This window comes from Arachis ipaensis, chromosome B9 (assembly GCF_059453495.1).
Source record: "Arachis ipaensis isolate K30076 ecotype BB chromosome B9, ASM5945349v1, whole genome shotgun sequence".
NCBI classification, from domain to species: Eukaryota; Viridiplantae; Streptophyta; class Magnoliopsida; order Fabales; family Fabaceae; genus Arachis; species Arachis ipaensis.
In genome coordinates, this window is record NC_142444.1 from 21,026,278 (window position 1) to 21,098,366 (window position 72,089).

A 72,089-nucleotide genomic window follows, 5' to 3' on the forward strand; every position below is an offset into this window, starting at 1 on the left:
CTATAAATTTAGTCCATCTGAAATTACGACTGTCAATGACTTGGTAACGGTACCCATGTATGCTCATGCCTACACACCTCCGTGCCAATCTGCAGCCCAAATTCTCACCAAATTTGCAACTGCATTGAATGTTCCTACAGTAAGCAAAATAGCAGTTTTCCCACGTAGAATATAATCATCAAGCTGGAGACGTTATCAAAACAAGCACAGCTTAGGCAAATTTTCTGCTACGTTACACACACACACACACTCACACTGTAATACCCTCACTATCAGAAGTCACGCTTCCGGCTGCGCTACTCTGATAGCAAGGAGTATTACGACTACTTTACATACTAAATACTAAAATAGGAGCCTGTGACTCGACACTGTATCGCTGATTTCCTTGAAAACCGGAAATAAACACTTTATCTCAAGAAAAATACAAACAGGCATAGATTCATATACAAGACTCCTTACATAATAACTCATAATATAATATACATATAAAACATACAATTCCTATCCCTCTTACAAACTTGTAATAACAAAGACGAGGGAAGAAAATAATCTAATTAATACAACAACATATCAACCAAACGCAGTATAACTCTTCTTAACGCTTCTTCATCCGGTTCCTGAAAAGGTAAAGCTGTAGGGGGTGAGAACCTAACCACGCAGTCTCACCATGGAGTTTCAAAGTTGTCATAAGAAGATATTCAATAAGAAAACTGTTTTCAAGCTCAGTGATTATCATTGTCTTATGAATCTTTTAAAACCAATGGGAAATCGTTCAAAACCCTTTTCAAAGAAACAATGTTTAATCTTTCAGAAATCCGAAATCTTTCCTTTCTTATAAGAAAAATCTCAATCAGAAATCAACCACGCAATCAAACAACACAATCATTAATTCAGCATCCAAGTTCATTCTCAAATGTAGCACGCCAGGACAAACACAGGCAAGACAGATAAGGAAAGCACAAGTAGGTAGCAGTTACAGCAAATAGTTCAAGTAGCAGTTAAGAACAGTTTAGTAATTAGGCAAACCAAAACAAGTTCAAACCCAAGCAAAGCATACAAATGCATATGATGCATGCCTGTCCTATGGCTGATGAGGCTCATCTGTCGGTTATCCAGCCAACCCGACAAGTCTGAATTGTCCTTAGACTGTCCCCCGACGTGCATCCCCAAGAGTCTATGCATAGCTTTTTCTCAAATAATCAATATTGCTCAATGGGGGTAACATTCCCGGGAATTTATATAGTGCCCGGTCACACTTACGTCGTAGGGTCAACAGAGTATCGAGTTTTCAACCTGGTACACGTGGTGGCAAGCCACGGCACTTAATCCAGGGAACCTCGTATCTCAGATATTTCAAATTTATAAGCCATATAAATAATTCATTCATCATTCATCAATATCTAAGCCATTCTCAATATCATCATCATTCGTCAATCCATATCCATTTCCAAATTCATTCAAAAATCATATTTCAAATCAATCCTCATCATCCTTCTTTCCGTTTCGTTCACTAACAATTCTCAATCCAAAACATAACTTTTCTTTGATAAATGAAGTATTTTTAAATCATATAATGCTTAAAATTAAACCTTTTAAAATAACTACTTCAAATGAAACTTCTAATTTTATAAAATTTCGGCAGCATCTCCTCTAAAACTCGGATTCTGCCACCCTTTCCGGGTCCCATCCAAACATTTCTCAAACCTTTCCAAAACCTCAATCATTTTCCAAGATTCGGCTAGTTCCAATATCAAATAATTTTCAAAGTGAATCAGTGCCCATAATAAATCTCTTTTTAAAATCAAACCAGCTCAAATACTAAATCATTTATAAAGTCACTAACTCAAAATTAAACCATTTCCAAAGCCAATTCCTTTACATCATCAAAAATAGCTTCAAAACCAAGAAAAACCATTTTTCATAATAATCAACTAAATAACCTTTCAAACTAATTTCTTTTCAGCAATCACAAACTACTCAAGCAGTCAAACAATCAGTCATTCAGTCCAGCAAACAACCACATTTAGAAGACAATTATAATCACAGGCATATGTTCTCTCATATTAATATCTATTTATCACAACTCTGTAATATAAATTAGATTTTAAGAAAAACCCCTACCTCATTCGCGATTCAACTACGCGACAAACTGCATTTCTATTCTTATCCCACAACAACAGCATCAATACTGACCGTTCCAGCAGTAGCCACAGCCTCTAAACACAGCCTTAGCTCAAACCTAAAACATTAATGTCGCATAAAACTCAATAATCTATAACAGAACATCAGCTAAGAGTTTGGAACAAGGAACGACTTACTGGGCTTACGAATGATCGAGAAAATGGAGTAACAACAGCCCCGATGACGACACAACACCTTGATGCTGTATGCAGCAGCCATAGAACTCAGCAATCAAGACCCGTAACTCGATCCTATGACACCAAGACCTCAGATCCTCAAACAATTTAAAACAAAAATACTAATTTAAAGATTTCAGAACGCATCGCTTACCCAAACAGACTTAGGCCTCAGTGGTGGTTTTTGGTGGCAGTGGCGGCGGCGTGGAGCTCCGGCAACGCAGAGGCGCGGCCAGAAGCTTCAGCAGCGGCGGATCTAGCAATGGTTCAGACGGAAATGGCGCCGGCAACGAGAGCGGCGACTGGGCACGGCGGCTGGACAGGTCGCGGCCTTCCCTGGTTTCTCTCTCTTTCCCCTGGGGATCCTCTCTCTGCCCGTCGTTCTGCTTGACGACGACGGACTCCGAGGCTGCGACGGCGGCGTCACATGCAGCAGCAATCCATGATAATGACGATGGCGGCGCTGGCTTCATGGCGAGAAGGACGGCGGCGACGGGCTTCACGGCAGAGACGACGATGACGACCGAAACCCGCAAAGACGACGACAGACCCAGCTTCGACGGCGACAGCTCCTTCGCGAGCTCCTTCCCTCTCTCCTCGCATTCGCCTCTTTCTCTCTCCTCCATTGTTGGCGACGACAGCAGTGACTAGCGGTGGGCTGGGCTCAGCTGGGCGGCGGCGGGATGAGCTCGACGGCGAGGCGTGGTGGCGCGGCGGCGATGCTCCTCCTTCCCCTCTTCTCTTTTCTCTCCGTGGATCCCTCTCCTCCTTCCCTTTTTGTTTCATTTTCTTTTCTGAAGGAGTTGTGTGGTGTTGTATTTTGTGTAGGTTTGCTGAAGGAAAAAGAAAAGTAGCGGCTAGGGTTTCATTTAGGAATAGGGGAAAAAGTGTGTTAATAGAATTATGGTTTGTGTATAAAATTGGGGATTTTGGGTTTAATTTGAATAAGATCATTTTAATAAAATTGGAGCATAGAGTATTAATTTTTTAAAAAAAACTAATTTAATCTCTAAAGTTACTTTAAAATATTTGTGGTATAAAAATACTAATTGATTCTCAATGAATTATTCTAATTGAAAATACATGGTAATATAATTAAATTTCTTTATCTTTAAACTTAAGGTATTAAATGATATAAATATAAATTATCTAAAATTAAATCATATAAAATTCTTATTATTTCATAACTTCCAACTTAATAATTTAAACATAAAAAAAATAATTCAATAATTATTAAATTAGACAAAATTCTAATTTAAATAGCCAAACCTCATTATTTTCGAATTTCTTAGAACTTTAGATCATAAATAGGAAAATATTCCATAAGTATAGAGTTTGGATAAAAACCTTAATTTTTATTTCAAATCCAATTAATTGCCTTTAATTATTTTTCAATAAAAATAATTTCTAAAATTAAAACTATAAATATATATATATAATTTGATATTAGTTCAAAATATGACTTTTCAAAAGTCTTGGGTCTTACACACACACACACACACACACACATATTTAAAATATATCTATTAAAGAAACTATAACATAAGACACATATGCCTCGATGGTGGGGCAAGTGATATTACCACTCCACTTATTTGCAATGGGTTGAAATTTTCCTCAGGGTGTAACTATGATATCACCCAAGAAGCAGAGTTGTAACCATGATATTCCGTTAATGGGAACTAATGAAATTCTAATGACCATGAAGAATGACCTTGTATTGCAGTTGGGGATTCCTTGGCCTCTACGGATTGGCTAGTCAGGAAGCTTGCTAGGAGTGTAAACTGCAGCAGGTCCATAAGCTGGAGAAGTCATCACCTCATGAAGCCTCCCTAGCTGGAAATTAAAAACCAATGATGACTACTCTTAACCACAAACTCTTTGTTCTATGTAGAAGACATACAAACAAACTATTCATCCCTTACCATTGTCCGCATAAGTTTCTCCCTATCAGTGACCTTGTTTGGCTCTGGCCACGAGTCCAATAAGTAAGCACATTGGTTAGGAAAGTCAACGACCATACACCACCAGTGCATGAAGATGTCTTCTACGGAAACGAATATCTAAAACAATGACACGTTAAAATGATTAACCGTAGTGTGCAACCGCAAATTTTAAGATACTGCTTATTTGTTCAAAAGACTCGAGAGTGATAGAAGTTTAAAAAATATTTTTCGGGTCATTGAGAATATTCAAACAAAAGTCGTAGGAAAGTATTTTTATTAAATTATAACTGATAAATAAAATTATTTCTAAATATACAATCAAATAAAAGAACGAATAAATAAGTTTTTCCATAGGAAAAAATTATTCAACAAATACTATGGTTTTTATTAGTCATAAGGAATACGACAAGAAATTTTATTGCAGTCTTTTAAATCTGAAATAAAAGGTTTCACTTCTCTTAAATATAATTTTAAAGGCTGGCAATGCTAGTTTCAAAAAAATTATTTCAGTCTCTGCATGAAGATTAGTTACTAATATTCACTTGACATGATATAATATATCGAGTCCATGATAAATATGAGCTTCCAAATTTAGAGCATTCTAGGTTGAAAATAAGCTATTACTCACATGATCAAGATATCTACTTGGTTTGACCCAGAATGGAACATATGTTTCAACGAGCTCCTCTGTTAATACACCTCGGATCATGTCATCCTTATTAAAAACACAACACATTATCAGAACTCCACGGATAATAGTCCAATTAGTGTTGTGTTTCAACACATATCTTTAACATCACTCACAGCAAATTTGGGAGGAAGAGTCTAGTAGTGTGCATGTCTCAGGTGTTGTATCGAGCATGCATTCCGCATCGCAACCATTTCAACAACCCTGCCATCAATCTCACGGCCGGGCACGAGAGATTGAATCTGCCGCTTGGTCAGGCAATATTCGCGCATCCTAACTAGAGTCTCTCTGCATGAAATGATACTCCGATTAATGGTGGCTTCTTTTAATGAAATGAAGGTGTTAACAGATCATATAATAAAATTCAACTTGGTAAGCTACACATAACTTACTCTAAAGGGTGCCCATCGGAAAACAAAAACTTGAATAGCACAGTATCAGCCCGATTAAGGTCCATATCATGATGAGGCTTGAAATTCGTCTTCGTACTCTTCTGCCACAAGGTCCCACAATCAACAACTGGGAAACTTCAACTTAAATGCAGCAACAACGATGACATGAACAAAACTTACTCGAGTCACTTTAGCACAAGAAGCTCCTCTGGAACGCTTGGCAGGGGATGATGCAGTTCCCCTTGGTGTATCAAATAGCCTCCTATTCTTCCTCATGGGAGCTGTTAATTGACTGCCTCATTCATCTTCGTCGGAGTCGGGAGCAGTCATGTTAGCGATGTCACTAGCATTAACACCCCACAGTGTTGGATTCTTCAGAACATTCGGGAGAGGACTGTCAAGAATGTATTTGGACATGTCTTCATGTAGCTGTGACGACAACATAATGCCGCTGCCATCTCCGTCACTCTTGGAAGATACCTTTCCATGAAGTGAATACGCAGGAGACCTACAAAGGAGACAACTAGAACATCATACAAGAACAATGTCACCCTAGTTTACCTACATGTAGCAACACTACTCAACTTACTATGCATGAAAAAAAATGACACCTATTAGGAGCGGTCATGAACCTCTTCAACGTTTGCATGTGCAACTATCACAAGATTATGAATTAATGAAGGTTGCAATAGCAGAGGTTTATGTTATAGTATATATAACATGATATTCCCTCCATATATTTTCCCGCCAAAGTATACTTTGTTGCTAACATCTTTTGTCTCCATATGCAGACAAAAAAAATCAGAGCAGACCTTCCTGGGTAACCACTGTCCATGGACTGTATCAGACAGACAAACTTTTTTCTTAGTTCATAGCAGCTTTATGAGGTGCCTTATTTAAGATATTTATTTAAATATTTGTGAGGCCATGAAAGAATTAAATGGTCTCATTAATTATTCCACCTAACTACACCCTCCATTATCCTTTATAAGAACGGAAAGTCCACCAAGGGAGACAATTCCACAAACAATTTGCATCAAATATTCACCTATCATGGTGAGACAAAACAAGAAAGTCTATGTGGTTTTTCGTGGGAAGAACCCAGGAATTTATACAACTTGGCTGGCATGCCATGCACAAGTTGATGAGTTTAGTGGTAACTTATACCAATCCTTCAAAAACATTGATGATGCAAGAATAACATGGACTGAGTACATCAGCCAAACCATGGGAGCTCAAACTGAATGGTATGTTGAAGACCACCTCCAAGGCAGTCTAATAGAAGGTGCTGCTAAAGACCACACTCAGCTCAAGGTTCCTTATGCACCAATTATTGATGGCTACGACCCTGGCTCCGATCCACCACCACCAACACAACAGGATTTGCTGCCTAAAGGTCCTCTACTATTATGGGGAACTAAGCCTCCACGTATATCTGTTAATGCAGCTGCCATTTTCTTATTAACCATTACTTTATTGGTGCTTTACCTAGCCATCCTTAATAGGTAAATTTACAAGTTGAAAATCCATTTAGAATTTTATTTTATTATTTCAACTTGTTACAGTTAATTGTGATGTTTAAGTCTACATCCTAAAAACTACTGTGTATTAGCCTTTATTAGAATTTAAGCTTGTGTAAATATTATTCAAATCATTCTTAGTTGAATCTTAATTCAAGTACCGCATAAATTTATCGACCTAAAAACATCATATGTTATGCCAAATTTGCTTGTGTCACCGCAATCACAAAAGCACTGTAAGATAATTCAAGTTATAATAAAATTCCTGAGACAATGACACAAAACAACCTTTTCAATGAAGCATACTTTAACCCTTTGTCAAGAGCATAAAATAAATTTTAAAGTACTCAATACTACACAAAAAATGTACTCACTATCACCAGTTTCATAGTAGAATATTAGCACAAATACTACTACAACATAACTCTACTTTCATTAATTAATTCAACACCAACACAAACTTACAACAGAATTAACTAGTCTACAAACCCCTACATAAAACAACTAAATTTACTAAGCCACCACCCTCATCCTACGTACTACACCATAATGTATTCAACCAAACATAAGTTACGGAGATTGACCTTCAATGCGAGCGTTCACTGCAGCTTCATAACTAGCCTTAAGCTTCTCGTAAGCATCCTCCAATTGACCGACCTTAGCCCGAAGTGCATTGTTACTATCACGAAGAAGCTTAACTTTTGAGTAACTATAGTCTTTAATCTCCTTACTGATGATATCAAGCACTTGACCAAGTATCTCCATTGCTGCATCTTCGCGGGCAGCCTTTTACACCATAGAAAATTGTCCCTTGGCATTTAATTCAACCTCATATGGTTCACCAGGAACCACCACGGTAAAGCCATAGAATGGGCCTTGGTCTCTCAAATATCTCTCCTGCTTGAAGAAACAAGGAGCAGGAATTTCAGAATCATAGCAAAGCTTTACCAACTAATCCTCCATGCTATTCACTATAGCAAATTTAGTATTCAGCTCCTCTTGTGGAATGACTGGCAGCCCTATTTGAACAACAACAACATCTTCACACTAAAATTCCAATAAATTCAAAAATGTAACACCAAAAAGTAACACACTTACAAGAAACACTTAGACGGCCATAGAAACTTCCACACTCTGAGCCTCCTTTTTTACCACACACAGCATCGGCGGATCCACCCATCATTTCCAGAGTTTCACATTTCTCAGCCATAATGCTCCGCAATCTTGCATTGAAGGCCAACACAGCTTGTTGGTAATTGTTAAAGCCATGGACTTCTGGAAAATTGAAATCACAAAGTTGCTCCCTAGCGTCTTCCCAGCTCGTGAAGACACCGGTGCGAGTGCCCTTCGTCACGGCGAAGAAAAGATATCGCTGCATCGGGTCTTCCATGCTTGACCTACTATAGTGTTTCTTATCTCCTGCAATGTATGTATTGGTTAGAGGCCACCTGCTTTATAATAAAATTTCTTTAGATTCGATTTTACGGCCCAGCCCAACAACTCACTTATTATTTATAAAAACAACATCCAAGGTTTTGAACCAAACAAAACCATTTTATAATAAATTAATAGATAAAGTATAAATAAATGTAATAAAACATATTTATAATTTATCGTGAACCTTGAAATTAAATAGAACTATATCAACTAAAATATTATGAATCCATCAAACAGCAACTTCAATAATGAGATAACAAAGTTACAATAAGTACTTTTTGATTATAAATTATCAATCAGACAGATTATACATGAGAGTCACAAACTGAACAAAGACAAAAACAATTATATATTAATAACACAACAACTTAACAAATTAACAAATGATATCAAATTATAAGACAGAAATAATTAACAAGTTATAGCAATTACAATAAAAACAACCTCAACATGAACTCAAAATCACAACAACAATAACAATTAACACAGAAAAACAACACCACAACACTATTAGGAATAATTAAAACACTGTAACAAAGTGACAAATACCTCAAAATCACCATTGCTGACAATAATAATTTGATATTTGTTTGCTCCAACAATCAAAGGCTAAGTTTCTATACACATAGTGGTAAGTACCATCAACGGAAAAGTGAAAATTCCCAAACAAATGGTTAATCACAGCTTAAAAAATTTTCACAATCCCCTATGGTTGAAGCAGCAATCAACTTGACAAGGAAAGCAACACAAACCAACTTCTAAAGAGGAAGTGAACGTCGACGGCGATGCTGATAAGGTGCGTTTGTCGACCGACGAAGAAGAACCGACGACAGACTGATGACGGTGATTCCGGAGCACAAAAGACGCCGGCCATCCTTGCAGCGGTGGTGTGGAAGCCTGGGTTTCGTTTAGTGCTTAATGAACCACATACAATTCTTTTTTTGGTTAGAAGCATATACAATTATTTAAAATCTACAATTAATTCTTTTTTTTGTGGTCTTCAATCTACCATCAAATAAAATCTGTATTATAGGAAGAAACTGAACGCTTTCAAAGATTTATTTTTTGATAATGTACTTTCAAACATTTTATTATGCATCACAATCAAAATATGTTTTTGCAGACACCTACTAGAAAGCCTAATTCTTTTTTTTTCAGTAATTAAAAGCCCAATTCTTAAATCTCTCAACCATTCCGTTTACTCCAAAAATCATAAATTGCAAAGCCCAGCTAAAACAGGCCATCTTTTCGACAAAAAATATAATGTTACCCACAAAAAAATATTTACATGCTACTCATATAATAACCCTATATTATATTTCTACCACAAGTACTCCAGCCACATATGTAATTAATAGAAAACGGGAACTCTACGATTGCAGGTTTCTCCTTTTTTTTCTCTTTCTGCGAGTCTGTCACGTACACCGCCACGTGTTAATTTGCAACAATGCCACGACATCAAAAAGCAAGCGGCGTGTGGGATGCCCCTTTAGAAGGGGCGCTTCCTAAAACTGACTTGAAAGCACAATGCAGTTTTGCTTTGTTAAACTTCGGTCAAAATATTATATTTAGTATAGCTCTATCAACAGCAATGGTTCTATGTTCCTACCATTGCATTTTTATGTAATTATCTTCTTCTTTTATGTCACTAAAATTGTTCTTAGTTAGTAAGGTTTCATTCTAGTTATCTTTTTTTTAATGTTAATGAAGTCTTTTTTTAGTTTAAGTTGAATCCTTATTGAAGTTTTATGGCCTACATTATATATAATTTAAATTTAATATACAAGTTATGGTTAATGATCTTTTTTTATCCAACTTTTAATTGCCAAACTATAATTTTTTTTACTAGTTATTTTTATTTATGTTATTTTTTACATATATATTCTATCACCATCGCCCATCATGCCTCACGTAGAAGAGCAAATAAGACGAACTTCAGAGAAGAGACAATGAATAGTAGAAAAGAGGAGACGATGAACATACCAAAACAAATGAAGATAATTGATAATGGATTAATTTAAGTTTTTTAAACAAATTTTGGATACTAATTTGAGTTGAACTCATTATTTGTCCACATCAGCGTACTGCACTTAAGAGCACGCATCAACAATATTAAAATTGCTGGTGAGTTTTGGACTAACGTGAATTCATGTTTTCGCGAGTTAAAAGTTAATTTGGTCATTTTAAAAAGTGAGGGACTTAATTGATTCAAGTTAAAAATTTTAGAGGCTATTTGGGACATTACTTTAATAGATAAATATTACTTAATAAATAATCAAATTAGTAGAATTTTTAAATAATAAAGAATCTTCTTTAACCAAGAATTAATACTTATTCATATAAAATAACAACAAAAAGAAGGACTTCTTCAAAAGAAGTTCTCTGTTCCCATCGGTCAAAAAGCAAAACAACCAAGAGAGAGGTTCTTGGATTCCACATGTGTGTTATGTATTTGCTGTTTTGAATTTATTCTTCCCTTGTCTATAGGAATGACAACATTACTCAAATTCACAGGTATCCATTCTGCCCCTACTTGTTCGGGGTGAATTTTTAGCAGGGCGTGGTCTTGGAAGGAGGAAGCGGGTCATGTTTAGGTAATATCCGCCCTATCCACCCCAATATATATAATATATGTAAAATAATTAGTAAAATAATTAATAATATTGTATCGTATTTAAATTTTTACTTTAATTTATGTTATATATGTGATGATGGTTATATAAATTTTGAAATTTAATTTTATTCATTAGATTAATAATTATAGGGGTGGGGTAGATACCCACGGAAACAGGTTAAGATTCAACTTTTTACTACACGCGGGTAGGAGTGGGATAGGTTCTATACATGTTATTATAGGTCGGGGCGGGGTCGGCTAGGCACAAAACCTACCCTTACTTGCCCCATTCCCACCCCTAGTTGTCCATTGTCGTGGAGGGTTTAGTGCACGTATTTGAACTTTTGGTGGAATGAGGATGTATTAGGGGTGGCAGGAGTAGCTAAACTCACAGATATTCGACCTGTCCCAGAGTATATATTATATAATATGATATAAAATATATAAAAATTAATAAATTTAAAAAATATTTAACTATTTTTAGGATTTCAGGGTTTGTCACTTGCACCCCTACCTCAAATCACTACCTCCCAAAGCCCTCAGGATCTTCTTCTTCACAACTCAGCCCTCACCGAGAAAACCCACCGTTTGAGAAATTTATCATTGTCTGCAATGTGTCTTTGCTCCGGTGGCTTCCGTGGTGAGCCCGTTGTCGTCGCAACTTCCTTTTTTTTCGTCATCGTTGCTCCTTTCCTCTAATCGCATCGCTGTTTTCCTCCGAGCCTGTCGCCACGCCGTCATCTGCAGGTAAGTTCCTTTCTCTCTCTCTCACTCACTCTCTCTCTCTCTCTCTCTCTCACACACACACACACACGCATTGTGAATCTGCACTTCGTCGCTGTAAGTTCTTCTCTATTTGTTCTAAAACTTGTCGTTGTGAGCCCGGCAGTCGCCATCGCAGCTTCTTGTGATTCCGTCACCGGAGTCCCTTTTCTCTGTGCCGCATTGCTGTCTTCAGGTAAGTCCCTCTCTCTCTCTCTCTCTCTCTCTCTCTCTCTCTCTCTCTCTCTCTCTCTCTCTCTTACATTGTGAATGAGTGAATCTGCACTTGGTGAAGTTGTGAATTTGTGAGTATTTTGAATCTTGTTTTGAATTTGTGAGTGAATTTGTGAATTTATGCGTGAATTGAATCTTGCTGTGAATTTGTGAATCTTGATATGATGTTGTTTGTGAAACTGAATCTTATTTTCATCATGAATTAGAATTCATGTTCCAATTTAGATATAGTTGCTGGTCTATCATTTACTCTGTAACTGCGACTTATGTTAGGAAGCTATTGTTAGGAAACAGGAACCATGATGAATATATTTGCTCTGTAACTGCTATGTAATAAGTTAATTAATGAGTATAATCAAAGAATGAGTTCTAAAAATATGTCACATATTGGTACAAAAGAAGTTGATGAAAGTAAAAATGTAGGCATATTTGGTGGTGATAATTATATGGTGTATCTTAAAAGAAGAAAAATGAAGAGGAGTTCATATGTAAATGTTGAGTTTGATAATTATCTTGAGGAGGAAATTCAACATCTAAATGATTCAAACGTTAGTGTTTTGAAATGGTAGAAGAACAACAAGATGAGATTTAAAGTTCTTGCAAAGATAGCCAAGGATATATATGCTATTCTAGTATCTACTGTTGTTTCTGAATATGCTTTTAGTACAAGTGGTCATGTAATTTCTTCTCATGTGCAGAGCTCAAAGAAAACATAATTGAAGCGTTGGTGTGTGGCCAAAGTTAGTTATGAGCAACTTTGGGGACTAAAGATACACATATATTATTTAATCTTTATTTATATTAATTTTTTACATAATACTAATTAATTTGTTAATTGCTATCTTATTTGATTTTCAGGTTTAAATCTTGATTTTTACACTTTTAGTGATGATGAAGAGTTAGAAAGTGACAAAGAATAATGGATTGAAATTTCATTTATATTTAATATTTTAATTTTTTTTATTATGATGTTAAATTTGTTTAGTAATCAGACATTATTTTTTTTAATTTCATGTTATTTGACATTGCATGAATAATGAATTTTATGTTTTTATTTTAATTTATATATAAAATATGTAAATTTTAAAGTGTCATTTAATTAATATAAGGGTGGCTAGGGGATACTTGTGGAGGCGAGTTAGGGTACAATATTTTACTACTCGCGGGTAGTGTTAGAGCGAGTAGTGTCTAAGTAAAAAAAGGGCGGAGCAAGGTCAGATAGGACAAAAACTCACATCTACCTACCCCACTGCCACCCCTAGGATCTCTGGGTACTCCCCAATTAGATATACAAGAGTGCTTATTGCTTAAGTCTTGGCTTGGTACCCTATTTGGTGGGGAGAAGAAAAGGTCGTGGGTCATTGCGTTTTATCTTTTTTATTTTTGTTATCTCGTTGTCAATATTGGACCTCTATGACAAGGTTATTCTTAATAATAAGTTGTCTTCGGCTTCTTTTATGGCTAAAAAGATTAACCAACATATTAGTTGTGGTCTTTGTCAGATAGGCGACATAGGTCTATTGCTTAGATGGTATTGGTGTGTGCTTCCTTCAAGTTGGGTTGCTGGGTTAGTATAATATTTTTTTCTTCTTTCATGATTTTATCACATTGGATTTTCTATCCAAGTTTTGCTACTCAATGGGTGGGTTTCTAGTAGAATTAAACTACTATGATTTGTATTGATGATTGTATAAATGTATGAATTATTGAATTGTGTAATGGAAACTAGAATTATAGAAAGTATTGCGAATAAATGACCACTTATATCCATAAAAGATGAAAACACTGACATATGTACCCACACTAAATCGAAACTAAACTTGTACCCACGCAAGATACCCTTCGTGTGACAAAAGTGCTCTATCTTTGGAGGGTTGGAGTGCCACGTAGGTACTTTTGTCACACGGAGGGCATCTTGCGTGGGTACAAGTTTAGTTTCCATTTAGTGTGGGTACATATATCAGCGTTTTCATCTTTCATGGGTATAAATGGTCATTTATTCAAAGTATTGCTCCTATTTGAGTGAGAAGCACACTCTTTTGAGAATAATCTCACTATTATCCTCTCTAACCAAAACAGAATTGCTATCCTCCCCATATATCTCTTTTTTCGTAACTAACTAGCTATGTCAGTAGGAAATGAAAGATCTAGTGCTCTATCGCTGGGGGTGTAGCCGGGTAGTGACCGCATAGCATGGCCATAGAGAGCTTCGTGAGGCGACATGTCGAGAACTAAGTGATAGGACCCGTTATAACAGAATTCAATCCTTGACAAATAGGATGCCCAAAAAGTAGGATAGAAATGAGTAAACACTCTCAGATATTGCCCCAAGGTTCTGTTTACGACTTCTGTTTGGCCATCACCGTGTGGGTGGTAGGTGGTGCTAAAATGGAGTTTAGTTCCATTGAGTTCAAACAAATTCTTCCAAAACCTACTCATGAATATTGGGTCTCGATCCAAAATCATAGCAGTAGGGTATCCGTGTAGTTTCACTACTAAATTAGTGAACTCCCTGGCTGCTTCCTTCATTGTAAAACCTGGTTTCAATGGGGTGAAGTGTTCCACTTTGCTGAAACTATCCACTACCACTAGTATAGCATTAAAACCAGCTGATTTTGGAAGTTGCATAACAAAATCAATTGAAATCTCATCCCACGATTTGAGAGGAATAAGTAACGGTTGAAGCAACCCTTGAGAATTAGCAGGAATATATTTGGTGACCTGACAATTAGTATACTATTCCGCAAACTTGTGCACATCCGCCCTTATTCGGGGCCATAAAAATAAATCACTTAGGATTTCCTAAGTTTTGAGTATCCCTCTATGTCCATCTCTCACAGAGGAATGGAACTCATACATCAAGGTCTCCCAAATTCATTGATAGTCTGGCACCCAACCCAACCTTGGAACATCAAAGTACCATCATTAGCCATGTAATCCAGCCTCAATTTTCCTTCTTGTAGCTACTAATGTAAGTGCAGCATCTCCTTGCAATGCAAATTAGCAACCTTGAGTATTTGAATCAAAGAATTTTGCACCATAGATAGAGCTCTATACTCCACTGATGCCATCGTATCCAGGTGGAAAGATAAAGCATCGACTACTTAATTAAGTCTCTCTAGTCAATATTGTATCTCAAAGTCATATCCTATCACCTTCATCAATTAATATTGCTATTCCGAAATTAAAACCACATGCGTCATCATCAACTCTTCAAGGCCCTAATGATTTGTCTTACTGATAAAATGTTTTCCTAGAAGGTAGTGATGCCATTTAGCAACAGCTTGCGTGATGGCATATAGTTTCTGCATGGAAGCTGATCCCATGGTCATTCTCTTGTTGAGCTTCTTGCTAAAGTAAGCAAGGGATGTCCTTCTTGTGAAAGTAAAGCTCCTACCCCCATATGAGACGCATCGGTCTCAACACAAAAGGGTTTAGAAATTTTGGTAGTGTTAACACAGGTGTGTGAGTTATTACTTCCTTGAGTTCTAAAAAGGACTTATTCTCTTCCAATCCCCAATTAAAGGTGTTCTTCTTAAGTAACTCGGTGAGGGGTGAGCAATATGGACATATTTTGCAACAAACTTTTGATAATATCTAGTAAGATCTAAAAAAATCCCATAGTTGTCTAAGATTAGTTAGTTTTGGCTAAGCTTAAATAGAGGTAATTTTGGATTGATCCTCTTTTACCCTGTCATCCCCAATATTATGGCCAAGTTATTCCACATGTCGCTGCCCAAAGAGGCATTCAGACCTCTTCACAAATGAGTGATGTTGGTCCAATGTAGTTACGGTGAGTGTCAAGTGTCTAAGATACTCCTCCCATGTCTTATTGTATACCAAAATGTCATTAAAGAAAACAACAATGAACTTTTGTAAATAAGGTTGAAATACCTTATTCATGGTAGCCTAAAATGTGAAGGGCGCATTGGTGAGGCCAAAAGGCATCCTACAAAATCATAAGGACCTTGGTGAGTCCGAAAAGCCGTCATAGGAATAACAACATCATTAATTCAGATTTGATGATAGCCAGAACAAGTAGGTCGATCTTAGAGAAAAATTCAGCACTAAATAACTCATCCAGAATTTCCTTTATTGTAGGAATAGGGAATTTATCTTCCACCGTAATGGTGTTGAGGGCCCTATAATCAACATAAAACTTCTAGGCTGCTATCTTTCTTCTTTACTAATAGGATGAGGCTTGAAAAGGCACTTTGACTATCTCAAATTACACCAGCCTTTAACATTTATGTGATGAGTCATTCTATCTCTTCCTTTTGGAAGTGAAGGTCCTTATAAGGTTGAACACTTATTGGTTGGGAACCCAGTATGAGCTAAATTTGGTGCTCAGTATCACGATGGGATGGTAACCTGGTGGGTGTATTAAACACTGCTCTGTGATCCTCCAATACTGACTGAAAGTTGGTTGAAACCAGGGTCTTTCTCTCATTCTCGATGACATCTAACAGCCTTAGATGATATAAAGTCGTGACTACTTTAGCCATTACCATTTTCTACATCATTTTATTGCTTATAGCTTTGGAATGTAGTAACCTTTCAACTTGTAGCTTTACTGCAATACCATCAACAACAAATTTCATAGTAAGCAGTTTGTAGTGCGTAGATACATACCCTAAACACATCAGTCATTAGACCCCAAGCACAATTTTTAGCCCTTTATAATTCCAGTACAAAAGTGCTAACAGAGAACTATTAGCCTTGCATAACCAAGGGAACTTTCTCACAAATCGCTTTACAGCCAATAGTGTCTCCATTTCCCACTAAAACCTACAATGTAGTGGTTTTTGATATTGAAAAGTTCAATTTCTCAGCCACACTAGCTTTAACAAAATTGTGAGAGCTTCCTCCATCAATAAAAAACATAACGGGTTGTCCGTGATACATTCCTTTGAGTTTGAAAGTTGCGGGTTGATATTGACCCACCATAGCTTAAAGCTAAGTTTCGGTTGACGTAATTCCACCACCACCAGGTTGTCCACAAGCAAATTTTGCACCTCTTTTGACTTTGATTCCTTTAGCAATTCCTACATTTCTTCCTCTCCATTGAGTAAGTAACAAGTGCTCTTACATCTGTGGCCCCGAGACCACTTCTCTTTGCAGTATTAACACAATCTCTTCTCCCTTTTTAGTTTAATCCCTGAGGTTGATAATTTCTTAATGGGTGAATTATGAGGGATATTGGTTAAGTGGTTAGAGATAGATGTATCGGTGAAAGGAGTGGGGTTGAAATTAAATTTAGGTGATTATGTCTTATTGGTAGTAAGTGAATTAGGAGAGTTACTTGAAGTATGATTTGGATTCATATTTGTATTTCATTTATGATTCGGATTTGTTGCAGATTTTTATTCATAGAGCCTAGCCAAGGACACGACTGTGACGTAAGAGTTGGGTCTGGTAAGCAATAATTCGCACTTCAAATAATCCTGTAAATCATCTACAAACAGGGAGATTAACAATCTTCGCTTAAAGCAGTGACCTGATTTACCTATTAAGAGTTGGCTTTGAACACTATTGACCAGTCTTCGAATTAGCTTTGGTATTTAGCCACACTATTGCTCTATTTCAGTTCCTTAAGATTTTCCTTTTGATTATAAAACTGGCTCTGTCCAAACCGATCCACCAGTGCATCCAGGAAGGATTTCCAAGTATGTTTAATGTTGTTATTGACTACTCAGCGGTACCAAGAATAAGCTGGACTAGTGAGATGAAAAGAAAACATACACACCCTCATATCGACAGAAACTGGATATCATTTGAAGTACTCCTTAGCTTTGAACACCCAGTCTTCCACATTCTCATCATCGAACAGTGGCAGGTCGATCTTAAAAGGACGAGTCAATGGCTGAGGTGACCCGTTATTCCTATGAATTTTGGATCTGTGTGAAAAAAGTCCTTCTTCCTCAAGACATTCTTCAATAAACCTTGGATCTTTTGTAAGGAAAGCTATGCCATCCAAACGTGTGTTGGTAGCTCTAATTTGACTGAAAACTTCTACCTGACTATGTTGAAGAGCTGCAATTTCAGCTTGGGCAGTTGAATTTATTAGAATTTGTCATCCTTTCAACGAGAGTACCAAATAGCAGAATTAAACTAGTGTGATTTGTATTAATGAATGTATGAATTATTGAATTATATAATGAAAAATGGAATTACAGAAAGTATTGCTCCTATTCGAGTAAGAAGCACACTGCTTTGAGAATAATCTCACTAATATCTTCTTTGTTCAAAACAGAATTGCTATCCTTTCTATATCCCTTTTTTCCGTAACTAACTAGCTATGTTGGCAAGGAAATAAAGATCTAGTATTCTATTCTTATTAACCCATAACGTAGTCCCCCGTCCAATTAGGCTTTTTTCTGCTTTTCTGTGCTCTGAGCACAATTCTGCTGGCCTAACATCTTCTAATTCAACAGTTTATGGATTACCATTTAGCCCGACTTCTACATGTATGCTATCAGTTTTGTTTGCTTTATGTACTACTTGCTTGATTGGTATGGATTTAAGTAGGGGTGGCAATGGGTAGGATAAAATTTGGATCCAACCCTAACTCTAGAAAATATTCCAACCCTAACCATATCCATTCTTAACCCGCGGATATCCGACCTTACCTACGGATTACTAAAAAGATGCAATTATTATATAACTTTACGATAATTTAAAATAGAATTGACTTTTTTGTAAAAAAAATATTAAATTATCAATTGATTTTTTCTGAATGACTACAGATTTTTTATATTTAGTGAGAAGTTTTTGGTTCAACATCCACTTAAAACATATTTTTATATAAGTATATAACATATACATATATAGAGTATGGGTTCGTCAGGTAGAGTTGAGATTTAACTCGTACCCTACTCGACTTGCATGAAAATCTTATCCGTACTGCTACAGATCGAATTGACGACTCTATTCAATTGGCTTGAATAGGATATCCATGAATAGGGTGCATGTTATCACTCCTAGATTTAAGCCAATTCAATATTTATCAAAAAAGAAAAAAGGGAGGACTATTTGTGCAATGAAAACTAGGAGCGAGGGCTTCAAGGAGAAAGTAATTGATATAGAATCATATAATTGACACCTAGCGGCATCCAGAAAGTCCAAGCATTGAAAAGCCATTCCCCTCCACCGCTACACGCATATTTTTTGTTCTTATTTGCAATAGAAATCGGTTGTGGGTATTTAATGTGAAAATTCTCAGACAGTCACCTCAAAGTGGAAAAGTAATCAGTTTTTCAGATTAGGGACTTTGGAACACGTCATTGCACAGCATCAGGTGAAGATAAATCAAGTTAGTAATTAACAAGATTAGTCTCGAGGAGACTTGATCAGGAACACCCAACTCTATTTGACATATAGTGATAATAATTTCTCTGCTTGCTTATCAATTGGTTTCAAAAGTCAATCATACTTTTTCTTTTAGTTAGTTTGAAGCCAAGAGATGCTCGTGTTCTGATTGAAGTTTTCAGATGAGGATCAATCAACCATTTTGGTAACAGCATCACATCCCTATTTCCTCATGTCATTTGAAGAAAAAAAAAAATTACCACGAAACTGTGCAGGGAAAGACTATACTAGCTAAGAGAAAACAATATATGTAAGGGAGATAATAAAAAATCAACCCAAACACCTCAAAAAGAACTGATCTCCCACATCAGGTAGCATATCTTGTATGTACAATACAATCTATCATTCACAGTAGTCATCATATATTGATAATTTAGAATGGTAATAATAATACACACGACAAGTAATACATTTTACTGCACCGACAGTAGGTTATTTTGGGCATCCTCCCCCTCCCCCTCATCTCCACCTCCACCTGCTTCCCATGCCGTTCTTCAGCAGCAACCCCACTAAGTTAACTAGACTGAACAACTAAGGGATAATAACTAAACATATTACACTTAAAAAGAGACTAAGAAAAGAAAAAAAAAAAAAAAAACATTCTTGTTCACAACAGTCACTCACAGAAAAGGGGCTAGCAATGAGAACCTAATTAACCTAGTCATGTCTCACTCACTGTCACTATTATTGTTATGGTGGTTGTTGGTGTTGCTGCTATGGTGATTCCCTGCATTGTTGTTGGTACCTTTTTTACCAAGCTTAAGTTGCGAGATCTCCAACTGTGTCTTCATGAAGAACTGCATCCGCTGCAGCTCAAGATCCTTGGCGAATTTCATCCTCTGCTTCTCCATCTCCACCACCTGCTGAAGCTTCGAACTCTCCGCTTGCTCGTAAGCCTCCCCAAACTTGAGAATTGCCTGAGTCAATTCCCTCACTGCACACCCCCAGCTCTTCCCCTTCGCCTTCGTCACTAGTACCGGTTCCCTTCCTTTAGGCCCGTTTGGGTTCATATCCATCTCTCTCTGCTGCTGCATCCTCGGCCTCTTCCGCTCATAATTCTCCGGCGGGAAACTGTCACTGGACACCGGAGACGGTGGGTCTCTATCCGAGGAATCAGACTCTGGATGAGTAGGATGACGCCTCCGGAACGAGAGCTTCTGGTTCTTCACCTGCTTGTTTTGGTTCTGATTTTGATTCTTTAGAGTTTGGAACTGATTATTGTTATTACCGCTGCTGCGGATCCCTACCGGAATTCCAAGCGGAACCTTCTGTGTGGCCGGGGAGGGGGAGTTACCGGCGCCGGGGATCTTGGCAGTGGGACCGATCAGCTGGTCAAGGCGATCATAGAAAGGCCACTTGCTAGGTACGCCGGCGGCGGCGATCTTTGCCTTCTCGAGCTTGTACTTCTTCTTGACGGTGTCGATCCGGTTCTTGCACTGTATGTCGGTCTTTGGTGTCTTGCCGTAGTCCTCTCTTCCGCTCACGATCTCCGCTACCTCCTTCCAGTGTTTCTGTTTCAGGTTCCCCCTGCTCAGTTCAAGGTACCTCTCTCCCCACGCGTCAATCAGCACCGCCGTAGCGCCCTCGCTCCAGCAATCTTCCCTCCCTCCTCCTCCTCCTCCCCCGCTACCGCCGCCGTTTCCCCTCGGGGGAGGCGCTGGCTGCTGCTGAATCGGAAGCGCTAATGCCACGCTATTAGGAGCCGGAGGCGGATGCTGCTGCGGTGCCGGCGCCGCCACCGTCACCGTTATCCGGCCGTTCTCCCTCGGCGACGATGCCGGGGATCCGCTCGCCGGAGACGGATGTGACTGGATCTCATCGTCGTCGTCCATTGACTCGTCGGCGCCGATCTACCGTGGGGTTTCACAGTAACGATTGGTAGAGATGGAAAGAGAGAGGAGGTTAGAGAGAGAAAGAAGATGAAGCTAGGGTTTTCATTTTTCTTTTTTTATTTTTCTTGATTTTGGCCGGAGAGAATTTATCGATGCCTTTTCGTGTTTTGTTCGTTTTTTTTACCCTTTTTCAATAGATTTTTTTTTAAAAGAAATTGGGGGAAATTATATTTTGAAGTTTTTTGGGTGGTTTCACGGAAGGGGTGGATTTTGACGGTGACCGTGGATGAGGGTTTGGCAGTCCAGGACACGTGGAGGGACAGAAGAGGAAAATGGAATTGACGTGGAAGGATGTGATTGGAGAAAAGAGGAAATTCCGTCACCGGCTAGTTGGTGTTTCTGTGTGCCGGCTCAGTTGGTGGACCTTTTCCGTTACTATTGGTATGGGTTAGTTCACGAGTTTGATGATAAACACCAGGACCTTGTTACTCTTGTATCTCAAGTTCTGAGTTATCATTCAACCTGCCTCCGCGGTCACCGGTTTGATATCCCCAATTTACCCTCAACCTACTTAACTTTCTTGTCGTTTTAGTATTTCAAGTTACCTAAGAAAAAGAGTACTTTGATAAAATTCCAGCAATTACATTCAAATCTGGTGAGTCAAAAGAGAATAACTGTTAATTAAGCGCAAGACAAATGATATTTGTACTGGCTTTTAGTATAACTTTACATGTATACTTCTTTTGCTAATTTTAAAAGATAAATTTTTTATATTCTCAATTAAAACAAAGTATATTTTTAGAGAAATTATCAAAATCGTCCATAGTTTTTTATTGAATATATTGACAAAAATATTTTTCACTTTTGATAATGATAAAAATGTCTAAACTATTTTAAAATGTGACTAAAATAACAAAAAAAATATTTTTTACAAATGACAAATAATTTTTATATTTAATAAATCGCTTATGTGTTTGTACAAAATTTTGTAGAAATATTTAGATAGCTATTTAAAAGGTACATATAAAAAATTTGGATTAAAATTAGATCTATAAAATTTTTAATTATTTTTTAAAAATATTCTTGCCACAAAGAAAAACGCAAAAGGAATCTACTCCAGTAAAATTTTTAAATTTTAAGAATAAAAATATTTTATTTTTCTAATTATACTTGTAAATAATTATATTAAAATCTAATCTCTAAAGTACTTGTTAAAAATATATATTTATTATTGGATATTTTTATTACGTTTTAAAAATATTTTGAAGATATTTTTATCGTTAATAAAAATAAAGAATATTTTTGTCAACATTTCAAATGTTAGGACAATTTTGATAAGTTACTCATTTTTTGTCTATAATTCTTTTGAAACATTTAATTTAATTTAATTTAATTTAATTTAATTTTTAATATTTAAAATAAATTTCATTCTACAATTAATATTTTAATAAATAATAGTTAGTTAATTTTTTTTTAATTTTACTCTAAACTACTTTGCAATTCCATCATTCTAGCCCCAAAATTCTAACATTAATCCACCAAAATCCTAGCCTCCATTTTCAAATCCAAAACCCAAAATCCTAAATTCCTAACCCACCCATGTCAATGATGCCAAAAATAACTAGTGATGATAAAATATTGATTAAATTATTCTGTTAATTCTTATAATTTCATTAAATTTATAATTAAGTTTTTATAGTTCAAAAGTTTTCAATTGAGTTCTTATATCATTTTAAATTCTGAAATTAAATTATTTTTATGTAAAAAATATTCGAATTAACAGAATACTTTAAAAATGAGAAACATTTAGATTTATATATTTAATTCTTAAATATAGATATTTTTAATTTGAAAAAAAATATTATGTTAATTCTAATATTTTTGACACGACAAAAATCTAATTATAAAATTTAAAATAGTGTAAGGATTCAGTTAAAATCTTTTAAACTATAGAGACTCAACTATAACTATAATGACACTATGGAGACAGAAGTTTAACCTAAAATGTTATTCCATCAAATTAGTTTGAAAATGGGTTTTGAAAAGAGTACTAGTCGCACCCTATGGTTATAGTTTTTTTTTATTTTTTTTATTTTTTTTTTTTGGGTGACTTCCCTATGGGTATAGTTCTAATAGTATGTTTAGGTCTTAACACGAAAAAAAGAATTCAACAATTGATGGGAAAGGTTTTGAAGTTTTTGATGTGTAGTTAATTATGTTTATATATTAACAAGAAATAAAAGGTTTGCCGGGGTACCTTGTTTATATTACGAAAAACGTAACAAGTTAACCCAAAAGACAGGAAAAGTTAGGTATAGTTAATATTAATCTAAAATTTCATATTGAAGTTCTAAATTTTGTCGATTATGAACTGATATATGAATACTGACATAGATATAAGACACAATCATATAGCATAACATGAATTTTAAATTCTTATAGATACGAAAATATGTCATATATATAAAATATAAAGTATATTTTAGATAAGTTATAATGATATTTTTATATTTTATTGATATTAAAATATAAATTAATTTTTTAATTATTTTTAATGTCTTTTATTTTTAATTGTATAAAGTATTTAAAATATTTTTATTTTAAAAATAATAATATATACTATTTCTGAACTAATTTAATTTCAAGAATACATGTTAAGAATAATATTGAATATACTGATACGTGAGGGTATTTAAGTATGTCCAAACATATTTGATTTTTTTTAAGATATGGTTGGACACAAAAAACACGTATGTCGAACGAATATCGTATCAAAAATATGTCGTACACACGAACACTAAAATTTAACAAAGTGTCCGTATTTCATAATTAATGAAGAACTGGGATTCATGTTGTTATTCTTAGCTAATGGCTTGTCAAGTTAAATGAATTGTATAGAAAAATAGAAAAACAAATGTTAAAGAAAATAGATCATAAAAGCTAAATCTTAAAACTATACTAATCTTAATATAAGTTTGTAAGTGTTTCTGAAATTATCAAATGGGCCCAAAAATCAAAGTTATGTGGCTTACTGTCTTTCATGTTCGTGCACAGCTACTTGAGCGGTGTTTAAACTACAAGAAAAAACCCATGTTACCACGCTTTTTTCTTGTCACGCTTCAAAAACGTAATCGAAAGGGGTCAATGGCCAGGCTTTTTATGAGAATGGCAATTGCTTAGAGATTTGGTCACGATTTTTTTGCCACACTTTAAAAGCGTGGCTAAAAAGGATCAATGGCCATGCTTTTATAAGGGTGGCGACTGATTAGAGATTTGGCCACGCTTTTTCTTGCCACGCTTCAAAATGGTAGCGATAGAGAACAACAGGCACGCTTTTGAAGCGTGGCGAAATGGTTTCGTTATAGTGATGTTTTTGAAACGTGCCCTTTTCCTCTAACTCTTTCGGCATGCTTCAAAAGCGTGGCTACAAAGTTCAAAAAAAAAAGGTTTCCCACCCCTCTTTCTTTGAAAGACTGAGAGTTAAATTGCATACACAATAATGCCTAACACTACTCTTTATTTTCTTCGAAACACTCTCTCCTTCGAACCAATGCCTTGAAAATCTTTGAAGAACCCTAACAAAGAGCTCATCGCTGACGCTCGCCCTCTCTCCTCTGTCGCAATGCCTCTGTCAGCGCTCCCTCTTCCAACGCTCCAACCATCACTGCTCCTTCCATCTTCCTTGTACACATTAAACCCCTAACCCTCCTTCGGCGATGACTTTCTCTAGCAAGGCCTCCCTCGACGCTCATTGTCCCTTCCAAACCCTCTGTCGACGCTCGCTCCGCTGCCGCTCCCTTCATCTGTGCTCCAATGCTGTAAACCCTAACCCTCCTTTAGTGGTGATTCTCTCTGGCAAGGCCTCCCTCTTTGGCCCTCACTTTCTCTTGCAAATCCTCCGTGGGCACTCCCTCCGCCGCCGCTCCCTTCCGTCGTTGCAAACACCTAACCTTTCATCTTCCCTCTCTCGCAAACCTTTCCCTGTCACTGCAAACCCTAACCCCTGTGGAGAATTTTTCTCTATGAATTAGAGAAGGTTTGTTGTTCTAGCTAATTCTTTTAATTCATTTTGTGAGTTGTCAAAAAATTAAATAATTTGTTGTTGATTGTTGTTGTAATTCAAAATACTGTTATGGATATTTGTCACTCGTTATGAATATTTGTCATTATGCTTATCTTTAAAATCTCTGAATTTGTTTGGTGTTGTCATTATTTTGCTTGCCACTGTTACTGGCTTTGGGGCTATGATGTTTGTAGTTTCTGTTTTTTCTGAGATATTAAAGTGGAGGAGAATAGTTGTTGGTGAATTGAGCACATTATACTTTAATTCTTTTTTTTTTTTGCCATGTTACATGAGATGAGTTATTTAAATAATTCATTATTGATTGTTGTTGTAATTCAAAATACTGTTCTATTGATTTTTAGTAATCTGCCAGTCTGGTCTATTGAAAGTGGTAAATTTCCATTTACTTTTGGATATATAAGGCTTGCTATATATGCAATATGGTCTGGTCTAGTCTTTCAATATGCATTTTTAATAATCTGCTAGTCTGGTCTGGTTTGGGGGTATGCAATATGCATGATCCTGTAAATGCCTCTGCTAGTCTGGTCTTGTATTCAACAATTAGAAATTTGTTTGAGCTCTGCTGTTATGCTCCATTTATTTTTTATAAAGATACTTATTAGTTATTAATATTTACTTAAGTCTAAGTTTATTTTATTTCAGGCTTTCGGTAGTTCTCTATTCACTACCACTGCCACCTTTCTTATTCTGATGCTCTTGTGGAACTACTGTACTGCCTTGCTGCTGCTGTGGTACTAATTATCTACTGACGAATTGCTATTCGCTACCACTACTACCTCTTATTCTACTTCTGGTTTGCTGTTGTTGTTAATTAATCTGCTACTGGATTGCTTAGTATAATTTAGTTTTGTGGAGAAATGAATAAAATAATATGGGAGATGTGTAAGGATAGGTTATGTATTTAATTAAGTATGGTGCACATTTTTTTTCAAAGTCTGCTTTTGTGAAATGATGAGACTATAGCCCCTTGTTTCAACATGCTTTAGCTTGCGTTTTCTACCATTTTTTGCCTATTTGCCATGTCACGTTACCTAGACTTAGATAACCTATATATAATAGAATTCATCTTTAACACCCAAAAAGAATCACTTAGATAGAAAGAAAAAAAGTTGTAGAGCACATTCCTTCAATGGCATTTAATGCACATTCCTTCTATTTATAGTTTTATACTCTCTATTCTCTATTATATATATTTGAACCTTATTAGAAATATAAAAGAGAAAATAATTATAAAATAAACATTAAAGTTTTTAATGATGCCAACTACTATAACAAATTAAGTTGTTTTTGTCATAAAAACATTCAAGAAAATTTTTGGTTAGAAATTTCAAGTCACTAGATGATGACATGGTATGCACTGAACAACATATTGATAATTACAGCACAGAACATTAAACTACAAAATAATATGTAGCGTCTTTGAATTAAATTTTAACTAAAAGAGCTTTGATATGTCTACTATGGGATAAGATTCTGTTGTGACAATTGATGCTCAACTCTTAACCAATAATGTTCATATTATTTCTTTTTTTGAGGGCACCCCATTTTCTTATTCTACATGTGGCATGTTGTTAGGTGTTAGCTAGTCTTATATTAGAATCTATTTTTTTCATTTCTTTTTTTTAAGGGTAGTTAACTAATTTAATTGTTTGGTGAAGGAGGTTGCTGAAAAATTTTTGTAGTTACATATTGGTTATTAGTATTTACTAAAGTCTAAGTCTATTTTATTTCAAGCTTTCAGTACTTCTCTATTCACTACTGTTGCCACCTCTCTTATTTTGTTGCTCCTGTGGTACTGCTTTGCTGTTGTTGTGGTACTAATTATCTGCTGCTGAATTGCTATTCACTGCCACTGTTACCTCTCTTATTCTGCTTCTACTGCTCTACTACTTTGCTGCTGCTATGGTACAAATTAAGACGGTAATTAAGTTTGGTTTATGTGAATTTGAATACATCTATTAATTTATTACTGATGTTATGCGGACAACTTCAGTGCTTTCCTGAGGCACTCACTTCAGGACCTTTTTTAAGCATTGCTAAAATTCATTTTTCTTTGTTATTTTATGTCCAATGCCTTCAAAGTATTTTGGAGGCTTAGACAACATTGTCTCTTAGCTAATTAGGAAGCTAGAGTTGCAGTTAGTGAGACTAACAGTAAGGACTTCAATATCGTTGGATGTACCTTTTTGAACGGTATATGTGCACACTAAAATCGTATATTCGTAATAGAAGTCATTCAGAAGGATCCATTGCTGAAGGATATTTGGCCAATGAGTGTAAAAAATTTTGCTCAAGATATTTGCATGAGGATATTCACACAAGATTCAATAGAATCCCTCAAAATAATGATGAGTGTGTTTCAAATGAGGTGCGAACTCCTAGTTTGTTTCTAAGAAAACAATGTCCTTTGGGTGAAAAAATGGGAGATTTGTTTATTTTAGATAAAAAAAAATCAGAAATACAAAGTCATGCATACATCCTAAACAATTGTGATAAGATCGAAGTCTACATATGAGGTACTTTGTTTAATTCATTATCATTTGTTCGATCGCAATCATAGCATTTTACCTTACTAACAAATAAGAATATGAATATTTGATCTCTTCAAAGAGTATGAAGGTGCAGTTAATGATAACAATCCACAAAGAAGAAAGTGGGAGAAAGCCAAAGACCATAGTCAACAGTTCTTAGAATGGTTTAAAATTTATGCCATGAAAAAGGATGGGCTTGGTTGGGCAAAAGGGTTAGCTAGGGGTCCAAATAGAGATGCGAAAATATTTCCAGGTTATGTTATTAACGGGTATAGGTTCCATACAAGGCATCGTGATGTGAGACGTAAAATCCAAAATAGTGGTGTCACATTAGAGGCATTGACTCCTAGTTTTGCTAGTGTGAAAGATAAGAATCCAATTGAAGCAAAAGTAATCTACTATAATAGAATAGTTGATATGTTTGAGTTAGATTATGGCTAATTTAAGGTAATCTTGTTTAAGTGTGACTGGTATACAGCTCCAAAAGATAACTTTGGTCTCTCATATGTGTATTTTAGTAAAAAATACTACCAAGAAGAACCATTTATGCTAGCATCTCAGGTAAACTAATGTTTTTATGTGCAAGACCCATATGTGAATGACAAACACTATGTTATGAAAATAATTCCAAGAGATTTATTTAGGATAAGTGATGACCTTGAGTCTGATTCCCCCATAATATATGAAAACAATTCCATTTTCTATGTTGAATTTTTTGTTTGTAATTCATGCTACTGTTGTTGGCTGAATATGCATTGTTGGTTGTTGAATTTTCTGGTTGTGTACTATTGATTGTTCTTTGTTTTTCTTGCAAATAATAAAGTTATATGCATTAAAAAATTAAGACAGTAGATTAGATTGTGCAACTATTTCTGTTACTTGATTCTGCTAAGAAACAGTTAATTGTTAGTGTTGTCTATCCTTTAGAGGGGACCGGACCTCTTACTCTCTTCCACACGTTTCATTTTTTGGAACCCTTGTTTTCTCTATAAGTCATGAGCCACTAAACCTCCTCGGTTAAGGTTAGGAGCTCTGTTTATTTTTATGGATTGATAATATTACTTTACTATTTTAATTAATGTATTGATTCCGTTTCAAGGATTGTTTTCGTTCTTCATCTTATGAATCTGGGTGGAACGACAGTATGACCCTTATTCTACATGTGTTCTTGTAATTCTCGACAGAGCTATCTCACTTTAACAACAGCTTGAAAGCAAATTCCTCCTAAATTGCTAATTACTTGAACTAATCTAGATACGTGACATATAATCCGTTTAGTCTTGGGTAATTAGAATTTCTGTGGCCATAAACTAGATTTGCTCTTAACCCTCTAATCTAAATTAAGTGACCAAGACATTGGCAGTTGATTTGGGTTAAAGAAGACTAAATCACTAAGACATTAGGGTTTAGTCAGTTAAAGTTTGCTTTGAAATGAATCTTGCATGATTAAAATAGTTGGTAAGAAAACATAATCCGGAAAAGTGAACATCTCCGATACCTTAACTGTTTTCTCACATATTTCACACCACCTTCATTATTTGCATTCTCTACTCTTTAATTTACTGTTTGATGCTTTTGAAACTCAAAACACCCCTTTCTGGTTGCTTGACTAAGTGGATCAGTTGACTATTGTTGCTCAGTCCATCAATCCTCGTGGGATCGACCCTCACTCACCTGAGGTATTACTTGATACGACCCGGTGCCTTTGCCGGTTAGTTTGTGGATATTCAAAAATCTGCATCAACCATTGAAGATATATAGGATTGGTGTTTGATATGGAATCTCAAGTTTGTGAATTTTATGCCAAATATGCCAAGTGCTATGGATTTGTGTCCTGAAAAGACTTGAAGATGGTAGATGCTAATGGCAACATTAATACAAGACAATTGATTTGCAATAAAGTATGAGAAAGACATTGGAAGTACCTTAAAAAGGACAATCAGCAAAGGGAGTATAGGGCAATTACTCGTGTCAACTGTAAGGCTAGAATTCGTTTCATTCGTCACTATAGGACGGGTAAGTGAAAAGTCAGTGTATTTGAGAGTAAACACAATAATCCACTGTGTCCACCTAAGTACATACATCTTATTGCTGTGAATCTTGGGCTTAATGACACCGATAAAACACAAGCAGATAGCTTGCGAGCATGTGGTGTTAAAACCTGTCATATAATGGGTTACATGATTTCCCAAAAGGGTGGATACGATAAAGTGGGTTTTACCAGTAAAGACCTACATAACCACATTAGTAAGACTAGGCGGGGAAAAGTAAAAGACAATTATGCATTTGTTGCATTGGCCTATCTATTGTCCAAGACAGACAGTGACCCGTTATTTCTAGGAAAATTCATCTTAAAAGATTGTAAGTTGGATAATTTAGTGTAGGTTGATGGAGCAAGCATTATTGATTATGAATGTTTTGGCGATGTACTCGCTTTTGACACCACTTACAAGAAAAATGTCTACAACAAGCCTTTAGTCATATTTTCAGGGACCATCCACCAAGGCCAAACAACTATCTTTGGAACAGATGAAAGTCTAAAACTTTCAAGTGGGCACAGAAGAAATTTTTGAAAATCATGTCAGGAAAACTACCCAAAGGCGTTGTGATAGACGGAGATCGTGCTATGAGAGAGGCCATCTTAGAAGTATTTCTTGGTATACCACATTGCCTTTGTGCATGGTGTAACATCCCAAATTTTTGAATCAAGTCATTTTTTAATAACTAATTAATTAATTAAAATAGTAATGATTTAAGATTTGAATTTAAAATTTAAACATATGAAAGCACTAGTGGTAGTAAATCTCTAACCGACAGTAAACAACCTTTTAAAACATAGTCATAACTAATTCTACATTTATTAGATTTGAATAATATTTTGTTATATGAAAAGATAAGAATACTAGCTCTATTCCTTAAGTTCAGTATAAAATCAAATTCAAATTAAATTAGGTAGATAAATCGGTTACAAGTTCAGAGTAGAAAATCGCGCTCTTATCAGCCAGCCTGATATACTAATAGTATTTCGGAAATATCTCAAGCTGTGGTTATCTGATTGACTTCGTTTAAGATTAGTTTTAAAGATAATTCAATTATCTATAAATTTGTCTCTAATATCTAATTCTAAATTCCAAACGTAAAAAATGTTATAGGGCTCACAAAGTAACGATCCAGATTGAAGATTTCACATAAATGCTTCCTAACATAATCTGCACATACCTGAGAGCTATTTGATCATTCCTTTATCATTCTATTCCATTTTTCTATACAAAACATTCTAGTATACACAAATCCTAGCCATGAAACAAGTCTCTCTTCACTAACAAACCGCATCTATTTGCATCGGAATACCTAGTGGAACTTCACTCGAGGTAGGGGGTTTTGTGCTAATTTTTATATGTCATATCTTAAATGTTTTTGAACATATATGTTAGCATTGCACGTCATGATATAATGTCTCTTTTTTTCATACACATTATTCATTATAATAACAATCTTATGTGCATTAAAGAACTGAGGGAATGATCCTTTGGTAAGGGAAGGTGATCGACAAACTTTTGGGAACCTTCGGTAAGGGAAGGGGACTCCCATCAATTTTATAATAATATATCTTGGTTACCATAACTTCTTTCTTGTGTATGTCTAAATAACCTTGATTGTAAATTGAACTGAGGGAATGATCCTTCGGTAAGGGAAGGTGACCCCAAAGACAAGATATCGATATGATCATTCGGTAAGGGAAGGTGATCGATCGAGATGATCCTTCGGTAAGGGAAGGTGATCGCCAAAACGTTTGGGATAAGAACCTTCGGTAAGGGAAGGGGACTCCCACCTTTTATACCGGTTTGAGCTCAATACCTTCCATAAAAGCTACGAGAAAAAGTAATGAAAAGTGCAATGAAAAGTGTGATCATGATTGTTCTTCTTTTATCTTTTTTTTATTTATGATTATGTTTATTATTGCATTCAAAGATCCTTCTTTTATCCAAAGTTCCTTTTTGTATGATGTATGATATTGTTTAAGATTTTTATTTTATTCAGATTTATTCTGTTTGACTTATCTATGGCAATGTTACTATTCTTCTCTTATTTATTCTTTATTTTGCCTTACTTTATGGCCTATGAGAACATCATATCAAGTTTTATGAGTTACCTTTATATGTTTTAACGCTATAGCCATTTTGTATGCATTACACATGTCATAACATAAGTAAATAAGAAGCATCTAAAAGTTACACCACTCCGACTAACAAAGACTTTTGAAAATAATAATTGGACAACATTACATTATCACTGTTTTTATTTTAAAACTCGGAGTGGCTGGGGATGGATACGATGACACCATATAAATAAACTACTGAGAAACTTTTGTTTCTCACCCCTCTCTCCGTACCATCTTCAGGAACGATGCAGTACGAAGCAATACAGTTGAGGTGAAAAGACAGGTGCACTAGTGGAAGCAAGCTATCGAGGACGTAGATATAAAACATTAAACGTTTACCTTAAGAAGGAAGAATATGCGATTGTTTTAGCCATAGTTAAACAAATTAAGAGAATTAGGATTTTTTGTGTCTTGTTTTATCCTTATTGACTGATTGCAATTGTAACTATTATATTTCCTTTTTATTTGGTATGAGTAAAGCTTGTCATTGTTGTACCTTCATAGTTTAGCACACTGATTTTTCATGTTAGTATTTTCAAATCCACTTATATTTTTCAACTAGTAACTATTCTAATAAAAACTAATTATTCAATATTTTTATTTATAAATTATTTTATATAAGTATTTCACATTTGTTTTAAAAAGAAAAATTTTGCAAGGTTTTGAATATCAGCTACTAAATATAATCCAAATAAAGCTTAACTCAGTTTAAAAGTATTAGGGTGTTACACATGGCATCTCCATCGTAATACGGTACAGAATATAAAAAATAAGTATTTTTGGGACGACTTTAATGTATTATTGTATTGACAGTTTATTATTGAAATATTTGAAGAGAGATGGAGCGAGATCATATCCAAATATGGACTTGCTGAGAATGAATGGGTTCAGGGCATTTATAATGACAAAATGAAGTGGGCTACAGCATATTTGATTGAGCACTTCTTTGGCCGCATAAGAACTACATCACAGTGTGAGGGAATTCAATAATTATTGAAGAGCTATGTTGACAGTAAAACTAGTCTCCTTGAATTCATGCATAAATTCAGTGAAGTACTAAGGCGTTACCGAAACAACCATCCTACTACTGACTTTGATACCTTTTATAAGTTTTCTATTTTGACTAAGTGCCTGAAAAGTTTTGAGAAACAAGCTGCTGAACTTTATACTAGAAATATTTTTAAACTTGTGAAAGATGAGATACAAGTAGCAGGTGCCTTAAATGTGACTGAATGCCCAAACAGTGGAAATATTGTTGAGTATAATACAAATGAGTATTTTAATCAGCAATGTCTATTTAAAGAATCTTACAATAAATACAAGGACCTGTTTGCATGTGAGTGCAGGCTATTTGAGACTCGTGGATTATCGTACTCCCACATCTTTGGGGTCTTGAAGCATTGCAATACAAAATGCATCCCTACATCTCTTATCCTGAAAAGATGGACAAGAGATGCAAAGAGTGATTTTATATGCTCAATTGGAGAGCAAGACTCCATTGATGACATAGTGCACACACTTAGATGCGGTGTAATGGCATCAATTTGTTGGAAGCTTTGTGATATTTCTTCAAAAACTCAGCCGACTATAGGAAAATCTCAAGTGAGTTACTTAAGCTAATTTCAAAGGTGCAAAAGAAAAGTGATGCACAAGCGAGGCTTTCCCCCACGTCAATACTAATAGGTGATCCGGCTGTTATGAGGTCAAAAGGTGCTCCAAGAAAGGTTCCAAAAGGCAAAAAAAGGCGAAGATGTTCGCATTGTAAGTCAAGAAGGCATTTCATTAGGACATGTACATTACTCGTCAACGAGGACTCACCTGCTGAATACTCAAATACAGAAGACGAACTAACGGTATTAATATCATGCTTTTTTTTATGTTACTTTATGCTTACCTATTATTTTAGTGTCTTTTGTAGAACTATTAAATAATGCTATATTTTGAGCAATTTTTTCTTTTTTTTAGCAAGTTGAAGAATGTGATGCCAGTAAACAGACTTTCTCTCAGGACACAAAATCAGTAGAAAATTCACCCATGCACAATAACAATAATTTTAAAGTAAGCACTTGTCTATGTTATACCATGTATCAAATTTATCATCATTTCAATTCAAATTTGCAATATATTATTCTCGTAGTGCTTATATTATTTCTTCTTTTTCTATAACAAAAAATTCAAGGGTAGTGAAAGCAAGAAGTTTGTATCCAAATTGACAGCAACACCAAAGATTAGAGCAAATGACAAAAAAGGTTGACAGAAGGTAACATTTCGCATATCTACAAAAATTAGGCTATTTATTGTGGTCATTCATGGATGTGTTCGAATTATTGAGTAGAAAACTGATACAAAAATTTGTTTTCTTTTCATATTTCTTAGTTAGGAAACTTAATACCTATAAAACTGATACAGAAATTATTATTTGACATGATGGAAATAAGATTGCAGGATGAATGTTGCTGCTTTAGATTCTTGTCAAGAGATGGTGTTAATATTCATCCTTACCTTAAGGTTAGTCTTTGTTTATTTTTTGAAAGGTGTATTAAAAAAATTTTTTGGTTTCTGTTTTTTAACAGCATTGTAGACTTTAGGATCGCACGTTCTTCTAGTCACCAGATAGCAAACGATCCAATATTTATGCAAAATCTCTGATGTAGTGACCATATGGTAAGTCAGCATTGATTCCACACAGAAGCTCAGTTCTGCGGGACATCTTCTCAAAATACCACAAATTCAATTCATCACAAATTGAATAGACAACAAAATTAGAATTCAGCACTAATAATAATAAGCACTACTCATGCGATTTTGCACGAAAAAGCTTCCGGCATAGAACAATTGCATCGTTAAATTGATCATAAACAAAATAGAAATTCAGCTAACCCAAGCTAAGCTCAACTCTACATGTAATTCACCAAATCTTAGCATATATGGTAGTTCAAAGAAATTAGAATATAGATTGACGAGAAAACCTGAAGGAAGCGTTCCAATTTGGCACTTGAATGCTCAGGACCTTCACCATCATAACTATGAGGAAGTAACACGACAAGCCCAGTCTGACAGAGCCACTTAGCCTTACTAGAAGACAAGAAATTGTCAAATATCACATAAGCCCCATTAATAAAATCACCAAACCGCGCCTCCCAGGTCACCAATGAATTTGGATTTTCCAGTAAGTGATCCATCATTAGTTAAATATAAATATCAAGTGGGAATATAGGAAAAAAGAGAAAACAAAATAAAGAACAATCATATGAAGTCATAACAGAGATACGCTTAAAATATTCGAGTCATCTGGGTTAATGTGAAAACTACTTTACATATAACATACAAGTTAATCAAAACAAAGTTTAGAATTAAAATATAAATGATCTGCTCACCACATAAAACCCAGAAGTAATAATAATGGCCAAGAAAACTCACATTCGAGAATAATAATAATTATATCTCAAGTTAAATCGAAATATTAAGTAATCCAACAAACAATAAAGAACACAAACATGAACAAAATATAATGCGTATGTCATTAGAAGGTTTATATGCCCACAAGAAAATAATAAGAACAAAAATAACAAAAGAAAGGAATGTCATAAATCTAATCTTGTGGGAATTCATCATCACCACGATATTGATTATCATTCAACTTTCTAAGATTTTCAAAGATATTTCTTTTGACCCTATACTCGATCATATTGTGATTCTTCGACACGAGTGAGATTGCAGTCTTCATTCAATTTCCATCATCAACCTAATAAAATATTAACATTTAAACATTAGGCTTAGCTACCTAAATATCAAAGAAAGAATGAGGAATAATATTATTGTATAATATTACCTTGATGTTAAAATTATCATCTTCAAAACAAGTTATCATCCAACTCGCAACCCAAACACCCGCATCATTCCTACATATCGAGCTAAACATATTAGAGTACTATATAATTGCATAAATTTCATATCAATAACTACTAATTATATTATCTTACGATCCAGCTTCGAGGGTTGAAAGGCCTTCTGGTTCTTCTAATTCAAATTGTGAATAAATTAGATCTGGAGTGCTCTCAAAGTTGTACAATGAACAATCTTTCAATACTTTGTCTAACAAAATGGCTTGTTATGTGTATGTCAGAGTGTACTTTTTCAGTCATATATCTAGATAATTAACAAATAAACAGAAAATATATTTACTAATTTCAAAGCTATCCTCTTTCGCTTAAACTATTTCTCAATGGAAAATGGGTCTAGCAAAATGATTTGTCTTTTAACACGATCGATCACTACGAGGTACCAGTGTTCATGACCTTCGTCAGTAGTTTCAGATACAGGGATAAACATCTAATCAAGAGAAAGTCATGTTAGTTAGTATAGTTTTATGTATATTAAAAATAAATGCATTATGTTATGTTATATGATGCATGCAACAATCCTTACTCTTTTTAAGTAGTCAACTTTCTCCAAATAAATATCTGACATAATACTCCAAGTAGCTGGGATCCATCCTGGTCTGCGCTGCCACCTACGTTAATTTTGAAGATTGTTTATTTGCACAATACAAATAAAAAATCAGTATTATTCTAACATACACTCCTATATACTTACCGCAAAAGATGGAGGTACAAAACAATAATCGCTTTCTTTTTTCAACTCTGCGGTCATCATATCTACTACTAAAAGTAGCACAAGAGAAACAATTGGGTTGCTTGGCATCAAACTCCTGAATACATCTCTGCGAGCTGTAACCCCTTGAAAATACTATATCCTCCTCATCGCTGCCAAAGATAAATTACCATAAATAAAAATAGCTAAACAAATCCACAACGCCATTAAAAAATAATATGCTTATTAAATTTACTCACCTATCCACCAATAAAGACATATTTTAACATGTCATTAGCAAATTATATTCACATTATAATTCTAATTGTGTTACATATATGCTTGGGTGCTTGAAATGGGTAAGCAAGAATCATCCGGACCACCTCAACATAGCGAGAAAAAAAGAGACACAAGAGATGTTAGCATTAATGTTATTGATAACCAACTCTTACATTATTCGTACTTCAACCATATACCTCACATACCCCAATATTTCTATTCTATTTACCAAGATTTTTATACTGCTGCAGTATATTCTAACCAATCTCCGACAACTATGCATCCATCGCTATACAACCTATTCCCACCATCATTTATCGTAGGTCCAACTTTCACAAATTTTTGGCCTCCTACTCTCTTATATCCTTTTCAATTTACTAATGCAAGAGATACAGATGAAATTCTTAAACTGCTAAAGTTTCCACAACATCATCAGTCTGACTCTGGTACAAATAAGAAAGCATCAAAGAATACAAGTGTATGCGATAAGAAGATATCTACGGCCAAGAGAAAAATTGTCTGGAATCCACATTGTCTAAAATTATGGTTGGTGTGAATACTGTCTCCATTAAAGAAAAATTTTCAAAAAATAAAAAAACTACATTGAGGACCTCACACAAATCTCTAACTGAGGAGCAAAAGGCACACTTAAAAAATAGTACACTAAGTGGATATTCTATTAGCATGCCTACCCTAAACAACAAAAAGGCCGAGCACAATAAACGAAAAATTGAATGGCTATCTGTAAGTCCTCATATCACAAGAATTGGCGTCAATCATCTAAGGTTACATAACTTAGTAATTTTACCAATTTTTTTATTTTGTAGTGGATCCGATTTTATTTAAGCCTCCTGCATACATGGATTTGGATGACTTAGATATTAAAATGGCAACCTACGTGTTTGCACCAAATAAAAGAAGGTTACATATCTCATTATCTATCTATTAAAGCTTTAAAAAATAGTACAATATTAATGTATTTCATGTTTGTAGCGATGAAGTATTGGCGACAACAAACAAGTTTAGCGGAACTCGTGACAATTTCAAGTCATTAATTCCCAAGGAATGGGTGCATAGGGATGTAAGTGCATAATTAAGTTACTATCCCTAGCATACTTTCCATTCTTAATAAATTTATTAATTACCACATAGGTGTTGGATTTGGTGGCTACTATGCTAACCGTGTAGGAGAAAGGAATAGGATGTCAAACACACTGGTATTTGCCAGCTGTGTTTTCGGTATGCCATGTCTTTTTCAATATTTGTTACAGTTTTTATTTATTTTATATTATTTTATAATTGGTGTCACTGACTTAACCCATAACTATTAAATTCAGCAATTCATACTGGAATGTGATACCAAAATTGAAGTTTTGTTGAAATATTATCAAATAGAATTCATAGAAAAAGTTGACGAAGGTCTAAAAAAGGTTTATGATTTGTTGTATTTTTTTTTCATTGTCTAATGACCCTTATCTTTATGAACCAACCTATATTTTTTATTTTAAAATTATTTGTGTCTAGTAATATCCTAATACGTGAAAGTTGGTACTAAATGTTTTTACCTGTCAACAAGAACAACATGCATTGGTATGTGGTTGTTTTTTATTTGTACAATCATCAAATAATTTTGCTAGATTTCCTACCGATTGTTTCAAATAAAGAGGGAAAGAGATCGAGTATTGTAAAGTTGGTAAATTAACTTTTCCCATTTTCACTTTTATGATATTTTTTTAAAGGTTTCAAATATCGTCCTTTATTTAATTTTTTTTCCTATATGAATAGGCAAAATATCTGGAAGATATGCTCAAGTATGACTCGTTCTATAAATACAACACTCCATTTAGGCCAAGAATACATGATTTTGTATTTGTGGATACGCTACAAACAGGAGAACAAGCTCCTGGCTCGTAAGGAATATCTGTATTTGTGTTTTCCTCTTTGAAATATTTATCTGCATAAGCTAACCGCGTCTTATTTAACACAGTAATGATTGTGGGATATGAGTGGCAACCTGGATGACAAACTACAGGAAGACGTATAGTTATACAATAAATGTAATTTTCTTTTGCTAAAAAAAATAGTACATCATGTATGGTTTTGTTGGTAACCTAAAATACTTATATTTTTTAGATTAATGATGGTACAAGGAAGAGACTTGCGTTGGATTTGATTCTAAGGCCCCACAATTTGATGCTGCATAATGTCATTGACTCTGCTACCAGGAATTACAATAAGTATAAACAAAAAGATTCAAACAAAAATTAAAAATTCGTAATTGTCATGTAGTCAAGTTTGGTTTATATTAAGAGTTGTTAGTTTAATCTCTTTTACTTAAAAAAATTATTATGCACTATATTTTTTATGGACTTTTTTTGAAAATTGATGTTTCTGTCTTTAGTTCAACTATATTTGAATTTAGATGAAACTTAATTTTCACTCTAGCATTTCTATTCCTTGAACCACTTCTGTGTTGTAAGCTAGGCAAGTCCTCATATTTGAAATAATATTGAAAGTTACTAGCAAAGGGTAAAACTCATTCTAATAGAGATGAAATTTATGAATCCTATCAATTTAAAATCTGAAGTGTGACATATCTAAATAAATGAAGGCTTCACTTTACACCCAAACTACTTTATTAGAAATTAATAAATAATTAACTCATTCTATTCAGCGAGAAAATATCAAGAATTATGAAAAACAGGAACTGTAACAAAAATCAGCGTGAAATAACCAAAGTTAAAATTTAGAAGTAACATCAATAGTGAAACTACTATAATTTCGATTCCAACATTTGCCTTCAATATCAATTAAGACATAAATCACTTTTTAGTCGGGTATATTTAAGTTATGGCATGAATAACACAAAGGTTATGATTTATGACATTAGCAATCAAGGATAATGACATAGTGAAATCATATCTAAAATGGATTGCATAATTGAATTTGAGCATTTACTATTTTTAATTGCAATAGAAGGTGGAGATAGTATGCATTTATCCATCATAGTTAAATATGTTGGCAAACCTCAATTTCTATCAGATGTGCAATCATTGTCTCTGAGGGAGCAAGTCCTTCTCTGATCTTTCATATCCGCTTCCATATTTATCACCAGTGTGACGCTTTCCTTCAGGAGACTTAGACCTGAGTTTTCTCTGTTCAAAATTGCTTTCATCCAATTCTTTATGTGATGAGCTGCCTCCATTGTTATGCTCAACCTCTAATGATATTGACCTGGAGCGTCTTCTAATGCGATGCTTTGATTTTTTATCTTTACTATCACCCGATTTATCTTTAGTGAGATGCTTCCCTTCAACAGATCTTTACTATCCTATAAGTCTTCTCCTCAACAGATACTGACCTGGACCATCTTCTCTCTCTATTTTTAGATTTTCCATGCAAGACTTCTTCATTTTTGTTGGATTGAAGCCTATTATCATCTGAAGAAACTGATCTTGAGCGTCTTTCGCTCTTTTGTTTGATTTTATCAATCTTGGGAGATGACTTACTACCTCTGCGATGACTTGGGGATCCAGAATCAGCACGTGATTCTTTTCTTCCTCTATGAGGTGAACTTTCTCTATGACGTTTTGGAGAAATAGATTCAGTTTGATGTGATTTCCTTGAATAAGGGCTCACGCTCCTACTCCTATTCCTTCTTGAAGCAGATGAATGCCGATCAAGGTATCTATCTAAATCCCGTCTTCTGCTTTTATCACTGTGTTCTCTGATGTCTTTATAGGACCTTCGATCCCTTTCATAGCTTGAATAATGATGGGACCTGACTGGTGATCTGGACCGACAACCCCTATTGTAGCGAGCAGGAGAGTAGAACAAACGAGACCTCCTCCTTCTTCGATAACTAACAGGAGATCTTGGCTTTGATCAAGATCTTGCACGAGGAGGGGAAGAAGACCTGAAAATGGAAATTGAATTAATGAATTAAAGACCTTTGTTAGCATATGAAAATAAAGGACAAAAAGAAATAATATACAAACAAGATTTTGTCACCATAATCTAAACTTTTCTTATTCCACAACCATTCAGTCTATATATATATATAGTAAACCTAACACTATTAAATATAGTAAAACATATACAACCGAATGGGAACTTTTAAAATGGGGACAAGATTATAATTTTTTTTCCTTAAAACATCAAAAGGATAGAAACTTTAGGCACCTTTACCAAACTTATAAATCTATTTCAAGCATTACTCTAATGGGTTCATGATACTTATGTACGGTACCCTAAAATGAATTAGTTGTAATAATAAAAACATTGAAAATGAATAGTCAAGAAGCACCAGTGGAACAATTACACTAGCAAAAATTGACAAAGTAAACATACCTGGATTTCTGTTTTGTTTATTTCTCTTCAATTTCAGGTCCATCAGCTTTCAGCTTCCTACCTATTTCAATAGCTCGGGCTGCCGTTAACTCTGTTGTAGACTTCATGGTGGCGACTTTATTGGCAGCCTGCTGTGCAGTCATGGTTTGTTGCATAAATAGAGCTTGCTGGAATTGCATCTGTTGCATTGCCACAGCTTGCTGCATCATCAAACGAAGAGATAATGAAGCAAGGAAAAAATTCACAACAGATGGTTTTTGCGGAAGAGATTTTGCCATCTCAACATTCAAAGGCCAGCCGTCGACATCTATGTTATTTAACGCCAGCTGATGCATTTGATCCTGAACGATGGTTTGAGTCCTCAGTTCTATCTTATAAAGTTAGATATGCAAACTATAATCAAGAAAAATTGTCCTTCCTTATTCTAAACCTTTGGATAGATAGAAAATATACAAATTTTATCTTATGAGAGGAGCATTTGTTTAATTATTTGCTTCATTCCTCAAAAACATTGATACAGTTACTAAACGGAACCAAATAGTTAAGAATATTGACATTCTGAAATTTCTTGCAGCTTACTTCAATGATGACTTGGTTGTAAGGGAGCATAGTGCCCTTGGAAAGAACAGCTTGAAACAAATGAATAGGTGGTGGTGGTGGATGAACACCACAATGAGTCGCAAATGATGGGTAACATTATCTTTAAAACAAAAGATACTAAAAATGAAAATAAAAACCAATAAGGCCTATAATGGTTGCAAAAATTACTAAGGCATAAACAAAGGAGTTACCAGTAACAATTATTGGCTGAGGTGAAACCATTCGCACCTTGAGTATCAGTAATGGATGATTGATGAGGTCTATTAAGGTGACAAAAGACTGCAGAAACTTGGAAGTTAGGTGGAGGAATCAGTGAGTTTTCCAAGGATGAAGGGTGAGACGTATAATGGCAGGTACCTAAATTAAACATATGTAACTTTGTTGTCAAGATAGAACTGCAAATAATGTTATTAGTGCATAAGAATGTTATTATTATGATAGCATTTAATTGCCACAAAAAAATATTTAGTAAGACAGCAACAAATTCAAGATTCAATCACTAACAAAATCAACTCAATGATACTTTTCAACAATAAAAAGATTTAGCTAAGTAGTTATTTGAGCAAGACAATAACAAATTCAAGGTCTAGTGATGATAATCAGTAACAAATTCATGTCAGTGATGATTTTTAGCAACAAAAAACCTAGTTCAGCGATATTTTCAGCAACAAATTTGTAGCAGCACATTCAATAATCATATTGTAAAACAAAACATGGGGAACGCAATCCTTCCCCATCTATCTACAATCAACTTTCTACCTTCCTCAACCTTCCCAAGGTCGCATAGACTCTTAACCGCCAATTTACCTAAGCCTAGCCACTAGAATACAAATTTGATCATTTTTATCCGTAAAAAATACATTAAGAATTATTCCTTGAACATCTGTTAATCTTTCTATACATGTACCAGATATATGCTAGAATATGAAAATTATAACAATACCCAAAAAATAAATTAAATGGAACAAAAAACAACAGCTCAGAGTAAAGGAATCATGTAAGGATGCAATTGGAATGAACTTAGTATAATAAATAATTAAGCTTTGAAACATAAATAAAAACCAAGAAGAAGAAAACATAAATTTTGATCAAAAATCAACAAAACAAACGAATAGTTACAGGATTTATCTCCATTGAGAATTGATAAAGCTCCACAAAAGAGAAAAAGGGGTCTGCAGAAATTTGTAGTGATTAGGATTTTATGACTATTATTGATTTTGATTGATGGGTTTCTTTACAAAATATGTGTGTTTGAAATGAGAAATTTTGATTTTTGACAAGAAACCCCCACTAAGGCGCTAGTGACTGCATTGTCAGTCTAATCTCTACCATAGTGTCATAGTTTGCCGATTGTTGTGCCCACCCATTAGGTTATAAGTCCGAGTCATTGAAAAACGATGAAGATCTCGATTACGGATGAAAAGAATAGGGAAATTTGTTGGAACTCACCAAATCGGGAAGCAGCTTCTGATTGTGTGAAGGAAGCTGACGGCGAGACTCGAAGCAAGAAGACGACGAGCCTCTGGACCTACTGCTTCTGCCGCCGTCGACGACGAGCGCAACGAAGGCGCGCGACTGACTACAAGACAATGAGGAGATAGAGAGCAACGACAAGACTAGTCCCAGAGACGAGAAGAGCGACGACGACCTTGATTGCGAGACCGGAGAGGAGAGAGGGAGAGAGCTTGAATGCAACACCACAGAGAGAGAGAGAGAGTAGGAAAAGGAGAAAAGGGCACTAGAAAACCTTGAGAAGATGAAGAACACTAGAAAACTTTCAGAGACAGTGATTGAAGAGAGGATTTCTGAAACCCAGATAAAAGAACAATCTTTTGATTTTTTTTGTTTTTCAAATATATTTTTGTTCAGTTGTTTAAATTATTTGAAAATATAAAATTAGAATTAGTTAAATTTTAAAATTTTGATTGATTTAAAAAGCTATTTTTGTCTAATCCAATAAAATAAGGATGTCTAAATCTTTCTATAAAATTAAATAAAAAATATTTTTTATTTTTATTAAATTATAAGAGTATTTTAGTAAAAATAATGATATGATATATATTTTTATAAAAAAAATAAATATTGACATAGAAAATAAATTCTATATGACTTATTATTATTTGTCCATATCTTAATAATATCGTCCAATCAAAGCAAAACACCTTCAAAAATAATTGAAAGAGCGGAACATATAAAAATATCTCAAAACACATAATATCTGCTCTTACTCGTTGCTCAAAATTTCCCATGTAATCGGCCGGGATTTCCCAAATGACCTTCAATATATACAGAATTACTAAAAAAAAAATAGAATATATATATATAAGACAGAGATAACTGATAAGTAAAACAAAATCAGAATACTTCGAAGCTTAATTGAGTTACATTGATAGAGATGACAAAGGTACATAATCTATCTATATATATACAACAGCCAAAAGCTTCAAGTACAAAAACAAAAGAACAGTAATCATATTTACAAAAATATCCTGCATGATCAGCTGAGCCTTTTTTATTTTATGTAGACGACTCTCATATTTACTTACTTATATAATATATATACATATATGTCATACAATTAATTATTAATAATTAATAATTAACAAGATCCTAGTAAAGATGGAAATTGTTGTAGTATGTACAAAAACGTAATCCCTCTGTATAGTTGCGTAACGATGTTTCAGATTATTAAATCATCTCACTTCCTCTCTCTCAACAATGATCCAAAGCACTCATAATCACCCTGCAAATCACATGCACAAGGAAGTTAGACAACAAAGCGCATGAAAAGTAAAGAAGCTAAGGTCTTATGTCTATTTCATCAAAATAAAATTAGAAAACAACTCATTATTGTTCATACTTGTATAGAAGCAGAGCTGTCCACTGCTGCATTCGCCGACGTTTTCCTCCTCGTGAATTTCTTGAAATCCACACCCGGCGTATCAGCTGCGGAGCATTTTGTTTTTTTTTCCAAAATTAGTAAAACAGAAAAAGAAAAAGGACATGAAGAACAGGTATCGTTTGTAACTGTATATTGATCTTCGATGCGGTGCATTCATCACCTGAAGAACACACCAATTATGGTTTATCAACTTTGATTAAGGTTTAACTTTCTTGAGTGACATTTTTCTTCATCAATGGAATAATGAAGGCACAAGTTTTTTATCCAAAAAGTAAGGGATGTATATAGTGAGAGATGTGGCTATACAGTGAGGACTGAGGAGATTAAAATACAGAACTATCAATTATTTATAAAAAAGTTTAGGGCCAACAACTTTATTAAATTTTTGTCAATATGTAATCAATAAAAAAAAAAAATAATCCTACATTATTAAATGAAATCTCACACTATTAAAAACATCATTAATAACTACTTGATACTTACAAATTATAAAAATTATTGGCTCCTAACACTTCTCATTATTTATTTATTTTATTTGCTAAGAATACAGAGTAGAATATTTGTACGCAGATAAGATATTTTTATAATATTACACATTTTAAAATTTTATCTTTTTCTATAAAATCTGTCCATTTTGGTATTCCTAACAAGCACCTCTTCCTTTACACTTGTTAGCAATTATTTATGTATTTATTATTATTTTTACTTACTAAAGAAAAACAACGAACTTCAATTACTCTATTTGAAAGTTTTTAGATTATGCCATGCAACCATCGACCATGCATCGTTATACTGGTAACTGGAGAACTGTGCGAAGAATTGAATTTAGTCTTCAAATTAGTATTTTTATCTATAATAACATTACGAGAATATAATTTTTTCAAAATTACGATCTACTTTATTCTGACAGTATAGATTATGCATAGTATAAAAAATTTATAAAATCAAACTACTTTTACAAAAAAAAGTCGTAGGTTAACAAAAGTCTCTGATTAAGAAGATCAAGGTATCTGTAAATAAAAAATCAAATAATAAGATTTTTAGTTATTTTTTTATATAAAAAAGTTTAATTTTTTATTAATAATTAATTTTAACATTCATTATCTAAAATTTTTTTTGGTGACTTTGTTATCTAAAATTTAAAACAATTTAACGTGTATATTTTTATATTTAATTAGGTGTTAACTGTTAAGTCTGTTGCACAAATAGAAATAATTAATTTTTATACTTTTTATTTAAAAATAATATTTTTTCTCTATGTATATAAAAATATAATTAGATATTAGTATAAAAACATTATACTGATAGTTATAAAATTAACTCAAAATTAATTTTTTAAAATATAATTGAATCTTGATTCTAACTTTTAATTATAACATTAGTATTCTCTCAAAATTATTTGTAATAAATATTTGAAAGAAGATAAATGAAAATATAGATTAGAAAGATAAGCGGTAAAAATTTAAAACTAAATAAAAAACTAAAAAACTATGTATATAATAACAATAATAATAATAATATTTTTTATTTAAATTATATTATTTTGTTAATTTTATTTTCTGTAGAAGAGAAAGATAGAAAAAATAGAGAATGAGAGAAAGATAAAGATGAAGAATGAGAGTGAAAGTGAGAGTTTGTTAATTTTGGAAGAAAATTTTTTATTTTAATTGTAAAAAAATATCGGATGCCATATTATGATTTGTCAAATTATTAATATAAAATATAAATTATATATAAAGTAAAAACAGAGAAATAAAAAAATAGAGAGATAGATGAGAGAATTTAGGAAGGGAGTTTATTAATTTTGAAAAAAAAAATATTTTTCTCAATTTTAATAAGAGAGTTTCATCTGATATATTTGATTATTAAATTAGATCGTAATATATGATACATAATATAAGTATATTTCAATTTTAATTTTAATTTTAATACAATTAAAGAATGTCATATTGCACATTTTGATTATCAAATTAGTAATTAATCATTGATATTGATAGAGTAGTTGAAGGAATGAGAGAAATAGAGAAAGAAAGAGGGAGTAGGGGAGAATTCTTTAATTTGGAGGGAATGATTTGATTTCAATTGCAATGAAGGAGTGACATGTGCCATATTTTTGTTGTAAAATTAGTAAGAAGGAGTGAAGAATTCTTTAATTTTAGAGGGAAAGATTTAATTTCAATTACAATGAGAGAGTGACATATGGCACATTTTGGTTGTAAAATTAGTAAGGAGGAGGGGAGAATTTCTTAATTTTGGTGGAGAAAAATATTTGATTCCAATTGTAATGAGAAAGTGATATGTGGCACATTTTGGCTCTAAAATTAGAGAAATATAATAGATATAATAGAATATAATAGATTGGAATGATCCGACAACAATGCTATCAGATTATACTGATAACATTAATGATTATATCTTTAATATTCTTTTTAAGGAAAAGTATAGGTAACCAACAACATTGATGAACAATGGATATATCAGATGTTCATTTCACTAGGTGGATAATTCTAATATTAAGATTTAGGTGAGTATTTGAAGGTGTAGTGTGTTTTTATTTTATTAATGATTATTCATGTTGTTCAAAAAAATTATTGGTTACTTAGTATAACCCTTTTTTTAAACAATATTTTTTTTTAGTTTCTTTAATTTTTTGCATAAATTTTTTTTTATTTGTCTTGTGTTTTTTTTTTTTTTTTTTACTTTTAGGATTCACTAAAAATAGAATTTTTAATCTTTTAGACAGAATTCTGATATCATATCATAAAATTATTTATTTTAAAAGTTTAAATTATAAAAAAAATAATATTAATAATTATATTTCTAATAAATTTAATATAAAAAAAGAAAAAATTCTTCCATGATAAAAAATCATTACGAATTGAATTTAAAAAAAATTCTAAATGATCAACACTTTTCTCTTATTTTTGAGTTAGTTTTAAACTAATACTAACTAATTCTTTCTCCTTTTATACATACTTATCTTAAGTTGAATGATATCCTAACATTAAGTATTGAATTATTCTATCATATTATGTATAGGTTAAGAATTAACTATCAAAACAGTTAACACTATAAAACACATAATAAAATATAAAATATATTTTAAAAATAAATTAAAAAACGCATATATTCATACACAAACACACAATTATTAATTTGACTTATAATTTTTATATACACGTAATATTTTCCTTTCATAAATTATTAATAGAGAGAGAGATATTACGGGTTATTGGGGTTCGAGGAGTAATAGGGATAGAAGGAGAGGCTGGATCAGATGTGGCGGGTCTCATGGCAGAGGGGTCCCGGAGAATGGTGATGCTGCGGCTAATAGGCACATCATCCGGCGACATTGGTGACCTGGCGCCGCCGCTGCCGACAAAGGAGTTATATTTACGCAGCTTCCCCAAGCCCGACTCCGGTGCGGGGCCTGCCAGCGTTTCGTCCCAAAGCTTGTGAAGAAAACCCATCATATATAAAATAATAATAATAATAATAATAATAATAATAATAATAATAATAATATATGTATTATTGTATGTATATATTTATGTCTGAGTTCACTTATATGTATATAAAAGATATAAATGTGGCGTAAAGGAACGAAACGACAGAGGGAAGAAGATCAGGAAAACGTAGAAACAAGAATGCGACCTTTTTTTTAAATTTTTTCAATTTTTTTTTTTTACCGTTTCTGGGTGGGTGTTTGGGTACTTATAGAAGGAGGAAGATGAGGGTTTCATGACTTGTTAAGATAATTGAATTATTGACGGCCATGTTAGGTGTGTAAACTTAGCGGAACGACTAATATGGCTTTGTTTTCAGCCATTAAATTGATATGCCTCACCATCTTTAATATGATCCTCTTCTATAGTGGTTCGTGCTTAATTTACACTTTCTTTTCCTATAATTAGTAGGAGTGTTGATTATCCAAGATGCTTTGCAGAGGGATCTGATCATGGCTGTTAGCTTGTCTTTGTTTTTTTCTTTTATTTCTAGACGTCACCAAAAAAATAAAAAGGACTGGCTGGTTTTTCTTTAATTTAGCAAAACCTTTAAGTTTAGTTTGATTCTTTGTTTTAAAGTGATAATGCTATGTGTATATCAAAATCCGTGTTAAAATCAACCACAAATATAAAATATATATTGAAATATAAATATATATTAAAAATAAATTAAATCATACATATATTTATATATAAATACATGAATAGCTAATTTTAATGACTAATTTTAGTGTAGGAATAATATTTTTCATTTTCAAATTACAAACTGAACTAATTGGAACTAAATGAAACTAGTCATTTTTTAAATATTTCCTACATTATTATTACTAAAAAAAATGCTATGCCCATGTTTCACGCTAAAAATATTATATATTTATGTATAAATAATGTGTTATTTAATTTATTTTTAATAAATTTTATATTTTAATATATATTTTAGAATAATACTACATGATCAGTAAATATTATTATTTTTTGTCAGCACTTGATAGTAATTTGTATTTATATTTACAAAGATTTTGTACACAAAAAATATATAATTTACACTTATATTTATTAAAATTTTACATATATGAATCAATACAGTTTATACCTATATTTTTTTAAAGTTTAAACATATGAATTAGCAAAATTTATTTATTAAAAATAATTTAGTATTTATATTGATCAAATAATTACCAAAAATATTAAAAATTACTGACCTCTAGAAATTTTTCTATATTTTATACGTATAATTAATTTTTTTTTAAACAAAAAAGCCTTAAGGCCAAGAAAAAAAGCCTACACAAAACGAGGATATAAGATCCCACAACTATCACCAAAGAGATGCATTGAAACTTTTCTAGGACGTTGTTGAAAGAACATACTTTCCTTTTCTCCATCCAATATCAGATTAGCTAGTCCATCCGTCACCTGATTAACCTCTCTAAGCATATATTGGAGCTGCACTTACCAATTGTTATTTAGCATAGCCTGTATTCTCCGTTGAGGCCGAGCAAGAGTTGGATGTCGCATGGGAGGATTTTTTATCAACTTGATCGCTCCTTGTAAATCTGATTCCACTATTAAATGTTTAATTCCTTTACTCCAAGTAATTTCCAGCCCATCTTTATAGCGTTTACTTCAACTTCTATGGCATTTGCATTCTCCAATTTTGTAGCAAATTCCCATACCCATCCACAAGGACGGATAAGAGGGGGGGGGGGTGCGAGTGCCAGTTTTTTTTTAAAATAATAATAATAATAATAATAAATTATTAAGTATGACTTAATTTTTTAAAAATTTATTTAATATTTAATTTAGTATAAATAAAAATTTATTCCAATTTAGATCTTAATGATTTCTAATATCTAAAAACTAGGTAACAATATTAAAAAAAATCTGAAAAAATATTATTACTAATATTTTTTTAATTAAACAATTTTTTTAAATCCCACAAAATAGATTTTTTTTTTCATTTTATGACTATTTTTTTTTATTCATTTGATATTAATTCTTTCTGTTTTAACTACTATAATTAAAAGATCTTTTTCAGCTATGAATAATAGGAATAATGACTCAGAAACAAAATGAGAAATGGATTTTTTACTAATTGTCTTTTAATTATATTGAAAAGAAAAATTGCTAAAAAATTTGACACAAATTCTATTATCGATGAATTTTATAATACGAAAAATCGACCACTTCGTTAGTAAAAAGTACACACATATTTTTTGCACTTTAAAATATATTCTCTATCGGTATATTTTTGTAAACATATTACATTATATAATTTTTTTTTGCATAATTTTTAATATTATATATATTATTGGCCCCTCCATAATAATACTTCTAGATCTGTCCATGCCCATCCACTATTTTGGTTCCTTAGAATTCCTGCACAGCTCGCTGGCCCTGGATTCCTTCTAAAGGCGTCATTAGTGTTAAGTTTATACCAATTTTTCAAAAAAAGTTTTTAGGAGAGATCATTCTTCTGCACCTCTACTCGTCTCTATAGTTCTTATTTATTACGGTCCTGTTCTCCTCCACAATCTTCCTGATTCTCACATGATCTCCTTATTAGAGTGCATATATTCATTCGTGAACCTCCATATCATCCAAACTATCGTCATAAAAACATCCCTCCAATTCAAATTCTGGTCCATCCGAACTTCTATTGACATGTTAAACAAGATCCAATCTATCAAATTTAAGGAGAAGAAGTTTCGGATGAACTGCGGTTTAACGCATGCCATCCAAATGGTTGAAGCCTTTGGACAATCCCTCATCGCATGAAGTGGGTCTCAACTTCAACATTACAATACATATAATTGGGATTATTCCCCTGCGTCCACCCAGGAGTTCTCAAAAAAGTTAGTAAACAGTTATGGGCCAACTGCCAGACAAAAATCTTAATTCTCTATATTCTCTTTTATTTCCATATTTTTTTAAAATTTGGTCTTCCTCCTGTTGCTATTGAGCCAGATTACTATCTGTCTGTTTGATGGTTAATTCTCCCTTTGGATTTCATTTGGGAGGAGGATGTTGAGCTGGCTCACATCCCAGTCGTCATTAGGAATTAATAACCCACTTGCTCTTCTCTTCTGTCCTTATAGGTGAAGTCCAATCCTGCAGCTTGAGACTCTTTTCCAACCATTCATCACTCCAAAAATTAGTCCTCTTCCCATTGCCAATTATATGCTCTAGGGCTGTACATAGTTTTGATTAATTCAAAAACCAAATTTATTTTTTAGTTAACAAAAATTTAATTTTGATTAATTAACTAAATTACTAAATTGATTTTAGGGTAAAAAACCCTAATAAGCCAACGTTGGAAATGTGTAACGTAAATACGCCAAACTGAAAATCGTTTCAGCAATAAGCCAGAAGCTATTTTTATGTAATTCGAACCAGGCTGGTTCGAACTACGAACCTTAGTAATTCGAACCAGGGTGGTTCGAATTAGGAGGAGATGAGCTTTGAATGTAATTCGAACCAATGTGGTTCGAACTACTACCAAAATTTTCTTCATAAATCAAACCAGGTTGGTTCGAACCTTGGCTGCACATAGTTCGAACCAGGGAGGTTCGAATTATAGAGAGAGATCCGGCCTGAGTAATTCGAACCGTGCTGGTTCGAATTACACAAACCATAATTCGAACCAGGCTGGTTCGAATTAGTGGGAGAGAGACCTCTATATAACCGTTCTAAGCATGAGTTGGTCTCATTAGACCAGTAAAATGGCTAGTGAGGAGAGTTTTGTTGTTCTGGTTCACCACAGAGGATCCATTAAGAGGAAAACTCGTTCCGGAGTGAAGTTCACAGATAAGGATCCTCTCTGTATTGTCGTGAATCCAACGACAAGCTATGATGACCTTGTTAGATCTGTGCTGATGAAACTTGGCCTGGAAGGTGCGAAGCGGGTTAAGAAGTTTTTCTATCGCATTCCAGTCACGATCCTGCACGATACGGTGAAGTATGATTGTCTCACGATTGGTAGTGATGAGGACCTGCAAGTCATGTTTCTTTGTCGGAGGCAGTTTCCGGAGGTGAGGACACTAGAATTGCTCGCAAAGCTTATTGATGTGGTATCCAGCTCAGGGGGTTCCAACCGGAATACCACCAATGTAGCCACGGCAGCTGGTTCCAGTTCCAGGGCTGCCGTGGCTTCTTCCTCCGTCCCAGGGTACGAGCCAGCGGTCCAACTTGTCGCCTCCCCGTCTTTTGCTGTTGATCTGAATGACGACGTAGGCGACGAGGTAGGATCCTTTGATATTCTGCCGAACGCTTTAGAGGGCGTTCCACCAGTTGGCGTCGGAGACGGAGTCTTGGGTGATGCAGATGAGGACGACGTCGAGCCGGATACAATTGAGGATGACAGCGGCGACGAGGTTGGAGCGACTGGTCCTGCATTGGCGAGCGGTGGTTCTAGCTCTGGCACACAGCAGTATCCACCACATTTTTCCTCGTTGGACCTGGACGCCATGAGGCATGAGGGGGTTTTAGGGCACACTGTTGGATTCGGAGCTAGAGATGCGGAAGGGACTGTTGGTCTGACAGAGTTCCAGGTTGGTCAGCAATTCCAGGATAAAGACGAGGCCCTGTTAAGTGTGAAGAGTTACAGCATCCGGCGAGGGGTACAGTACAAGGTGCTGGAGTCCGACCACCGCCGGTATGTGGGCAAGTGTTCCGAGTTTGGGAATGGGTGCACATGGTTGATTCGACTGAGTCTCCGGAAGCGCAAGGGGGTTTGGGAGGTCAAACGGTACAACGGACCTCACACTTGCCTGGCCACATCCATCTCGAGTGACCACAGGAGTTTGGATTATCATGTGATTTTGGCGTTCATTATGCCAATGGTTAGGGCTGACGCATCCGTGAGCATAAAGGTGCTCCTAAACGCCACGGCAGCGCACTTTGGTTTTAGGCCGACTTACAGGAGGGTATGGATGGCAAAGCAGAAGGCTATTGCCCTCATCTACGGTGACTGGGATGAGTCATACAACGACATACCTAGGTGGGTGTTGGGTAGGGATGGCGAAATTCCCCGAGACGCGGGGATCCCTGCGGGGACTGCCCCGAATGGGGATCCGATTGTGGGGAATTTTTCCCGCGGGAATGGGGATGGGGGACAAAATTCCCCCGAAGCAGGCGCGGGGACCCTAGCAGGGATCCCCGCTCCGTCCCCGCTATTCCCCGAAATTTATGAATTCCTTAAATTATCCTTAATAGTTTATTTCTCATATATGTTTTTTAGTCATTTCTCACACACATATATATAGAAACCCAAAACTCCTAAACTTTATTTGCATAACCCCTCTTCAATTCAGAGATCCCTAAGGCTGTCCATACTCCATCCAATCTCTCTGCAGCCACCCCCTCGTCACCCTTCTCACCGCATCGTCACACCTCACCGTGCCATCACCCTTACCGCGTCGTAATTTCTATTTGCGGCGTTCCTTTTCGTAACTCTACCGTCGTGTCCATTCTCCTTTCTGTTGCCGCGTCTCCCACCTCGTCCACTGCTTTTTCCTTTGGCTTGTCGTTGCGTCCCCCCATTGCGTTATTTCGAAAGAAGTCACCATCGTGTCATTTAGACTTTTTGTATAAAATCTTGCAGTTTTTGTATAAGATAGATACTTGTAGCTCTATTCATATGAAAATTAATAATTAGTTAGAACTATTATGTAGATGGGGAATGGGGTCCCCGCGGGGAATGGGGCTCCGTGGGGAATGGGGATGGGGAGCAATATTCCCCCACAGCGGGGAATGGGGCGGGGATGGGGAGCAAATCTGAGGGCGGGGATGGGGAGCAGGGAGGCATCCCCCGCCCCCGCCCTGCCCCATTGACATCCCTAGTGTTGGGTGTCCAGCTGACGATGCCTGGCAGTGTTGCGGTCCTCAGGACGAGCTCGGTTCGAGTTGGAGGACAGGTGGACGAGTCTCAAGCATATTTCCACAGACTTTTCTGGACTTTCCCTCCGTGCATCGAGGCATTCCGTCATTGCAAGCCGCTAGTCAGCATTGACGGCACACATCTGTATGGGAAGTATGGGGGAACATTGCTCATCGCGATTGCACAGGACGGGAACTCTAACATTCTACCTGTCGCATTCGCACTAGTAGAGGGTGAGAATGCAGAGTCCTGGATATTCTTTCTCTCGCACCTTCGACAGCACGTGACCCCGCAGCCCGGTCTGCTGGTTATATCGGACAGGCACAACGACATCAAGGCTGCGCTTAAGGCCCCTGACGGAGGTTGGTTACCGCCATCTGCGTACCGTGCATTCTGCATACGACACGTAGCGGCTAATTTTGCCCTTACCTTCAAGGGCAAAGACGCTAGGAGGCTTCTAGTGAATGCGGCGTATGCGAAGACCGAGGTTGAATTCGATTACTGGTTTGATATTCTGCGGTCTGAAGATCCGGCGATGTGTGAGTGGGCGAACCGGATTGATTACTCCTTGTGGACTCAGCATCGTGATGAGGGGCGGAGATTCGGTCACATGACGACGAACATCTCCGAGTGTGTGAACTCAATCGTCAAGGGGGTCAGAAATCTCCCTGTAGCATCCCTGGTGAAGGCAACATATTGTAGGCTTGCGGAACTCTTTGTTCGCAAGGGGAGAGAGGCTGAGGCCCAGATGGGAACCGGACAACAATTCAGTCAGCATTTGGTGAAGTGTATTGAGGCCAACTTGTAGACGGCCAGGTGCTTCACGGTGACGTTGTATGACCGGGATAACTCCGAGTTCACCGTAGCAGAGATCACTCCGACTGGTTCTTTCTCCTTGGGTACCTACAGAGTATCGCTTGCCTCGCGGACATGTGACTGCGGGTACTTCCAGGCGCTTCATTTCCCGTGTCAGCACGCACTTGCATGCTGTGCCTACTAACGGGTCACCTGGACCTCTTACGTTCACAGCGTCTGTCAGATTAGCTCGGTGTTCAGTGTGTATCGGATGGGATTCACACCTCCGATCCCGGAGGGTTTCTGGCCACCTTACGACGGGCCCACGGTGATTCCGGACCCTGACAGGAGGCGTGCGAGAGAGGGTCGTCCTAGATCCACAAGGATACGGACGAATATGGACGAGGCAGATTCGAATCGGCCAAAGAGGTGCGGTCTATGTCACCAACCCGGACACACACGACGTTGTTGCCCACAGCTAGGAGGATCGTCTCAGACAGGGCGCCATTGGTGGGCATGTTGTTAGTGTTAGTATTATTTACATTTTAGTTTTCCTGTTAAATGCAATGTTTGCTTACGTATGTAACTGTTTGATCTTTATACACTGTACTTTGATTGTTGCGAGTAGTAATGAATATGTTGTCTTTCATTATGAATACTGCTACAAGTTCCATCGATTCAAATTTTAATATGCAAAGGTAAACACTAAATTTTAATATGGAGGTGATCTCCTCTAGGAAGCGTGGACTCCCGAAGTCCCCAACAAGCGTGTCTGACCCAATAAAGTCTGACCACTGTGCCCCGGGATAACCCAAGGTGTACCCCCCTGTTCAGGCTGGTCATCGGCTGGCACACCAACGAAGTAATGTCCAAGAGGACCCGATCCAAGTCCAGCGTCACCCGTGTCAGCCCCGTCACCCATCCCTGTACCATACCACTCACCCCCATGACCGCCATCGTGTGTGCTAGTACCCGCAGCTGGAACAGCACCTGAACCACCCCCGCCAACATGCCCATGCTGATCATCGTCGTCGTCCCCACGGTTAGCACGCCCCCTCGCCCTACCTCCCTGGAATCGTCGTCCGCCTCTAACGGGACCGGCGTCGTGATCATCGTCCATAGCATGATCAGGCCACCTAAACTCACGCTGGCTCCGCCGTGTCCCCACACCCATCCTCCTCTCAACCCTACGCCTGTCCGGCACGTCCTCAGGACGATCCATGTCAGGAACTCGCCTTGGACCCCGCTGTGACGCCTAAACTGGAATCGGAACTGCTCTCGGATCCCCCAACTGCGTGTCCGGAGATAAGAACCTCTTCCCATGCTGACTCCACCACTCAAGGAACTCATGCGACGGTCCGGGGTCGGCAACAACGTCGAACCTCAGCACACTCTCCTGACGAGAGTCCCAGTAGAGATGCCACTTCTGCAAATAAGACGGGAACCACCGATCGCCACCTCTCCCGTCCTTGGACATCAGAAAGTCGATGTTCAGGGCGGGAAGCGGAGGGGGCTGTACCCCTCCAAACTGCAGAAGAACACGATCTATCTGATGCCACTCTATGACAGCAAAGTAGATCAGCGCGGTCACAGAGCGCCACAACGCCATATGCCGAGGCTCCAAAACCTCCGGATGCAGAACCTGAAGTACGTCGGGGCTACTGTACGGCATCCATATAAACTGCACAACAGAAGGAACCCACCCTTGTCAGGGCAATTGTTGGAACCAACTCGAAAAGGTTGCTTATAAAAGGACATTTGTTAACTTGCATACTCACCTCCCTATCCTGTAACCGGTCTATCCTGAGCCTCCACATCGCCACTCTAGGACCCTTCTCACTCCCGGAAGGGTTGTAACCTGACCATCTGCAACATACACATGTGTTACATCAACTGAAATATGTATTTAGAGTATGCAATAGACTATTAATGAAATGCAGTGTTGTGTGTAAAATTGAAATAGATAAGGCCGTTTCTAGTACCTCGAGGCCAACGGCCAGCTGAACGTCTCATATCCTGCAGGCCTAAATCGAGGAAAGCGCCAAAAGATCCAAGACTGAAGTAGCTGAAGCGGGCCCGCTAACTTGACGACATGTCTGTTCGCCACTCGGCACATGCACCGGTACAACCAAGCCAGTGCTGCAGAACCCCAGCTGTAGGTACCAAGCTCCTCCAGCCTCGCTACGTACGGAAGCCATCTGATGTGAATCCGGTTCCCGGACTTGTCCGCAAACAGCTGCGTGCCCAACAACATCATGATGTACGCACGGGCATATCGGCGCACAGTCTCCTCATCTGCATCCTCAGGGCACTCACCAAAAGTCTCCTGAAACCAGCTGCAGTTCACTGCGTACTTCTTAACCTGACTAGGAGGAGGTATAACTCCAAGCAACTCCTGGAACCAGACCCAGGCTGGGCGGCCACCCTCGATGTATATATGGAACTTTGACAGGCACCCGCTCACGTAACGGCCGTCCACTGGCAAACCCAGCTGGTATGCCACGTCCTGGAGTGTGATAGTGCACTCTCCGAACGGCATATGAAACCTGTGCGTCTCGGGACGCCATCGCTCCACGAATGCTCTGACAAGGGCCTCGTCTAGCCGGAACCATCGGTCGTTCAACCTTGCAAGATGGTATAGACCTGCCATCTGCAAGTACGGAACGTATCTGTCATCAAGTCGCATGCCCTGCTGCCGCCGCATGCTCCTATTGCATCGCTGGGGCTGCGCATGAAATGAACCGCATAGTTAAAGTCAGCTTAAAAACCGACCACAACCGTAAGCAACACGATAAATCATCAACAAACAATTCTGCTAAATAAAACCGCATAACATTACATGAAAGATAAGCAACTGGAAAACAAACCCATATACCGCACAACTAAACCGTTAACATAAACCGGCTTAACGGGATCTACTAACAAGAAAAACCTTAACTAAACTGGTTTACATAAAACATCTAGCGTAAAACAACTACAATCAAACAAGTCAAACATATCACCAACATAAAACCACTAACGAAAACCACCTACCCTAAACCACTCACATAAACCGGTTGCATAAACCACTCACAAAAATCGGTAACATCAACCACCAACATAAACCACTAACAGAAACCACTAACTTAAACCACTAACTTAAACCACTAACATAAACTACTACCCTAAACCACCAACGTAAACCACTAACATAAACCACTAACTTAAACCGCTAACTTAAACCACTAACATAAACCACCAACAAAATCCCCTAACATAAACCACCTACATAAACCACTAACATAAACCACCATCTAATCCACATGCAAAACCACTAAGTCACAACTACGGCTAGAATCAAAAATATTTCCGTACTAACCTCGTCGTTGATGACCCCGGCTATATGAGCGACTCCGTCCAAGCGATATAACCGTGCCGGATTGTCCCCCATCAGCAGAGTATTCCGTTCAGGTCTTCCTCGGAGAGAATCTGGGTCGTTTTCTCTGAGATTTGGTGGGGTAGGGGGAAGGAATAATAGTTCGAATGAGGGTGATTCGAACTCCTTATATAGCCGAATCACCCCTAATTCGAACCAGCTTAGTTCGATTTATGAAGGAGCACGCCAAGGGTAATTCGAACCAGCTTGGTTCGAATTACATACATTGCACAATTGCCTATAGTTCGAACTAGGTGAGTTCGAATTACTTGTGGTAGTAGTTCGAACCACATTGGTTCGAATTACATTCAAAGCTCCTCTCCACCTAATTCGAACCACCCTGGTTCGAATTACTAAGGTTCGTAGTTCGAACCAACCTGGTTCGAATTACATTAAAATAGCTTCTGGCTTATTGCTGAAACGATTTTCAGTTTGGCGTATTTACGTTACACATTTCCAGCGTTGGCTTATTAGGGTTTTTTACCCTTGATTTTATATGATAAAACTGATTATTAACCAGTTATAAAATTTAAAAATTAATTTTTAATCAGTTATAAAATAAAAGAAATTTTAAAAAAATAATAGATTTTTGGATAAAAATCGATTTTTGGCCGAAAAATCGATTTTTTTAAAAAATTATAATTTTTTAAAATTTAATTTTGGTTTTGGTTAATCAGTTAAAAATCGAATTTTTTAAATTTGATTTTGGTTAAACAATTTTAAAAAATATAAATATAATTTTAAAATTATTTTATTAAATTAATTAACTAAAATGTAAATATAATTTTTTAATCAATTAACCACATTTTAATTTTTTAATGTACACCCTAAATCCCTAATATTGTGTCCAACATTCTGGGGCAAAGTTGCCCATAATTTGCTCATGGTTTTCCATAAGGGTGAGTCCCCACCCTTTGATGTACAGCCCCGTAGTAAATTATCTCCACCATATTTTCCAATCATTACCTTTGTCCATAAAGAGTTCGAGTCATTAATCAAGTTCCACCCCCGCTTGGGAATGAAAGCTTCATTTACAATATTCAGGTTTCTAAAACCAAGGCCTCTTTTTTACACTTGTTGTTTTTTTTTTTTTTGTCAATAGATTGGACAACTTCCTAAATATTCCATATGAATTGAATAATCTCCAATCTTAAGTACACAATACATCTAGGCATGGCAAAAATTTCCGGCGGGACAGGTACCCGCGGGGATTTACTCGCTGGAGGACAGATATGGGGGGTAATTTCTACCCGCGGGGACCGGGGCCCGTATAATAAACGGGGTGGGAGCGGGGGTAGAGGTCCCCGCCCCGTGGAGACCCGTTTAATCCCCGTATATATGAAAAGACAAAAATGCCCTTAGTATATATAATATATGATTCATTGTTGGAAAAAGAAAACCTAGCCGTCACATACTCACTGCTCACACTCATACATGCTTTACTCTGCTTCAGCCTTCAGAGACAAAAAACTCCTCTTCTCTTCACTCCTCAGTCCTCACCGTGAAAAATCTCGTCTCGTCTCCTCCCTCGAACATCGCCGACCGCCGACTGTTGACTGCCGCGTCTCCTCTCCTCTCCTTCTCGAACATTGCCGACCGCCAACCGCTGACCGTCTCCTCTCCTCTCCTCTGACCTCTCCTTCGCGTCTCCTCTCCTCAGTGCCGCCTCCCAACTCCTAAGTGGCTCGGTCGCTCACTGCAGGTCTTGATCTCACTGTGGCGGCCATGTCGTCCTCTCCTCGTCGCTGGTCTTCGGCTCTTCACTTCTGCCCCTTTTCTACGTCAGGTAAGTCAGTCTTGTGGCTTTGAAATTTTTGTTTTTGAGTTCTATTTATGATTGATTTGGTTCTGAATTTCTGATTTAGGGTAATTAGGTTTAGAGTTTTGAATTTTCTGATTTAGGGTTGATTTGATTCTGAATTTTTTATTTAGGGTAATTAGATTTCTGATTCTGATTTCTATTTAGGGTTATTTGATTATGAGTTCTAAATTTCTGATTCTAAATTTGATTCTGAATTTTTTATTTAGGGTAATTAGGTTTCTGATTCTGATTTCTATTTAGGGTTATTTGATTCTGAGTTCTAAATTTTTTATTCTAAATTTGGTATTCTGATTTTGATTTTTTTTATTATATTTGGGGAATTGTGGTACTCTGCTAGCACCTATCTTGCACACTGCACAGAAATATAACTACTGGTACTGGTTCTTCAACTTACAACAATACAAAAATAAATAAATAAACCAAACAGTACCAAAATTTTTATTCATAAATTTAAAATAGGGATTATTTTCGACATGCAATTTTGTTAAGATTATTACTTAATAATAACTCACAAATTGTAACTCACAGATTTTATTTTATTTGATTTGGGATTAAAGTGAATTTGATTCATAAAGATGAATACTTATTTAAATGCCTAATTTTAATTTTTTTAAATAGTTCGCTTGCAATGATTCATATACGTGGATTAAAGTGAATTTGATTCATAAAGATGCATACTTATTTGAATGCCTAATTTTAATTTTTTTAAATAGTTTGCTTGGAATGATTCATATATGTGGATTAGATAGAAACTTCAAATTTAGTTGAGCCAAAAGTCATGTGAATGTGGAGTGTTTGTCCTTAGCGTGCACTCTCCTAATACTACCAATGATAATGATGGATTGTCATGTATAAAGAAAGTTAGCATAAGAGTAGGCATTATAAGCATAATGTTGAGGAGATTAATAACATATATATTTATTTATTATAAGCATCAGAGTAGGCATTATAAGCATAACAGATTTCATTTTATTTGATTTGGGATTAAAGTGAATTTGATTCATGATTTATATTTCATGATTTATAGAATGTCTTTTTTGGATGCATTGAGCAATACTCTTGAGAAGAGTACTCCATCGGAAGAATCTATAGGCACTAATATTCAAACTACACAAGAGGCTCCTCAATCTCAACCTCAAGAACCCCCAACGGATACCGCAACTACTAATGAAGGAACGACAAACTCTACAAGTGGTGTTCGAAAGAGGAAGTTAACCTCCGAAGTGTGGAATCACTTTAAGATTGTGGAATTCAAGGGAAAATTAAAGGCTGAATGTAATTATTGCAAATCGAAGCTACTTGGTGACCCAAAACAAGGTACTTCGCACTTACGTGATCACTTCAAAAGCTGCAAGCTCCGCACCACTAGAGATATAAGACAATGTATGATGAAGACAACTCCAACAACTAGTGGGGAAACAGTTGTGGTTGGTGCATATACCTTCGACCAAGAAAATGCAAGGAAAGAGTTATCAGTTATGGTTTGTCTTCACGAGTATCCGTTATCTATTGTGGACCACATTGGGTTTCGACGATTTTGCAATGCTTTGCAACCTCTCTTCAAGGTGATTACTCGCAACACTTTAAAGAATGACATCTTAAAGCTCTACAATGATGAGAGATCGAAGACAATGAATGTCCTTTAGCGTAATAAAAGTCGAGTTACAATTACAACTGATATGTGGACAGCAAGCAACCAAAACAAAGGTTATATGGCTATCACGGCTCATTACATTGATGATTCTTGGAAATTGCAAAGCCGTCTTGTGAGGTAATAATATTATCATTATAGGTTCTTTTGAATGTTTATATGATTGCAAAGCTGTCTTATATATAATTGCAAAGCTGTCTTGTTTATAATTGTACTAAATTATCATTACAGGTTTATATATGTGCCGGCTCCCCACACGGCTGAGGTACTTTCAGAGGTTCTTGTAGATTGTTTGATGGATTGGAATCTTGATAGGAAGGTATCCACCTTGACTGTTGATAACTGCAGTACTAATGACGTTATGATTGAGAATATTTTGACTAAAATGTCACATAGAAACTTTATCTTGGGTGATAAATTATTTCATATGCGATGTTGTGCGCATATATTAAATTTGATTGTCAAGGATGGGTTACAACTTATTTCACATGCTATTGAAAGGGTGAGGGATAGTGTTCATTATTGGACTGCAACACCTAAAAGAGAAGAAAAATTTAAGGAAACATGTGCACAAATTAAAATACCCTACACAAAAAATCTTTGTCTTGATTGTAAAACTAGGTGGAATTCAACATTTTTGATGCTTGAAGTTGCAATTATGTATAGAGATGTGTTTGAAAGATTGTCATTGCGTGAGAGTCAATATAAATCTTTGCCTAGTGAGAAGGATTGGGATATGGCGGATGGGATTTTTCAAAGATTGAGGATATTCTTTGATGTGACTGAATTGTTTTCTGGAACAACTTATCCTACATCAAATCTTTATTTTCCTAAGGTTTGTGTGATTAAGTTGGCTTTGATGGAGTGGAAAAATTGTGGAAATGAGATAATTGAAATGATGGCTACTAGTATAATAACTAAGTTTGAAAAGTATTGGGGTGTGATTAATATAGTTATGGCTATTGGGACTCTTTTGGATCCTAGGTACAAGATGTATTTATTGAATTTCTTTTTTCGTAAAATATATGGTGAGACGGAGGCATGTGTTGTAATTGGTCAAGTGAAAAGGGTAGTGCAAGATTTAGTTTTAGAATATGCAACAAAGGGAAGAGAAAGAGACCAAGCTGCTCAATTAGATATGCCGCCACCACCATCAATTCCTTCAAATTCAAAGGGGAGGAAGTTCAGTCATGAAGATTGGCAAGCTGATTTTGCTGCACATGTAAGTGAGGAATCCGCATTTATTGATACAAAGAGTGAGTTGGATTATTATCTTGAAGAGAGACCGGTACCACAAACTGAACATGATTTTGATATCTTAAATTGGTGGAAGTCAAATGGGGCGAAGTTTCCTACTTTGCAAGCTATTGCTAGGGATTTTTTGGCGATTCCTATCTCTATCGTTGCCTCTGAATCTTCATTTAGTACGGGTGGTCGATTTGTTACACCACATCGTAGTAGGTTGCGTCCGGACACATTAGAGGCTCTAATGTGTAATCAAGATTGGCTTTGGAATGAACTTGGCACCACAACTAACATAGGATTTGAGTGCTACACAATTCATAATATTGAAGGAGATGTTGACGTAAGTAAACTATTAAATTACATATAACACACTATGTTTTTATATTATTGACTTATTGAGTTATTATATGATTTTAACTTTAAATTGTTTTCTTGTCGATGTAGGATTCAAGTAAGTCGGAATCTACCATCACTACCATTACAGGATGAAAGGAAGATTGAGATGGTGGAATTATGTTTTTGTGATGTCATGTACTTTATTTGGTTGTTTATGAATATGGTAGCTTGTTTATGTAATATTTGGTTGTTTATGGATATGTTTGGATGTAATATGTTTGTTGTTATTTCTATTTAAGTCTTTAAAGACTATGGATATTATGTTTGTAATGGCAATTGAGGATTATCTTTGATTTTCTCTAATTTTTTTCATTTTTTTTCAATTTTTATTAATTTTTATAAAAATCCGCGGATATCCGCGGAGACCCAGGTCTCCGGCGGATATGGAGTCCCCGTTACCCGTCATGGGGACGGGGTGGGGAGGGGACATATATTGGGGCGGGGGGCGGGGGGCATGTCCCCGCCCCCATGGGGACCTGTTGCCATCCCTAAATATATCTATACACTTCTTACACACTTATCAAATTTTTTCTCCTCAATTACTATCAATAGAATTTGAGCTTGAGATTTTTGAGATGGAGAGAGAAAGATATACCATGAAAACTAAGACTCATTGGCTTGTTGTTGTTGTTTAGACGAAATCGAAGTCAGTCCATGCAGTAGCTACTATGCTTTTTTTTTTTTTGTCATAGTAGCTGCTATGCTTAGTTAGGTTGCTTGAATATAAACTATAATGTATAAACGACTCTCATCTTTTTTGTTTTTGTGGACATGATGACTTGCAGCTTTGCAAGAGAAAACACACCGTGTTTGATACATTTTTGGGAATAATCCACGGGAAGAGTAGCCCGAACACACAAAAAGGGAAGGTTGAGAGTAAGGGGCTCAAAATATCCCTATATTGATAACATGGGCTATTGGAACTGGGTTAAATAAAGGGGGATAAAGGGTTGGCATGAAAAGTGGGCTACATTGATGATATACTTATTACAATTTTTAAATTTATATGCATTAGAGGGATGGGTATTGTTAGCAATTCTCTGAAGAGGGGTGCTGGGGATACCTATTCATGAATTAGGTTCAGGCATAGCTAGTGTAGGCTCGTTGGGCGTCTGGGCTTATCTCTTGTATCGTGGCGGGTTTAGTCTGGTTGGCTTTACGGACCGAGCCAATCACCAAAAACTATATTACGACCGGAAAATAAAAATTGGTAAGAATATTGTTTGGTATTGGCTTATTGCAGCACATACGGATAATGCTTCTTATTTATTGCAACGTAGTATTATTATGAGGTTAAATTAAACAACAAAAATATTTATTAACCAAAAAATATTAGCTAAATCAGTTAGAATTTATTTTATGTAATATTTATTAATTGTTATAATAATTAATAAATATTAAATAAAATAAATTCAGGTTATTTTTTTTTTAGTTTTTTTAATATTATCGATTAAACAATTGGATGTCAAAGCCCATAAATGAATACATTGAGAAAAACATTCAATTATTCATTAATCAGGCCAAGCATGTTTAAGATCTCCATTTTAGCTAGGAATGGAGAAAGGCCAGGCAGCCTGCCAGAGACCTGCAGTTTGGTCTGTATTTGATCTAGTTTGATCTGATCTATTATAAAATAAGCACAGATTCAGGTTGTTATAAAAGTTTTATTATGTTAATAGATCAAATCCAAGTTCACTAATTAGCCTGACCTGGCCTGTCAGGCCTGTCTGGACCTTTCAATATATAATTATATATATAAATAATTTTTTTATTATTAACAAAATAATGAGATATTTTAAATTTATTATATTTAATTATAAATAATTTTGTATATTTTAAATACTTTAAATTTTAAAAATTCTTATAAATATTAAATATGACATTTTATATATAAATATGTTTATTAAAAAATAATGTTTTTAAATAATATTTTTATTTTTGTAAAAAAAATAACAGGTCTTTTAACAGGTTTCAGGCCAAGTCAGGTTGAATAACAAGCCAAGTTTAGTACTTTGAAAAAAGCCTATAGCAGGCTACAGGCCAAGCTCAGGCCAATCAACTACATGACAGGCCAGGCCTGTTAAGAGTAAAGCCTGGTTTGGCCTGGCATGTTTCCACCTCTAATTTTAGGGCAAGCCTACATGGAAAAAGTTTTTGTATATATAGAATGAAGAAGAAGATTTAATTTTCTTTCAAAAATAAAATGATATATTTTGTGTGATAATTATTTAATCATTCATAACAAAAAATTATTTCTTTATTATTTTTTTCTTCAATTGTGAATTACAGACACATTTTAGATAGACAATTAGACACTGATCGACATTTATCCGATATGCATATTTTTCATAGTTGTCAGAATCGAATCGGTGATCGAATCGGTTAGGTTACTGGGTCACTGGGTCATCAGTTCAACTGATGGATCACTGGTCGAACCAATTAATCCGGTATAATTAAATAATTATATAAAATTTAATTATTTTTTATTATAAGTATTTTATTTTATTTTTATAAAAATAATTATCATTTTCGAATTTTAATATTTTATTAATTAGTTTATATTTATTTTATTATTATGTTATTATAGGTAAAAACTCACATACAGTTATTTTCATGTGAAGTTGATATTTAAGAACCGTTAGATGATTTGATAAGTTTGACTAAATATCATCTAACAATTTTCAACTATCAACTTCATATGAAGACAACTGCATATGAATCTTTACCTATTATTATATACTACAAGTATTTATTGAAAAAATAATATTAATAGATACCATATAATCATGAAAAGAAAAAATAAATTGTGATTAATAAATTTTTTTGTTTATCTTTTTAATTTGTATATATTTAATAAATTTATAATTAAATAAAATATAATTGATTTAAAAATGAGTGACTTTAAAATAAAATATAATTGAGTCCAATTTATCGATTTTTCGGTCAAACTGGCCGATTCGGTCCGATTTTAATAACTATGATATTTTCTCTATCTACTTGTGTCTTAATAATAAAAAAAAAATTTTCGCCAGACATACTCAGACACACTTAAATATCATCACGTGTCAATATATCCAATCTTATTTTTAATATATATTGTTGAAATAAATTTAAAAATAGTATATATTATTATTTATTAAAATAAAAATATTTTAAATATTTTATATAATTAAAAAATATTAAAAATAGTTAAAAAATAATAATTTATATTTTAATATCAATAAAATATCAAAATAGTATGATCATTTATCTAAAAAATACTTTATATATATCGTATGCTTATGCTTATAAAAATTTAAAATTCGTGTATTCACATGTTCTGTATCATATTGTATTCAGTACATGTATTAATATCCATGCATCATAGCTCTGCACTATAGTAGGCATCCTCCATTTATGATTTTAAACAACATCCGAAGAGTGAAAATCGATGTTTTAATGAGGCCATTAAGTCATTTGGTTTTATTAAAGAAAATAATGAAATGTTAACTCAATGATTATCCATTTTTATGAAAGATAATATAATTTTTATTTTAAAAAAAAATAATTATTTGTACTCATAAACTTAATTTACGAACGTTGATAAAAGTACTCTCTAAAAAAGAAAACTAATGTTGTACTTATTAAAGATGGGTTTTATTCGACAAAAGTATCCAAATTCTAAATTTTTGTTGACTTTTTAATAAAATTTTTAAATTACCCTCACCCTTTTTATCTTCAACCTCTACCAACACTTTTTCTTCCCTAAATCTCTAGCTTTCACATTCCTCCATTATCACCACCTTAATCACCTTTTCTATTCTCTGCTCCTCTATTACCGCCACCACTACCGCCACAATCTTTCCATGCCGTGTGAGACGAAAACAACAATAAAGCCTCTAAGCAATCTACTTGTTCCCACACAACACTGCCACTTCCAACGGCACCCATCCCAAGCTCCATGGCAGTCCCAGCATCGCTTCAAGCCCGCACACAGATTATCTCTACCTCGACATGGTGGCAAGTTCAGATCCATCAGATTCAAGCTCCAATAGCACCACTAGAACCTTGATGGTGCCGCCTTACTAGAAATTGAGTGACTTACTGAAACTAAAACCACTGCCTCTCCTGTCTTGCCAAAATTTGTGGCCATGGCAGAGTGAAGAAGACAAGGACGAAAAGCATAAGGAGAATCAAGATGAAGAAGAGGAATAGTTCTTTTCTCCGAGAAGCTCTTCCAGTAACAGACAAGAGAGTCCTCCTTCCCTGTAGCAATTCTTGGAACCAAAGATTCAAGTTCTCGTTCATCAAAGGCTTTTTCTTTGAAGAAACTCGAATGCAGAAGCTTAACTTTAGAAACCCCATCTCATTCTCATTTTTGTTCCCCTTTCAGTCCCAAAAGTACCAAATTACTGCCACCACCCCATTAGAACTCAGTTTTTAAGTTGTAATTGTCATCTATTTTCTGTTTTTTCTCTTCTTCTCCTAAAACTATACAGGAGTTGAGAATAAAAAATGTGGTTAGGGTGGTAATGGATGGATGTGAAAGTTTGCGATTTAGGGAAGAAGAGATGGTGGTGAAGTTGAGGTTGAAGATAAAGGGTGGGGATAATTTGAAAATTTTATTAAAAAGTCAACAAAAATTTAAAGTTTGGAAATTTTATTACAACGTTAGTTTCCTTCTTTGATGGGTACTTTTGTCAGCGATTGTAAAGTTCATAGGTACAAATAGTTATTTTTCGAAAAAAAAGTTTATTTTGATTTTTTATCTTTTCTTTTGTGAGACAAAGCAACTTCTTTATCATCTTTTTTATTAACTCATGATGAAAATTGACTAGCTAACACGTTAAGGTGATGAATTGACATATTAAATGTCATACTTAAATTAGTCAGGGACTTATTTATTCGTGTTTACTCAGACTAAACGACTTAGTTTTGATGTCAAATTAGTTAAAAACTTATTTGTCTTAAAAAAAATTTCATACAATATGTTTTTAAAATTAATTTTTTATTGTTGTGATATTCATTATATTAATATTTTTTTCAATAAATACTTGAATGTATGATATAATAAATATAAAATAGTTATAAATATACTAGTTAATAAATTATTCAAATTTAAAATATTATTTATTATGAAAATAAGTGAATAATTCTCGATATATTTTTTAAATATATAAATAAAAATAGAAATATTATGTGAAAAAAATCAACTATTAAATTAAATTTGTCAATATATATATATTTGTATATAAATATACGTATTATTTAATTTATTTAATGTCTATTTTATATTTCAACATTTATATTGAGGACAAATTACTTAAATAAACTAAGTTTCAAAACTAATCAGATTGTCCTAAATAAGAAAGGACAACATTTTTGTCCTTCCAAATTTTATTTAAATCGTTAGCCTTCTACTGATTCAAAAAAAATATAAAACCATGAGGATTACAATGATTCATGTTTATAAATTTCTAGAGTGCAAAAAAACGTCCTGTTGAGTATAAAGTGTGGGAAGTAATTGGATTTTAAAGCAAAAAGCGTAAAACATGAGATACTTCCATGATTTATGAAGTAACATACCAAAACCAGAAAATTCCTATAATTTAGGTATAATTAGAAGAAAATACATTAAACACCAACGATTTATTCTATATGGTTAAAATAATAAGAAAGGCAATGACTTATAGTTGTCCAGAAAACAACTCAAAAGCATAAATAGCTCGAGACACGATGGTAGTGTTATAGAGTTAAGAAATGGGTGATAGTAAAGATAGTTTTCTAGCACTTATACATTGCAAGGAGAGACTAGAAAAGGTGTTACTTTTATCGGTAAGAGGAAGCCATCTGCTGTATTTATAAGGACATCAATGACATTTGTAAAGTTATCGAATAATATTCTACAAAAACTAGGTCAGTTGGGAAAAAGAGAGCGAGTCAGTTATATAGGATTCCAATTGCAGTTAGTCAAGGATTTGTAAAGTTTGATTTGTAACACCCTACCTTTCAAATCTTTATACTTAAGTCATAATTCAATGAGGGTTTGGTACTATGACACAAGATTGAGATATAAATACTTATGTATAAAAGGAGATATTAAACTAGAAGCCTGTAAAAAGGATTTAAACCTCGAATAAAAAGACAATTTGCCAATCGTTCACACTCGATAACATATATAAGCGTGTCAGAAAACTAGATAATTAAAAGCTTGAAGAAAGAATAAGGATAAAGAGACATATATAAGTATATATAAATATCTGCTAGTCTCGGCCTGCGAAGATTAGACCGGCTAGAGTTACAATAGTAAAACATTTTTATACACATCAAAAGCCTCTAAAGGCAAGTTTTCAAAATGAATGAGTTTTTCCAAAAGAAGAAGAGAATCTAAAATCAAAACAGAAGCAAAAAGTCTTCTTCGCCATCTTCCAGATAAAACTTCGGCTCATTGAGGAACGCTAGGACATGCATCTGAAAAATAGAAATAATATATGGGTGAGAACCCAAACCACCGGTTCTCAGTAAGGTAAAAGTGTCGAATCGATACAATATAAGGTAACAGGAACTCTCTAAGCAATCTTAATCTTCAAAGTTTCATTGATCCAAGTCTAGGGTTCTTACTAAACCAGAAAATAAAAACTTAGTTAAGGAATTCTAATCTATCTATTTATTCTCAATTTTTCACAAAACTCCATTCACCACATCGCATCAAGAACAACCCTCAGCGCCACCATTGACAGCATAAGAGATCTCCTAGTAGTTCAAACACATACAAAATAATACAAAGAATACAAAAATAGAGAGAACAGATAAAGTAATTAGCTCAAATAACATATAAATACAATTATTCAACAAGGCAAGCTAAACACAAGATGAACACCCAATCAATACACACAAATACAAATGATGCATGCATGCCTTACAGCCAATGAGCTCTTCTGTCGGTTATAAGCCAAAACCCAACATGTTCGGTAGCGAACCCTGTACAGTCCTTAGGTGCGCGCATCTCCAAGGGGTATTCATATTCATTCATTCATCAATATCATGCATGATTCTCAAATTAATGCTAGGGGGTGTGCCTTGCTCACCTTATCTTGGGAGTATCATCCAGGAAAGTCTAAGTGCACGGCCACATCTTGCGACAGAGGGTCAAAAAAGTGTCTCAAATCTCAACCTGAAACAAGTGGGACAAACCACAACCCTTACATCTACCCAGACAACTCAAATATCAACCTAGAGCAAGTGGGATAAAGCCACAACCCTTGCATCTATCCAGGCAGGTATCATATCAATCAAACTCATTTTCATCATCTAATCATATCAACTCATCTTTTCATTCACTTACAACTCATTTCGATTCAATAATTTCCTTCCCAACACTTTCTATCCTCTAATCCACTGTCTCTATACTTATTATAGGGGTTACGGAAGTTTACAAGCTTACCGAGAAAGCTAAATAATCAAAAACAAAGATTATGTGAGAAAATAGGACTTGTGCGTACGCATCACCCTTGTGCATGCACACAAATTAGAAGCGTTTTCCAGCTTGTGCGTACGCATGACCAATTGTACGTACGCACTTGTAAAATTCCTTCTCGCGCGTGTGTCACCCCTTGTGTGGATGCACAAGCCTTGACACCCGTTCTGACTTGTGCGTGCATACAACCATATGCATGCTCACACATACCAGAAGTTTTGGTTTTTCTACAACATTCAAATTTCAGTTTTTAAACTTCAATTTTCAATCATTCATAATTTTCACTACAAAGTTTTGTTTTCTTCATTCTTAGATGGTTTTAAATATCTTTCCACTAGATTTAATTGAGACATTTTATTCAAATCCGACCTCCGAGCACTAAGTTATAGCCCGTTGAAATTGGCTAAAAATATGTTTTTATCATAATTCTTCCATTTTCTCAATTCTCAACTCAATTCAATACTAAACTATTCCAAAACCATTTCTGCACATTCCAAATACTCATTTATCTATCCTCAACTATTCCAAGCCTAATCAACCAATTTTCAACTTATTTAACACATTCCATCGACTATATCCATTCTCAACAACATATAACATTCATATATCCAAATTCTCAATCAAAGCTTCAACATACATACTCAATCTCATGCAATAATTCACACCACTTACCTCAATTCACCACATAGGAGATTTCTCACCCAATCATGGCCTACGGCCCAATTCCACATCTAATACCATTATAACAATCAAACTACATTTTATTTCAACACAATTTCAATCTTACCAATATATATTACAATTTTCTCTAAACCAAACAATCAACCACAATAATTCAACAATAATCTTAAGTCCACTAGCCTAGGCTTTCATGTCACATTACATGGTAATTTACCAAAACTTAAACACATACCTTAATGTCGCAAATTTCAAGCTTCCAATCTTTCCCTTCCAAATTTCACCAAGTCAATCTTTCAATCACTCAATCTAACACCATATACAATTTGGCACAATGTCAAAACTATGGTTCATATAAATTGTTGAACCAAGATGAGAAAAGGAGTCCTTACCTTTACTCACTGAAATTGGTGATGGAAACCACCAAGAACACAAGCTAGAGAACTCCTATAACATCAAAATTACTAAAAATCCTCAATATCCGAGCTCAAAACACGAATTCAGACTTGAATGAGAAACTGAAGCTAGGATTTCGAGTTATTTTCTAAACCAATCGGATAGAATTGAAAAAGAGGAGATAGGCTTCATGTGGCTGCAAA

The 72,089-nt window shown here is 35.1% G+C and overlaps 8 protein-coding genes and 1 pseudogene across 8 annotated transcripts; 3 read left to right on the forward strand and 6 right to left on the reverse strand.

The window, feature by feature from the left end:
* Positions 1-2,521: 2,521 nt before the first annotated feature.
* On the reverse strand, positions 2,522-2,983 carry LOC110267038 (uncharacterized). The gene has a single exon (XM_088498012.1). The coding sequence runs from the start codon at positions 2,981-2,983 to the stop codon at positions 2,522-2,524; it is 462 nt and encodes a 153-aa protein (XP_088354138.1).
* Positions 2,984-7,304: 4,321 nt separating this feature from the next.
* On the reverse strand, positions 7,305-9,372 carry LOC148543970 (uncharacterized). The gene is made up of 4 exons (XM_088500393.1): positions 9,199-9,372; positions 8,890-9,128; positions 8,002-8,322; positions 7,305-7,922 (listed from the first exon to the last, which is right to left on the reverse strand). The coding sequence occupies exons 3-4, from the start codon at positions 8,291-8,293 to the stop codon at positions 7,855-7,857; spliced, it is 360 nt and encodes a 119-aa protein (XP_088356519.1). The 5' UTR covers positions 8,294-8,322; positions 8,890-9,128; positions 9,199-9,372; the 3' UTR covers positions 7,305-7,854.
* Positions 9,373-19,663: 10,291 nt separating this feature from the next.
* Positions 19,664-21,795, reverse strand: ASIL2 (sequence-specific DNA binding transcription factor). The gene has a single exon (XM_016320802.3). The coding sequence runs from the start codon at positions 21,148-21,150 to the stop codon at positions 19,987-19,989; it is 1,164 nt and encodes a 387-aa protein (XP_016176288.1). The 5' UTR covers positions 21,151-21,795; the 3' UTR covers positions 19,664-19,986.
* Positions 21,796-40,111: 18,316 nt separating this feature from the next.
* LOC148543971 (uncharacterized) lies at positions 40,112-41,484 on the reverse strand (annotated as a pseudogene).
* Positions 41,485-44,159: 2,675 nt separating this feature from the next.
* On the reverse strand, positions 44,160-48,315 carry LOC110266685 (dormancy-associated protein homolog 3-like). The gene is made up of 3 exons (XM_088500354.1): positions 47,878-48,315; positions 44,610-44,695; positions 44,160-44,492 (listed from the first exon to the last, which is right to left on the reverse strand). Exons 1-3 carry the CDS (start codon positions 48,122-48,124, stop codon positions 44,448-44,450), a joined length of 378 nt encoding a protein of 125 aa, XP_088356480.1. The 5' UTR covers positions 48,125-48,315; the 3' UTR covers positions 44,160-44,447.
* Positions 48,316-52,155: 3,840 nt separating this feature from the next.
* LOC148543972 (uncharacterized) lies at positions 52,156-55,529 on the forward strand. The gene is made up of 3 exons (XM_088498803.1): positions 52,156-52,635; positions 54,220-54,394; positions 55,456-55,529. Exons 1-3 carry the CDS (start codon positions 52,156-52,158, stop codon positions 55,527-55,529), a joined length of 729 nt encoding a protein of 242 aa, XP_088354929.1.
* A 553-nt stretch (positions 55,530-56,082) lies between these two features.
* Positions 56,083-57,477, reverse strand: LOC148543973 (serine/threonine-protein phosphatase 7 long form homolog). Its single transcript, XM_088498804.1, has 3 exons — positions 56,810-57,477; positions 56,606-56,693; positions 56,083-56,508 (listed from the first exon to the last, which is right to left on the reverse strand). Exons 1-3 carry the CDS (start codon positions 57,475-57,477, stop codon positions 56,083-56,085), a joined length of 1,182 nt encoding a protein of 393 aa, XP_088354930.1.
* Positions 57,478-59,690: 2,213 nt separating this feature from the next.
* On the forward strand, positions 59,691-62,404 carry LOC148543974 (zinc finger BED domain-containing protein RICESLEEPER 3-like). The gene is made up of 3 exons (XM_088500506.1): positions 59,691-60,028; positions 61,092-61,835; positions 61,947-62,404. The coding sequence occupies exon 2, from the start codon at positions 61,093-61,095 to the stop codon at positions 61,708-61,710; it is 618 nt and encodes a 205-aa protein (XP_088356632.1). The 5' UTR covers positions 59,691-60,028; position 61,092; the 3' UTR covers positions 61,711-61,835; positions 61,947-62,404.
* On the forward strand, positions 61,777-63,449 carry LOC148543975 (zinc finger BED domain-containing protein RICESLEEPER 2-like). The gene is made up of 3 exons (XM_088498806.1): positions 61,777-61,835; positions 61,947-63,300; positions 63,405-63,449. Exons 1-3 carry the CDS (start codon positions 61,777-61,779, stop codon positions 63,447-63,449), a joined length of 1,458 nt encoding a protein of 485 aa, XP_088354932.1.
* Positions 63,450-72,089: the final 8,640 nt, after the last annotated feature.

Coding starts and splice junctions, on each gene's coding strand:
- LOC110266685 (XM_088500354.1), bottom strand. CDS start 48,124: ATGATGGGTTTTCTTCACAAGCTTTGGGACGAAACGCTGGCAGGCCCC. Junction 44,696..47,877: donor TCCTCGAACCCCAATAACCC/GTAATATCTCTC, acceptor AATGCTCCGCAG/CTGATACGCCGGGTGTGGAT. Junction 44,493..44,609: donor ACAGCTCTGCTTCTATACAA/GTATGAACAATA, acceptor TGTGATTTGCAG/GGTGATTATGAGTGCTTTGG.
- LOC110267038 (XM_088498012.1), bottom strand. CDS start 2,983: ATGGAGGAGAGAGAAAGAGGCGAATGCGAGGAGAGAGGGAAGGAGCTC.
- LOC148543975 (XM_088498806.1), top strand. CDS start 61,777: ATGGCTATCACGGCTCATTACATTGATGATTCTTGGAAATTGCAAAGC. Junction 61,836..61,946: donor TTGCAAAGCCGTCTTGTGAG/GTAATAATATTA, acceptor TTATCATTACAG/GTTTATATATGTGCCGGCTC. Junction 63,301..63,404: donor ATATTGAAGGAGATGTTGAC/GTAAGTAAACTA, acceptor TTGTCGATGTAG/GATTCAAGTAAGTCGGAATC.
- LOC148543970 (XM_088500393.1), bottom strand. CDS start 8,293: ATGGAAGACCCGATGCAGCGATATCTTTTCTTCGCCGTGACGAAGGGC. Junction 7,923..8,001: donor TGGCCGTCTAAGTGTTTCTT/GTAAGTGTGTTA, acceptor TTGTTCAAATAG/GGCTGCCAGTCATTCCACAA.
- LOC148543973 (XM_088498804.1), bottom strand. CDS start 57,477: ATGGCAGGTCTATACCATCTTGCAAGGTTGAACGACCGATGGTTCCGG. Junction 56,694..56,809: donor AGCTGGCCGTTGGCCTCGAG/GTACTAGAAACG, acceptor TGTATGTTGCAG/ATGGTCAGGTTACAACCCTT. Junction 56,509..56,605: donor ACCGGTTACAGGATAGGGAG/GTGAGTATGCAA, acceptor TCTGTTGTGCAG/TTTATATGGATGCCGTACAG.
- LOC148543974 (XM_088500506.1), top strand. CDS start 61,093: ATGTCTTTTTTGGATGCATTGAGCAATACTCTTGAGAAGAGTACTCCA.
- LOC148543972 (XM_088498803.1), top strand. CDS start 52,156: ATGTTTCTTTGTCGGAGGCAGTTTCCGGAGGTGAGGACACTAGAATTG. Junction 52,636..54,219: donor ACGCCATGAGGCATGAGGGG/GTTTTAGGGCAC, acceptor GCGATTGCACAG/GACGGGAACTCTAACATTCT. Junction 54,395..55,455: donor GCTTAAGGCCCCTGACGGAG/GTTGGTTACCGC, acceptor TGTTGCGAGTAG/TAATGAATATGTTGTCTTTC.
- ASIL2 (XM_016320802.3), bottom strand. CDS start 21,150: ATGGACGACGACGATGAGATCCAGTCACATCCGTCTCCGGCGAGCGGA.